This window comes from Phyllobates terribilis, unplaced genomic scaffold, assembly GCF_046119375.1.
Source record: "Phyllobates terribilis strain yellow unplaced genomic scaffold, ASM4611937v1 Scaffold_4__5_contigs__length_816908805, whole genome shotgun sequence".
In the NCBI taxonomy this organism is placed as follows: Eukaryota; Metazoa; Chordata; class Amphibia; order Anura; family Dendrobatidae; genus Phyllobates; species Phyllobates terribilis.
Genome location: NW_027362764.1, coordinates 91,955,981 through 92,028,069, shown reverse-complemented (window position 1 = coordinate 92,028,069; position 72,089 = coordinate 91,955,981).

The following is a 72,089-nucleotide window of genomic DNA, read 5'->3' as shown; positions in this document are numbered from 1 at the left end:
TGTCCTAGAAGGCATTATTACCTATAAATACATCCAACAAAGAAAAAATGCCAGGACCAAAATGCATCCGCATTGTTTAAAAAGATGTAAATTTTATTGAATAAAAGACAAAAACAAATTATATTATTATAGGAATCCAACAACAGGTGTAATGATGCACAGAAAGATGAGTGAGCAACAGAGATAGCCCAATATTATATAGTATTGGGCTATTACACCTGTTGTTGGATTCTTATAATAATATTTGTTTTTGTATTTTATTCAGTAAAATTTACATCCTTTTAAACAATGTGGATGTATTTTGGTCCTGGCATTTTTTCTTCCATGGATGTATATATAGATTTTTTTTTAATATAGAAATTTTTAAAAATACATGTAACATAAAAATCTGCTTTAATCAATAGTGACAAACTGTATGCCTTAACATGATTCAAAAAAGTTAAGTGTGGACACTCAGCATTATAAAAAAAAAATACAAGAATTACAAGACGTATTAGGCGGCCCATTCACATTAATCTAAAGCTGATGTAAATAGACGATTTCAACCATAATGAAAAACCATCAGGTGAAATTTATCTACAAATGATCTTTTAGAACAAAAATATGTCATCATCTTTCAGAAGTCAGTTTTGTTAAAAATGTTTAACCTATAGTCACTACTGGTCACAGGAAGGAATGTTGACAAGTTTAACAAGCAATTGTTGGTCTTTTGCATGGTGTGACAAAACGTGTATATAAAAGAAGTTCTCCACTACTTGCACAACTCCTTGTCATCCCCCACTCTTGGCCCCAATGAAAGAAAAACGATTGTACTCACCTCCAATGCTGACGCCGTTCCAGCGGTGTCGGCACTCCCGTGCTGTTGTTGTGACACGTGATGCCGGTGCCTAATCAGTGCTGGCGTCACTGTCCCCGCCTCCTGTCGAATTGACCATGAGGAGGAAGTCAGATCAGCTACAGCCCGGACATCCTCTTCATGTTCGATTTGTCAGTGGGGTCAGCGATGCCAGCGCTTATTGGGTGCCGAGCTCACGTGTCACAACAACTGCACGAGAGCCCTGGGACGGCGAGTGCTGACACCGCTGGAACGGTGCCTGCACGGGAGGTGAGTATAGGCTTTTTTATTTTCACTGGGCCAAATATTTAGATCAAGAAGGGGGTAGTCCAAATATTGAACAACCCCTTTAAGGTCATTGAACAATTGTAATGGCCAGAATGGACTAAAATTTGTATATATAATTTGTATATATTTGTGTATAATATGTATAATGTGCAAAACCGCAGAAGACGATAATTTGTTCATGTTTGACTTGTCACTTACAGTACTTCTTTCTAATATGTTCAGCTACCTTGACCCTATTGTGTGCTTAGGGCCAGTGTAGATACAACATTTTTATATTTATAGTTCGCCTACATAATGGGGGTGGGAAAATAGAAAAGAAATTAAGTAAAAAAAAAGGACAGAAATATGGATAATAAACAGATAAGTAAAGGAGAGAGATGGGATGAGAATAAATAGGATAAGATGGAACAGTGGCAGAACTGGAGAGTTTAGATGGTAAAGTCCTATGTTTGGAGCATCTGTCAGTCTTGAAAATATTATTAGCGTAGCATGCAACTCTATTCTTTCCATTAAAAGTCAGAGAGCATGACGAATACTTTGCATGTTGCTGTATATAAGATATTCTTACCTGTTTTATGCTTTTCAATACTTCATTATTGTGAATGTTTGTACTGTATATGATGGATATATGTTATTGCCGCTCTTTTTGATTTGGAGAATCATATTTTCATTTAATTTATGGTATTTTCTAGAATCAATATTTTAAATAGTTTAAAAGCACAGCTTGTCTGTCAGTCAAGAATGGAGTTTGACGGATTACCCTCTGTTATAAGAATATCTTTTCCATTTCACCTTATATTACCTGTAATGAGTGCATTGTGTCGGCTCCCCAGAAGCTGTAAATCTCAGAGCCAACAAGCAGAACTGATCAGAAGTAATATGACTGAGAAAGGCAACAGTAAAGATATATTCATGATTCTAAATGTGTTAGGAAGCCAGTGATCGGCATATTGGAGGTGAAAAGGTGACAAGGGAACAACCAGTGATGTTGGTTGAGGGGCTACAATGAGCACTATTGAGACTTCGCCTTATGCCTGTGCATGTAATGCTGGTGACTTTGGACCCACTGTGTCATAAACCGGGCTTACCCTGGAGGGATGTGACTAGGTGTCTACCGGGTCTTCACTAGAACCTCTGGTGGTAAGGTTATACTGGGTAGTCGCCAGGTACCACTCCAGGGCAGTCCCCGAGACAGCAGCAGCTGACCGGAGGGTGAGAGGTACTGGTACGAGGAACAGTAGGGAGCAGACAAAGATGTGGTCAGGCAGTCTGCGGTAAGGGCAGGCAGCACAGGTTCACGATACGTAGCCGATGTCAGTAGCGGAGAGGTCAGACAGGACGGTTTACGAGCCTGGTCAATAACAGGAGAAACAAAACACACACAAACAAGACACTAGCATAACAATCTGTCTAGGAACCAATGTTTGGGCCATGAGTGGTGGGAGGAGCTACCTAATAAAGAGCCTGCAAGCACAGGATAGGCCGGGGAACCTAATTTCTGCAGGACACAGCAGGGTTAAATTCCTACAGAGACAGGCCACGCTTCCCTAAAGCCAAATGGAAGCACATTCAGATACAGCAGTGCTAATGAGTGCTGCAAGAGTCAAAACTCAGCAAACCGGCCTGACACGAGGAGAAGCCACTTGGTGACTACGTGAGTAGGGCGGCGCTGAGGAGACATGCAAATTACCACCGTGACACAACATATAACACTGTCCTGTACAGAAAGAAAGTGCAAGGCAAAGATTATCAACAGAAAAAAAATAAAAAGAATGATATACTGTATGTGGAAATGTACAGTATATGTCTTTATGTGCTCTTGTATTTGTGTGTATGGGCATTCCTGGCCATAGTTTGGATGGAGTTTTGCATGGTACCTACTATTCTATTGACACCCCTCCTGTGGAGTACCATATAGCCTGGCCTCTTATGGAGATTGCACTTTTTTTCTTTAGGCGGAAGCAATGCCCTCTTGTCATCTGTAGGACTCTTACATGAAACCATACTTTTTCTATGAGTCATTTATGTACTTATACAAGTCATTGGTGTCCCCACTAAGATGTCTATTCTCAAGACTAAATAAATTTTGTTATTTTAATCTTTCCTCATAACCAAGGTCCTCCATGTCCATTATCAGCTTTACATCTCTTCTTGATACCGTTTCTAACTCCAGGACCTCCTTTCTATGACCTGGTGCCCAGTACTGAACTACATATTCCAGATGAGGTTGCATCTCCATGTACAGTGGTGGCCAAAAGTATTGGCACCCCTGCAATTCTGTCAGATAATACTCAGTTTCTTCCTGAAAATGATTGCAATCACAAATTCTTTGGTATTATTATCTTCATTTAATTTGTCTTCAATGAAAAAACACAAAAAGAATTGTCCTAAAGCCAAATTGGATATAATTCCAAACCAAACCTAAAAAAGGGGGTGGACAAAAGTATTGGCACTGTTTAAAAAATCATGTGATGCTTCTCTAATTCGTGTAATTAACAGCACCTGTAACTTACCTGTGGCACCTAACAGGTGTTGGCAATAACTAAATCACACTTGCAGCCAGTTAACATGGAATAAAGTTGACTCAACCTCTGTCCTGTGTCCTTGTGTGTACTACATTGAGCATGGAGAAAAGAAAGAAGACCAAAGAACTGTCTGAGGACTTGAGAAACCAAATTGTGAGGAAGCATGAGCAATCTCAAGGCTACAAGTCCATCTCCAAAGACCTGAATTTTCCTGTGTCTTCCGTGCTCAGTGTCATCAAGAAGTTTAAAGCCCATGGCACTGTGGCTAACCTCCCTAGATGTGGACGGAAAAGAAAAATTGACGAGAGATTTCAACGCAAGATTGTGCGGATGGTGGATAAAGAACCTCGACTAACATCCAAACAAGTTCAAGCTGCCCTGCAGTCTGAGGGTACAACAGTGTCAACCCGTACTATCCGTCGGCATCTGAATGAAAAGGGACTGTATGGTAGGATACCCAGGAAGACCCCACTTCTTACCCTGAGACATAAAAAAGCCAGGCTGGAGTTTGCCAAAACTTACCTGAGAAAGCCTAAAACATTTTGGAAGAATGTTCTCTGGTCAGATGAGACAAAAGTAGAGCTTTTTGGGAAAAAGCATCAACATAGAGTGTACGGGAAAAAAAAAGAGGTATTCAAAGAAAAGAACACGGTCCCTACAGTCAAACATGGCGGAGGTTCCCTGATGTTTTGGGGTTGCTTTGCTGCCTCTGGCACTGGACTGCTTAACCATGTGCATGGCATTATGAAGTCTGAAGACTACCAACAAATTTTGCAGCATAATGTAGGGCCCAGTGTGAGAAAGCTGGGTCTCCCTCAGAGGTCATGGGTCTTCCAGCAGGACAATAACCCAAAACACACTTCCAAAAGCACTATAAAATGGTTTGAGAGAAAGCACTGGAGACTTCTAAGGTGGCCAGCAATGAGTCCAGACCTGAATCCCATAGAACACCTGTGGAGAGATTTCAAAATGGCAGTTTGGAGAAGGCACCCTTCAAATATCAGGGACCTGGAGCAGTTTGCCAAAGAAGAATGGTCTACAATTCCAGCAGAGCATTGTAAGAAACTCATTGATGGTTACCGGAAGCGGTTGTTCGCAGTTATTTTGGCTAAAGGTTGTGCAACCAAGTATTAGGCTGAGGGTGCCAATACTTTTGTCTGGCCCATTTTTGGAGTTTTGTGTGAAATGATCAATGATTTGATTTTTGCTTTATTCTCTTTTGTGTTTTTTCATTGAAGACAAATTAAATGAAGATAATAATACCAAAGAATTTGTGATTGCAATCATTTTCAGGAAGAAACTGAGTATTATCTGACAGAATTGCAGGGGTGCCAATACTTTTGGCCACCACTGTATATTAGATTTGAATGCAATGCTGTCATTAACTATTTGAATATATTGCATTTTTTCTAGTTTTGTGTCACCGCTTTGGGCAGCAAAAGGGTGCAGGAGCTTCTAATTGCACTATATCTAATACTCTATATTTAGTCTGAGGTTTAGCCATTCCTTTTTTTAATCTATGTGATCATACTGGCTATAATAAAGTATCCTATTAAAAGACCTGTAAGACATTACTTGTATTGGTGGCTAGCCCACTCCTTTTATCTCACCTTTATATCAGCTTAATGAATGTTCCTTATAAATTATGTACAAGTTAATCAGGTTAGCCGCTGTGAATGAAGAGATATGGTGCCACAATGGCAAACAGAGCCTAATTGCCAAAAGCAGTAAACAACTGATATACACCCAACTGCTACTCTGAATAAATAAAAAAAAATACTAAAAACAGTATAGTCTTAACCATAGCATATCTGTATTTAAAGTATTATTCCCATCTTATAAAGTGATGGCAAATTGGTGGGGATCCTTATTCTAGGGAGCCATGGTTATTACAATGAATGGGGTCATGATGCAGCTCCCTGTAGTTGTTTGTAGGGAAAATTTTAAGACATTGTCCACTACATGGATGACTATTGTCACGGGTGTGTCGGACGTGACAGACAGTCGCCCTGCAGTGGCCGGTAGGAGATCTCCATGCTTGGCATAACAGACAGCTTCCTAGATAGGAAGTTGTCTTTAGGACCCAGCGACTACCTCCCTCTGACCTGGGTGTATATATACCTGGTCTCTCTAGGTGGGCGTCGCCGGTTGACTGAAGTAGCATCAAGTCCTCTTTGGAGTCTTGAGGCCGTGTGCCCTGTTGGAGTTTCTTCTAAGTTGTAATTCCCCTGTGTTGTCTTCCCCTTTTTTGTCTTTAGCGTGCTAGCGGAGGTTGACTACTAGTCATCTCCTTCCACCCCCAGTTGTACCCTTACGCCAGGGATAGTAGGGCGAGGCACGTGATCGGTGACAGCTGCAGAGGCTGTATAGAGACGGTAGGGGAAGACAGGGTGACGCTAGTCCAGTTTAGGAGGTCACCTCATCCCCTTTCCCTAGTGTCTGGGCTCCCTTTACCTCTCCCCCCTGTATTGTATTCACACCTGGCGTGACAACTATTTCTCATACCTCAGGCATGGCCCCATTAAAATAAAAAACCTTATGCACACTTCCCATGCAGTCTCGGGACTCGCTCTCCCCCGGACTCTCGTGCGATTGTTGTGATATGTGAGCCAGATGCCCAATCAGCACTGGTGTCACTGTTCCCGCCTTCATACTAATTGAACATGAAGAGGAAGTCAGAGATCACTGCAACCCGACTTCCCCTTCATGTTCAATTTGACAGAAGGCAGAGACATTGATGCTAGCATTGATTGGGCGCCAGCGTCACATGTCACAACAACCACACAGGAGCCCCGGGAGAGCGAGTGCTGACACAGCGGGAATGGCGCCAGCACGGGAGGTGAATATAGGCTTTTTTATTTTATCGGGGCCAAACATTTAGATCAAGAAGGGGTTGTCCAAGTAGTGGACAACCCCCTTTAAGCATTGCTAAACTAGATGTTGAGCTTGCTACTTCTACTATCATAGGAGAATCAGTTTGTGAGACCGTTTCTAAAGCTGTAAAATAGTTTATATTCTCTTTATCTTTTAACATTGAAACTGTAAAACAAAAATATAGGACATGTGAAAGTACCAAATCATCTTATCACCTTGTAACCAACAGATGTACCTTTACTTGCCCTGTAGACTTTCGGATAACGTTTTTTCTTGTGGAGAGTGACATACCAGCCCTGCCATGCCAATGTAAAGAGACTTATTCACCGTGCAATGGACCTTTGGAAAATGAAATATGCAAATTGCCAGAAAGGAAGAGGCAATTTGCATAGAGACTTGTAGGATCGCTGCTTCCAACAGGTGACACTATAGAGTTTTAGTCCTCTTCCTCTATGAAGAGGCAATTTGCATACTGTAGACTTTGACTTTTGGTATATTACTGAAAGTAATCTGTGGATGCCCCCAAATCCCACAGTTAAGGCTTACCCTTTATTCACCAAACAGTTCAAAGTGAAAGAGAACAAGAGGAAAGGAATTGAAATTGAATTCTATGCATGATTTCTTCTAGACAGAAATCATTTTGTTTAAAGTTGAAAAGCCCATTTATCAATATGATGTGTATTTTGCCAAAACTACAAGCTTGTGTGTGACAACGTATCGTCTATGTGAAATAGGTGTATTGCGTAATGACCACTTAAGGCACAGACACATTTGGTTATACTCTCTCTCCTCTGTACTGAAGATCAAACAGGTTGTAGAAAAATAACATATGATAAATCGAACATTATGCAAAGTCTCTAAATAGGTTAACATTGATAGTTTTTCCTTGGTCCTTATTAGTGATGAGCGAGCGTGCTCACTACTGCTCAGTACTCGCCCGAGCATCTCACTGTTCGAGATGCTCGGCGAGTACTTCCTGGATGCTCGGGTGGGAGCTCGAGTCCCTGACCCCTGTTTAGACAGTGAATAGACATGCGGGGATTACCTGCCACTCACTGAAATGCCGCAGCCATGGTGGTTGTGGCATTACAGTGATTGACTGGCTGCATAGTGTCATCGGGTTTATATACGACCCGGTGACCCTATCCTCGTCACAGTTTACCCTTCAGACAGGCAGAATAGGGAGAGGTGCTGCTGAACTAGGGAGAGAATTGGCTGTTTATTTTGGTAGGTAATAGGTATTTCAGAGCAATATATATACATCTCAGCTAACAGTCCTAAGGACTAATCCAGATGCATATCAATCCTTGTGATAGCAGGAGTTAGGCAGTCAGAAATTGTGGAGAGTGTATAGAGCAGAATGGGTTCCATTGCTCATTCTGTGTGCTGAAGTTACTGATATCCATAGCCCTAGATATCAGGGCTAATATTCTTTTTGCTCGAAAAGCAATATAATACACCATTTTTACTGCTCCATTTGCTTGTTAGCAGCATACGGCAAGATTTGTTTGATTTTATTCGCATTGCTGTGTTGTGGAAGCAGGGAAACTTGTCCATAATCAGACGTGATCCGATATTACTGCGGTAATAATCGTGAAATTTTTGGGAGCATGACAAATATTATACTCCATTTAAAGTCTGCCAGTTGTGTGTTGTGAAACCTATTCACACTTGGCCGCTGACCAATACCATACTTCAAGGCCACTGCCTAAAACCCTGGTCATCAGACGTGATCTGATATTACTGCGGTAATAATCCTGACATTTCGGGGAGCATGCAAAATATTATAATCCATTTAACATGGGCAAAGCGCGGGGCAATAGTGCATGCAGAGACCGAGGCTGTGGCCAAATTGAAGTTGTGCCTGTTGAGGGAGCACAACAAGCACCCATATCATGTCACCTGACCATCCTGTCCTACTTTGTAGGGGGCCGTGGAAAACCACTATTGAAGCCAGGGCAATGTGAAAAGGTTGTTGGTTGGATAGCAGATAATGCTTCCAGTCAGTTTGCCACCACCACCACCCTGTCTACCACATGGTCCAGTCTCAGTAGCCAAGAGTCTGGATCACATATTCCTCACCATGATCCTCCTTCCTCCCACCATGCTGAGTGCCCAGAGACAAGTGATCCCACACTGGGACACTCCGAAGAGCTGTTCACTTTTCCATTTATATATTTGGGCCTCTCATCCGGCCTGCTTCAAGCAGGACAAGAGGAGATCGCATGTAGCGATGCACAAATATTGGAGCAGACATGGTCACACGAAGGTGACCGTGGGAAAGAGCAATTACTGTCGCAAGAGGTGGATGATGATGATGATGATGAGACACAATTGCCAGCAAGTCAGGAGGAGGCCCAGGGTGAGTACGTGGAAGACAAGGTGGTGGACAATGAAGTCATTGACCCAACCTGGCAACGTGACATGCATAGCAAGAACAGCAGCATAGAAGGGGAGGGAGGTGTAGCACCACAACAGGCAGGAACAAGCAGTGGGGTGCAACAGACACAAAATGGGCAAATGTTCCCCGAACACCAACATGAGGGAAGTTGCCAGTCCAACTGTTAGATCTTCCCAAGTCTGTAATTTTTTTAAGGACTGTCCAGTTGACTCCATAAAGGCCATTTGCAACATCTGCCAAGCCAGCATCAGCAGAGGCAGGAAAAGTACCAGCCTGACCACCACCAGCATGCTCAGGTACATGACAGCAAAGCACCCGATTAGTTGGGCCAAATACCAGAGTCCAGAAATATTGTCTGCAGGTGACACCACTTCCTGTTCCACTGCTGTGTGTGCACGCCAATCCCCTGTTCATGGCGCAGGCGAAGATGCCTCCTGCCCTGCACCTGTCATTGCACACTTGCAACCACCACCGTCAGCAACCACGTCCATGTCCTTGTCCCAGCACAGCGTTCAGTTGTCCCTACCCCAGTCCTTGTAATGCAAGCGCAAATACTAAGCCAACCACCCACAGTCCTCAGCACTAAACTGGCACATTTCTCAAATGCTTGCACTTGAACTGTTGCCTTTTAGGCTCATGGAGACAATCTTTCTGCAACCTCATGGTGGTGGCCATCCCTCGGTATTCGATCCCCAGCCACCACTATTTCTCTCAGTGTGCCGTCCCCACCTTACACAACCATATGTCCCAGAACAACCCATGCCCTCAAAAGTGCAGTTACTGGGAAGGTCCACCCAACCATTGACACGTGAGCAATTGCTTGTGGCCAGGGACGGTACATTTCACTGACGGCACACTGGGTTAATATAGTGGAAGCTGGGACCCAGTCGGACCCTGGGATGGAACGCGTCGATTGCGGGCCCTGGGTCAATCAGGGTTGCCCCCACATTCTACAGCTCCTGCACCTCCTCCTCCTCCTCTTCAACCTTCATCTCTGAAATGAACACATCAGTCTGGAAGCACTACAACACTGCCTCAGCCAAGTGGCAACCGGCTGTGCTGAAGCTAATATGGTTAGGTGACAAAACGCACAGAGTTGTTGACAGCTGTAACAGAGCAGGCAGATATGTCGCTGTCACTGCTGAACCTACAGCCAGGCATGGTCGTGTGTGACAATGGTCGGAACCTGGTGTGGCTCTGAAGCTTGGCAAACTTGCACACATACCATGCCTGACCTATGTGCTCAACCTTAATGGTTCAGCGGTTTCTGAAAACCTACCTAGATCTGCCTGAACTGCTTGTGAAAATATGCCGCGTGTGCGCCCATTTCAGAAAGTCACCTACAGCTTCTGCAGCCCTTGCTGTGCTTCAGCAGCATTTTGAGCTTTCAGCTCACCAACTGGTGTGCGATGTCACCCCGCATTGGAGCTCGACGTTGCATATGTTGGGAAGGATTTGTGAGCAGCAGAGGGCAGTTGTTGAGTACCAGCTTCAACATGCCCGTCGGTATTCAGGTCAGCTTCCGCACATAAGAGCTGATGAGTGGGCATGGATGTCTGACATCTGTGCCGTCCTCTAAATTAATTAGCATCACCATCCCGCTTCTCGATCTACTGAAGTGCTCGCTGCTTACAATTAAAGTGGAGGCATTGCAGGTGGAGCATGATGAGATGGAGCAAGGAACTATACAGGGTGATGCCACACAGCCCAGCCTCATCTCATCTCAACACGGATTGGGTGATAATGAGGAGGAGGAACAGGAGCTGTTTTCCTGCGCTACAGGCGGTACTTCCCACACAATAGTCATACCGTTTGTTCAGTGTGGATGGCCTGAGGAGAGGGAGAACGAGGAGGAGGGCCAGGTGGAGGATGAGGAGGAGGAGAGCTTTGACAGTCATCCTCTTGGTCAAGACAGGGAAGTTTTGGCTGTTGGCAGTCTGGCACAATTGGCTGAATTTATGTTCCGCTGCCTTTCCTGAGACCCTCGCGTTGTATGCATTTTGGGCAACAGTAATTACTGGTTGATCACACTTCTAGACCCATGCTACAAGGAGAACTTTCTATCTCTCCTTCCCGTGGTGGAGAGGTCTAACAAAATATTGCAGTACCAGAAGGCCCTTGTTGAAGAATTATTAAAAAAATTCCCATCTGAAAACGCTGGCGGCAGAGGTCACAGTTTGTTGGACAACCAAGGAGTACAGGCAAGGGAGATACAAATATAATGCAGCAGAGGCAGGAGAACACTGTTAAAGGTGTCAGACAGTTTTCTCAGACCCTTCCAGTGCTCAGGCCCAGATGCGCGGGGTACTCTGACAAGGAGGGAAAGTTTTGGAAGATGTTGAAAGAGTACAATGCCGACCATAACAACGTCCTCCGTGATTCCTCTGTGCCTTATAATTATTGGGTAACCAAGCTGGACATGTGGCATGAACTGGCTCTCTACACCATGGAGGTCCTGGCCTGCCCTGCCGCTAGCATTTTGTCAGAGCGAGTTTTTAGTGCCGCCGGGGGTATCATAATTGATAGGCGCATCCACCTGTCAACTGAAAATGCTGACAGGCTGACTCTTATCAAAATGAACAAGGGCTGAATTTTGCCAGACTTCTCAACACAACCGGATGATAGCAGCGGAACATAAAGTCAATCTAGTGGCGTTTTTTTTGGCGGGTGGGGGGTGGTTTCTATTCCCATGCACCTCTTCACACCCAGACATGGGTATACGCTTCCTTATTTTGTCTATTTTCTGTTGTCTTCCTCCTTCTCCTTCTCCTCATCTGTTATGATCTGCAACATAAACTAGGGAAAGAACGGGAGAGCTGTCCCTACAGTAAGACTAAGCTGAGTCCCTACGTTGTAGCGGGCGACCTGTTCCTTGTGAACAGACCCGCCTTCGTCCTCGGCTAGTCTGAACGGAGACCTATAGAGAAAGGGAGGGGTCCCTAAAAGAACTAAGGACTGGGACAAAAAATGGGACACCTCCTAACAGAAGTTGTTGCAGAGCAAAAGATAAACTGACAAAAGTACTAGAGGTCCAAAGGACCAAGCAAACTAGAGATAGATAGGCACAAAAGCACCTGGCTAGAAAGACAGTCTAAACAACACTGAAGTCCAGCAAGGCCAGAAGGGCGGAGCTGGAATATATAGGAAGATGGTCACGTGACCGCAAAACACAAGATAGAAACAAAAACAAACAGGAGGGTTCTAACAGCATCCTCCACCACCATATCAACAGGGTGATCATTATGCAACACCCACATAATTTTCTCAAGGGTGTTTTTGATACCTGTAGGAAATTTCTTTAGAGTCCTACCTCTAACATTCTGTATGTTATACAGTATATTCAGGTATACCCCCCTGGGGTAAATGTTTTTCGGCCCATGCACATAGTGCAATGGGCCCACTCCTTAATAATGGGAACAATTTTTTTAACGAGAACCTCCTCTAAGTCTCTTCAAAGGGGTATTGGAGTGTTTCCAAATTGTTGGCAACCCTTGCAGTCACTGCATACACAATAACAGTATAAGAGACCCACACCTTTATAATGGGAACATTTTTTTTACTGAGACCCTCCTCTATGTCTCTTCAAAGGGATATTAGGGTGCATCCAAATTTTTGGCAGCCCTTGCAGTCACTGCATATGCAATAACAGTATAGGAGACCCACTCCTTTATAATGGGAACAACAAAACATAGCCGGCTGATGGACCTCTAACAATAGTGAGGGATGACTGCTGGCCCTATAACAATAGTAAGGGCCACCTGATGGTCTTGTAAAAATAGGCTTTGTGACTTTCACAGTCCTGCCTTCATAAATGAAACAGGATGTGTCTGATCATGTCTCATACAACACATGGGCAGATAAGGTAGTAAAATGTTAAAATTACATTTACTGGTGAAAGCAATGCAAAAGTGCAAATATGCATCAAAACCGCTACGTGTGAACATAGTCCCAGGTGTGGAGGAGCATTTTTGTTTATTTATTTTACCTTATATACAAGTCATTACCCTGGAAAGAATGTTCCTTAACATTTTTTCCAGGAAAATCCATTTTGGCTTTGTTTTTGCATGTTTTATTGTGAGTCCGTAAAAGTGGCACGTAATGCTCTGACAGCATTATTCACAGCAGTGACCTGGGAGTCAGAAATGTTTCCCCATGCTATTCCCCATGCTATTCCCATATAATTTGAGCACTATTTCCATCGATTTGGTAAATTTTGAAGCCCCTGCCCGACCTCTGGGGGGGGGGGGGCACGGGAAAAATGCTCGCGTTTCTCATTGACTTATATTTGGCTCGTTGCTCGGGTCGAGCACCCGAGCATTACAATTTGCTCGACCCGAGCAACGAGCACCTGAGCATTTTAGCGCTCATTCATCACTAGTCCTTACTAAACTCAGGTTCTTGCTCAGTAAATAGGAGCAGTACAATTGCTTTTATTAGTTAATTGTACGGTGGTACACCGGGTGCTCATTGACACTGACTCTTTGTAGATTTATGGAACTAGCTCACATTCACACTCACATAATACAAGGACATCTTTAGAAACATATTAATGTCCTCTATGACCAAATGATGGAGGTTAAAGGGAATCTGTCAGCAGTTTTTTTGCTATGTAATCTGAAGACAGCATGAGGTAGGAGCAGAGACACAGATTTCAGGGATGTGTCACTTTTTAGGTTGTGTGCTGTTGCTTGAGTACAATGGATGTTTTATCACCAGGAGATTATCACTGCCTGCACTACAGCTCACAGGAGCCCTGGTCCGACCACACCCCCTCCTTTGATAAGCAGCTCACAGTCAATATGCAATGTACACAGAAAGCTGTGATGTGGGCGGGCTTAGTTTTCTGAGCTCTGCTTCATGTAACATCTAAAAACTCAGATTGTGTCACAACTGCTGCACCTCCCTTATTATAATAGGTGCGATGTCTGTCATCACTTCCCAGCATACTGATTGACAGCATGCTCTGTAGAATGTGTGCAGAATGTGTGTGTCCGTGAAGAAGGCTGTCAATCAAAGTGCTGAGGAGTGATTACAGCCACGTTCACTATGTAGTCAGCGGTGACTGTAACTCTTCCATGCTCTGCCCCTATTACTTGCAGCCGCAAGGAGGATATAAATTAATTTCCTCCCTGTATACTACAGGTTAGGTGTGCAAACATGATTTTACCACTATTTAATTGAAAATTAACCCCATATCTGCAGTTAAATAGCGTTTCCCAACGTGACAGGTTCCCTTTTAAAGTCTCCTGAAAAGAACAAGATCTACAAGATTGTCCCAGGCCAATTTAAAAAAAAAAAAATTTGAAACAAAAATAGGATTTTAACAATAGATCAGTATTTATACATTAACGACCAGGGAATGACATGATATCTCTGGTCTAGTAACGAGGCATTGCATTCAGAAGAGCGAAGCAGACGCTCCATTTTAGTAATCATGGTGGACAATATAGCCTCCGGTTTGATTGCCCTCTGTTATGTTATCCCTGATGGACATGCAACCTAATATAATAATTTTTTTTCCCCATTACAGAACTGATGGCATCCCTGTTGTTTGACCAGTATGCCAGTATGCGATAGCAGTATGGAATAGGTATGAGTTTTCTCCTTTATGAAGGTATTTTCCCACTATTTGCACAGTGCAAACATCAGATTGGAAGTTATCTGATTAAGAAGAATCTTATTATTTCCCCGCTATATCACTAACTCACTCAGTGCCCTTCAGGCAACATGATGATCCATGATTGACAAGATATAATCTCTCATATACTATGCTATTAAAATAGAGTGTGATATATGCTTTGTGTTATCGTAGTCACTCTATAGAGAGCAAATGAATATAAGGGAACGGAGAATCTGGAATTAAAGAGAGATGTTTCCCACATTACATAAGTGGCACCAGCATGCCGGCAAAGGAGCAACAATTCCCTGCCTAAGGATATAGATGACACAAATTATATCAAATGTGCTATAAAATGTAACAAAACAGTTGTAGCCTATGTATTATTAATACATTTATGTCCTAGATATTGTATGACAAAGGTGTACAATCCAGTACTATTCAATTCTTAAGGGACTACAAGTCTCAGTGTTTGTAACTAAGGAGTCTGTTGAAATGTATGCTAATTTAAAGGGAATCTGTCAGCAGGTTTTTGCTATTTAATCAGAGAGCAGCATAATATCATTATATACTGTATATCCTTATATATATCCTTATATATGAGAATCTGATTTCAAGGATAATAATACTACTAATAATAAATGTACTTATATAGCGCAAACATATTCCACAGCAGTTTACAATTAAAAGGATGTGTCACTTATTGGGCTAAGTTCTTTAGCTTCAATACAATCAGTGTTTTATTAGCAGGAGATTATCACTAGAGAACTACATCTCACATGAACACCAGTCAGGCTAATCAGCATAACCCTACCCCCACTGACTGATTGACAGCTTGCTGACAATACATAGTGTACACAGGAAGCTGCCAATCAGAGGTGTGGGTGGAGTTATACACAGCCTAGAAGTCTGACCTCTGTTGCATCTGCATCAGACAAAACAAATATATGCTCCAGGTAGTCCAGTAAGTGATACAACATTGGAATCAGGTTCTCTGTCCCTATCTCATGCTGATATCAGATTCCATAGTTAAAACCTGCTGACAGATTCCCTTTAAATCTAAACTATACAGTATATATGGAGTAAGAAATAACATTTGATGGTCAAATTCAAACACATTTTTAATCAATGTGAACTTCACACTTTTTTTTACACTTAATGCATTTATAGTTGCATTTGTACGCTTTGAGGACTCTCCGGTGCCGGCGCTGGGAGCGATCGGTCATGTGACTACAAGAATGCCTCGCTGTGTCCGGGTTCGCTCAATATGCTCATCTAGTCAGCATATGACCACGTGTATGCAAATCACATACTTGCTGACACTGGTGAATCCTTACAGTGCGCAATGTGAGTACTCACAAGTCTGCAGTCACATAGAGTGACTGCAGTCTTATTGCCTAATGACAGACATCCCCTTTAATGGTCTCCTCAATGCTGAGAAATACAGGCAGATACTTTATCCATCATACAATACCATCAGGGAGGTGTGTGACTGGTTCCAAATATATTCCGCAATCATTTCTCAAGGGTGTTGACGTCAGAAAACAACACTCCATAGGTTGCAAGAGAGAATTGCTGGACATCATGGGAATGGATTACGTCAGAGCTGCGAGGATTATTTTTTAATAATAAATGGGTAAACCAGGGAATGTGTCAGGGAGTCTTTATTCAAATAAACTTTTTTTCCTGTGTGTGTCTCTTTATTTTCAAATACGGAGTTAGTAATGGGGGTGTCTGATAGATACCTCTCGATTACGAACTCATGGGCTTCGTGGCAGCTGAAATTACAAAGCTGACATCAACCCCATAAACCATTACCCCAATTGCCACCGCACCAGAACAATCGGGAAGAGTCAAGGCTAAGCGCCGAATTGGGGCATCTAATGGATGCGCCATTTCTGGGGTGGCTGAGGGCTGGTCTTATTAGGCTGGGAAGTAACAATATCAATGAACCTTCCCAGCCTACTAATATCAGCTCCATCTGTCTGCTTTGCTTGAGCTGGTTATTAAAAGTAAGGGGGGACCCCATGAAATTGTTTTTGGCTCAACCCATTTTTAATAACCAACAAAGGCAAAGCAGACAGCTGGGGGCTGATGCTATTAGGCTGGGAAGGTCCATGGATATTGTCCCCTTCCCAGCATAATAAGACCTGCTCACAACTGTTTGCTTTCCCTTGGCTGGTTTTTAAACATACGGGGAACCTCACTTAGTTTTTTTAAATTATTTATTTATTTATTAACAAGTACAGTAAATTACACACAGAGGGCACTGCTTCACTCCTCCACTTGGACCTCCACCTCCTGTTTCAAGATTATTTTTTTTTTTTATTCTACATTATTTCTCTATCCACATTTGTTTGCAGGGCAATTCTCCTTCATTTACCCCCCATTTTGCTTCCTTTTGCAGCCCCCTAGCCCTTACTACAACCATTTTATGTCCATTTCACAGCACCAAAGTTTGGGTCCCCATTGACTTATATAGCATTTAGGGGCAAGTTCAGGTCAAGATCTGGTACCCAAACCGAACTTTGGACTAAAGTTCGGCAGAACCCGAACTTCCACGATTCCGCTCATCCCTAGTAAATAGTTTATGAAAAAACTTTAAAGAAAGTGATTGTGATGGTGAAAAATTGCAAAAAAGTGATAACATGTTCATGCAAATTCCCTTCCCTTCCCTTTTTGATGCCAGAAAACTGACCTAGAGGTAATGTTACATTTTCTCCCATCAAACGTATCAAGCAACATGGCCAAATTTATTCCAACAGTTATTTTCTTTTAAACTGAGTTATGTCAAAATCTCAATAAGTCTGTTACAATGTGTTTTGAGTGTTTTTCTTATACACATCCCTGTAGCACATCAGATAAAAAAACATATTACAAACGTAACACAATTAAAAAAACAAAGTACTTTTACAAGCATTTAAAATCATTGAAAAAAAAGTATGTGATGAAGTACTTGGCAGTAAATTTATTGTATAAGAATAAGACATGGCAAAATAGTCTGCTTGGTTACAAGATAAAGTGCACAAAGTTTAGAACTATTGTCCTTTTACGTGTTATTGTTAGCTACAAGGTAAAAACAATACTTACAGGTGTAAAGTTCTCAGAAATGAATGAGAAGAGATAATTTATTGCCACATAAAGCAAACATTGCTTCACACTTGAATAATGACATGAGGAAGCCATAAAACTCCAAGAATTTCATGATAAGACAGGTATTTAAAGTACACTCCACATATCTTACCATAAGAGGTATAACAAATATGGCAAGGGTATAGAGATGAAATCGAAAGATTAATTTATAGTCAGAGAAAAGTCATCTGGTTTTGACTACATTCCATGTACATGTTATTATACAGGTAACCAAACAGCCTCTTCACAGCGGATGAGGACTTGAACTGTAGCACAACCTATTGGATGTAGCAATCCTAAAAGTCAAAACTTGCTTATCCTAAGTCATGTGGCAAGGCTCGTTAAAGAGTCGATATTAAATTTTAGAATTGCTACTTCCAATAGGTGGCATTAGAGTTTCTGCTCTCTTCCTTTTTAAATAGACTATGTGCATATTTAATTTCCCAGAGGAGCATTGCATGGCCTATAAGTCTCCTTACAGACGATTGGCACTCTCCAAAAGGAGAAATGTTACCCCCTAGACTCCTTATATACTGGTAGGCAATGAGCGGACTGTCCAGCACTATATACGTGCTCCTCACAAGACAGATGCCCCAATTCACCCAACTAACATTAAAAAGATGAAAAATAACATATAAGATAAATACATTACATGAGGTATTGGTAGATATTTTTGCCAAAATAAGCAAGCTTGAAACCCGCGTCAAGGGTCCTCATACTTGCGAGTCCCTACTCTAAAATTAAAAACGGCTTATAAAAGGACATGAATTCACAAAACATCACAGAAAAGAAGCAGACCTTACCAATACCAGGTCAGATTACCAAAACACAAACAGGATGCAGCAGACCTTCATTATAAAGGCGGGGGTAGCACAGGTGCAAAATATTGATGCGACAGCCACCTCCTCCATGATTTGGCAGATATGTGAGTGGCTGTGTAGTACAACAAATGCACACAGATAGGGCTTGCATAGTACACTAGTCACACAGATAGGTGTGATGCACAGTGTCTGGCTTACATCCTATTAATGACGCCCATAATTTTAAATCAAGCGGGCTGTTCAGCACTACATACGTGCACCCCACAAGACAGATGTCCCAATGCACCCAACCAACACTAAAAGGCCTTACTGCAGCCTGTAAAAAATGAAAATGTGCAATAAAAAGATGAAAAATAACATATAAGATAAATACATTACATGAGGTATTGGTCGATATTTTGGCCAAAATAGGCAAGCTCGCAACCCGCGTCAAGGGTCCTCAGACTTGCGAGTCCCTACTCTAAAATTAAAAACGGCTCACATAAGGACATGAATTCAAAAAACATCACAGAAAAGAAACAGGCCTTACCAATACCAGGTCAGATTACCAAAGCACAAGCAGGATGCAGAAGACCTCCATGATAAAAGTGGGGGCAGCACAGGTGCAAAATACTGATGCAATAGCCACCCTCTCCATGAATTGGGAGACATGTGAGTGGCTGTGTAGTATTACAAATGCACACAGATGGGACTTGCATAGGACGCCAGCTCACTAAAGAGTTGATATTAACTTTTAGGATTGCTACTTCAAATAGGTGGCATTATAGTTTTCTGCTCTCTTCTTTTTGAAGAGACTATGTGCAAATTTAATTTCCCAGAGGAGCATTGCATGGCCTATAAGTCTCCTTAAGGACACTTGGCGCTCTCCACAAGGAAAAAGATTACCCCCTAGACTCCTTATATACTGGTAGGCAATGACTCATCATAATCAGATACTGCATTTTGTACTAAACCGTACTTTATTATTATAAGTTCATGATCATGGTTAGGTTGTGGGTCCATTAGGAACCACATACAACATTCTTTGCTATATTGCATGAAAGTGATGTGATTGATTGGTCTCTGATGGTCTCTGATGGTTTCAGGCCAATTCTCTGTCAACTACTTGGCAGAATGATGTTGTATTGTAGCCAAGGGTTGTAGGCTTGTAGGCATCACAGGAACATACTATGGCAATAGATTAATTGCCTTCTTGGATGTTAGTATTAGAATTAATGTGCATGATTGTGCTAGGTATCTGTTCAATCGATTGAATGGATCCATGACTAAAATTTATGGAGGTTTTTTTCTCCCAGATTTCACAATTGTCAGTAAAAAAATCATGATGTTTCATTATATGCATTAGAAAAGTACAGATGTAGTGGTTGCCAACATAATGGCTGCTAAATTAATAGAGTTAATTGGTCCTTTCTACTGTTTTTGTTTTTCAGCCATTCTTCTACAAAAGACGAGCTATGCTGTTGGCACAAGTGTCAGATTACAAATTAGGCAAAATAGGCACTGGCTTATGGGCCACATGCAATGAATTAAAAATAATATTGAATTGATATTGAGTGAAATTTAGAATCAACGGATTGGTCCAACCGATTGAGACTAGAGGCCAGCTGGAGCAAGAGAACTCCGATGTGGATATTACAGCAAGCGGCAGTGAAATGATTTTTCAGCTGTTGACGGGTATATTCGAGAATTCATGAGTAGCAGAAGAGGGACATCTATGCGATCAGGCGCGGAAAATGTGTGATTGGCCAGTGGGAGTGATGGAGAGGTAAGTGGCCACGAGTTCTTGTTAATTCTAGATCATGATAGAACATTTATGAGTAGAAAACAGACAGTATATACAGTATAGTGCTATAACTGAGGTTGAGGTTAGTTGATTACCTTTTCAGACTTATAATGTAGTTTCATGAACATAATTTTTGTTCTGTTTGGTAGAAATTAATTGGCATATTACAATTGTTGTTAGTAAACTTAAAACTGCATTAGGAAATAATTTGCTGGAGGGATCCCAAGATTTCTACTGTCTAGGAGCCTCTGCAGAATTTAATCCGGCATTGGTTGCCATGACATGCCGTAGCTGTCATAATAACAGCTGCTGCATATATATTCTTACCTAGAAGCATCCATTTAGAGGGCAGAAGTTTAGGTAGTGGGATGTGTGCATTGGGTACTAAGTGGCATAGAAGGGACCTGGGTAAGGGGAAGCCAAGCTACAACTCTCTACAAGAAGATTAAAGTGCAGCACAAAGGCACCATGATGTGGCACAACTGTGGGTCCATAATAATATTATTATTTATCATTATAGCGCCATTTATTCCATGGCGCTTTACATGTGAAAAAGGGGTATAATACAAGAACAATTACAATAATCTTGAACACAATGTGACAGCGACTGGTACAGGAGGAGCGAGGACCCTGCCCGCGAGGGCTCACAATCTACAAGGGATGGGTGAGGATACAGTAGGTGAGGGTAGAGCTGGTCGTGCAGCGGTATGGTGGAGCGGTGGTTACTGCAGGTTGTAGGCTTGTCGGAAGAGGTGGGTCTTCAGGTTCGTTTTGAAGGTTTCCACGGTAGGCGAGAGTCTGATGTGTTGGGGTAGAGAGTTCCAGAGTAGGGGGGAAGCACGGGAGAAATCTTGTATACGGTTGTGGGAGGAGGAGATAAGAGGGGAGTAGAGAAGGAGATCTTGTGAGGATCGGAGGTTGCGTGCGGGTATGTAACAGGAGACTAGGTCAGAGATATATGGAGGAGACAGGTTGTGAATGGCTTTGTATGTCATGGTTAGGGTTTTGAACTGGAGTCTCTGAGCAATGGGGAGCCAGTGGAGAGATTGACAGAGAGGAGAGGCCGGGGAATAGCGGGGGGACAGATGGATTAGTCGGGCAGCAGAGTTTAGGATAGATTGGAGGGGTGTGAGTGTTAGAGGGGAGGCCACAGAGCAGGAGGTTGCAGGAGTCAAGGCGGGAGATGATGAGGGCGTGCACTAGTGTTTTTGCAGATTCATGGTTGAGGAATGTGCGGATCCGGGAGATATTTTTGAGTTGGAGTCGGCAGGAAGTGGAAAGGGCTTGGATATGTGGTTTGAAGGAGAGTTCAGCGTCCAGGGTTACCCCAAGGCAGCGATCTTGAGGGACTGGGGAGAGTGGGCAGCCATTGACGTTGATAGATAGGTCAGTTGGGGGGGTTGAATGAGATGGCGGAAAGATGATGAATTCTGTTTTGTCCATCTTAAGTTTTAGAAATCTGGCGGAGAAGAAGGATGAAATAGCAGGCAGACATTGTGGGATTTTGGTTAGTAAGGAGGTGATATCGGGTCCAGAGAGGTAGATCTGTGTGTCATCAGCATAGAGGTGATAATGAAAGCAATGAGATTCTATGAGCTGTCCCAGGCCTAAGGTGTAGATGGAGAAGAGCAGTGGTCCTAGAACTGAACCTTGGGGGACACTGACAGAAAGGGGGCGAGATGAGGAGGTGGTGTGTGAGTGGGAGACACTGAAAATCTTGTTTGTTAGGTATGAGGAGATCCAAGATAGGGCCAAGTCTGTGATGCCGAGAGATGAGAGAGTCTGTAGTAAAAGGGAATGGTCCACTGTGTCAAAGGCAGATGACAGGTCTAGGAGGAGGAGGACAGAGTAGTGTCGCTTAGATTTGGCGGTTAGTAGGTCGTTTGTGACTTTAGTCAGTGCAGTTTCAGTAGAGTGGTGCGGTCGGAAACCAGATTGTAGGCAGTCGAAGAGAGAGCAGGAGGAGAGGTGGGAGGACAGCTCAGAGTGGACACGTTGTTCCAGTAGTTTTGAGGCATAGGGGAGAAGTGATATGGGGCGATAGCTAGACATACAGGATGGGTCAAGGGAGGGCTTTTTGAGGATGAGTGTGATTGAGGCATGTTTGAAGCATGAGGGGAAGACACCAGTTGTTAGTGACAGGTTGAAGAGGTGGGCTAGGGTTGGGATGAAGATAGTGGTAAGGTTTGGGATGAGGTAGGACGGGATTGGGTCAAGTTTACAGGTGGTGAGGTGTGATTTGGAGAGTAAAGAGGAAAGTTGATCTTCAGAAATGGTGGAGAAGGTGGTTTTGGAGGAAGAGGGTTGAGTAGGTGTGGGGAGGGGCTGTGGGGGCTTTAGGCAAAAGCTTTGTCTGATGGTGTCAATCTTCTGCTTGAAGAATGAGGCAAAGTTTTTGGCTGAAATAAGAGGAGAGGGAGGAGGCACTGGGGGACAGAGGAGAGAATTGAAGGTGTTGAATAGTTGTTTAGGGTTGTTAGACAGGGAGGATATGAGAGATGCGAAGTATGTTTGTTTTGCTGCAGTGAGTGTGGACTTGAAGGTAGTGAGGGACTGTTTGAATGCGATGAAGTGCTCATTGGAGTGGGACCTTTTCCATCTACGCTCAGCAACCCTGGAGGCCCGTCACAGTTCTTTAGTTAGGCTGGTGTGCCAGGGTTGTCTGTTGATTGTGCGAGCCTTGGTATGTGACGCGCCCCTGGGCCTGCTGTGTCGCGCAGCGTCTCGCGCACGGGGGCTTACCCGGAACCGGATCAGATGAGGGTTGTAGTCTCCGAGTGGCGGGGACCCGGTCCGTGCCCAGGGAGTCAAACTCAGTGTGTGGCAGTCTTGATAGGTGTTATTTGAGTGTCGACTACGCCACCCGTTGATTTGCAGCTATGGAGCTGCCGCTGCAGGGCAGACCGCTGAGGCCGGTGTAGAATTGTGCAGCGTGATAGTATAACCCCCAACAGGAGGGGTATGGCCTCAGGGCAGCCGACGTGGAAGATGGGGGTAGCAGGAACCACTCAGAGACGGTGCGGTGTAATTCAGGGTCTTTACTGGTAACAACGATAGACCCTCCCGGAGTACTTGCTAGCGAACGGGGCCTGGTCAGTCCTTGAGCAGATGGGATCTCCCCTGGCCAGGCGGAGTTGTAGGCCTCCCAAACTGACTGTACTCTTCTGGCTACCTTGCTAGAAGCGGATATAAGTAGCCCACGTCCCTGAGTGTGCCATGTGGTGCTCACCCGTATGGCCGGTGACTCGGGGCCTTCTAATGGCTTCCGCTCCACGATGGCGGTGCTGGTCCCACGCGTGTGACCTTGCCTTCGGGTTTCTGGGCCTGAGGACCTGAAATCCCCTGCCGGTCGGCTTCTGCTGCTGGGTAAGAGTTAGTCCCCACAGCCTCGGACGCCGGGTCCGGTAAGAAAGCTTCTCAGTCAGGGCGAGCTCTGCAGCTGCCAGCCCCTGACTCGTAGTAGTATTGCTCCCACTGAGCTTCTGCTGTTTCTTCCTATGACTGTTTCTCGTCTCTACTCTCCTTGACTCCTAACCCTGCCTCAGCCCCGGGTTTATATAGGGGAAGTTCTTCCCCTCCCAAGACTGGGCAGGAGGTGTGGCATGCACAGGATCCCTGACCAAAGGACCTCCCACCTGCTCTCAGACATAACATTACATTACTGTGGAAACCAGACCCCTGGGGTGCCACATTCCCCCCTAGTGAAATTTAGTACTCCGGGACTAAACATATTTTAGAAAAACATAACAAGATATAACAACAATAATAGTACAATAAGAAGAAACACATAAAGGTGGTCACGGCATGTCCGTAACCGGGTGCAGTCTTTGAAGAAAAGCAAGGTGTCCATTTCACCAAAACAGGGAGACGTAACCAGGTAGGGGTTTGTCCTGCCCCGAGTCCTTAACAGTCTTTAGTCCGTCCTGGGTTACGCTCCAACTATGTACAAAGGATTCCCGGTAAATCCACCAAGGACTCCTACAAATAACTAGAAACACAAAATTATACACAAGCAACAATACACAGGTAAACATAAATAAAACAATTTATACACTTCAAACCCTCCAACGTGCGGGTAACTGGCCTCTAGTGGCCCTAGTGGACCTACGGAGCTGACTGTCTAGCCCTGAACTACAGGGTGTAGGAGCTGTCAAGGGTAAACTGGGCAGCTGTCTACCGGCTCTTTGGCTCACTAGGGATATGGCAGGCTCACTGCAAGCAGAGGGTTGATCCTCCTGGTCTGCGGGTGTGGGGTCTTCTGCCTCCTGGACCGGCTGTTCTTCCAGCTCTACCTGTTGCTCCGTAGGTGCTTGGGATGCTGGTTGGAGGAAGGTGAGTACGGGTACCACAACTGCACCATTGACTTGAGTCCAAGACCGAGGGAAGTCCCCGAGCACAGTACTAACCATATCTTCCCTTTCCTCTACGGGTCGATGGTCTTCTTGTTCCTCTTCAGGGTTCCTCAGTTGTTCGGGACACTTCTTCAGGTGGTCCCGGGATACAATGGCTGTGGTTTCCCCTCCGTCTTTACTGATGGTACAAACCTTCGGGTTCTCGTGGCTTGAGGGCAGTACGGTGTACGGGTCCTTCTCCCACTGGTCATCCAACTTGTGGAGCCGTCTCTTCCTCTTCAAGACCTGCTCTCCGGGTACCAGGGGAACAGCGGGAGCATACTGGTTGTAAGTTTTCTCTTGTCTTTCCCTAGCCTGACAGAGACTTCGCTCCACGCCCTCCTGTACTCTCCGGTACTGCTGCTGCCTCTCTGTGTCCCAGTCTGCTTCTGGTGAAGTGTCCTCGGGTGTCAGGACTCCCATTTCCAGGTCAACAGGTAACTTACCAGGTCTTGCCCTCATTAGGTAAGCCGGGGTACAGTTGGTGGAACCTACCGGGATGTGGTTGTATAGGTCCACCAGATCGGGCAACTTCTCAGGCCACAGACTGCGTTCTTCCAGGGGCAACGTTTTTAGAAGATCCATTACCACCTGGTTCATTTTCTCACAAAGTCCATTAGTTTGCGGATGGTAGGGTGTCGTCCTTATCTTCCGGCAGCCATACAGATTGCAGAATTCCTGGAAGACCTCCGCTTCAAAGGCAGGTCCCTGGTCCGTCAGCACTTGGTCCGGGTACCCGTGTGGACGGCAGAAGTGCTGCTGGAAGGCTCTAGCTGCTGTTTGAGCCGTTAAGTCCTTGACGGGGACGACAACCAAGAACTGGGAGTAATGATCCACGATGGTTAACGCGTAGACGTAGCCACTTCTGCTTGGGGTCAGTTTTACATGATCCAAGGCTACCAGTTCCAACGGTTGACGGGTGACGATGGACTGCAGGGGAGTCTTCTGGCTGGCACGGTCCTTCCTTCTCAGGTTGCACGGGCCACAGTCTCTGCACCACTTCTCAATGGTTCCCCTCATGCCTACCCAGTGGAATCGCTCGCGCAGCAGGAACTCCAGCTTCTTCCACCCGAAGTGTCCAGCTCCGTCGTGGTATGCCTCCATCACCATGGCTGCGTCTCTTCGTGGCACCACTACTTGCCAGAGTAGTTCATGCGTCCGGGAGTTAACCATTCTGCGGCACAACTTCCCCTTGTAAAGGAACAGTCGACTCTTCTCTGCCCATAGTTGTTTGGCTTCCTCCGGAGCGTCTGGTTCAAGGCAAGCCTCCGGGCGAGTCAGCATCTCCTTCACCAGTCGGACGGCAGGGTCGCTGTCTTGCGTTTCCGCCCAGTTGTAGTGAGGTAAGGGGTTCAACGTAGCAGCCTGCTTACTCCTTACCCGGTGGGAATACTGGATAGTCCCATGACGGTGGAGCGCAGGGAGTTCAACTTCTTCCAGTCCCTCCGGATCTTCTCCTTCGTCCGGCAGGTTGGGCATCCTGGACAGGGCGTCCGCGTTGGTATTGGAGCGTCCGGCCCGGTATTTGATTGTGAACTCGTAGTTGGACAGACGGGCCATCCACCTCTGTTCCAGGGCACCGAGTCTTGCCGTCTCCAGGTGTGTCAACGGGTTGTTATCCGTGTACACGGTGAACCGGGAAGAAGCGAGGTAATGCTTAAAGCGCTCGGTGACTGCCCATAATACGGCCAGGAACTCTAGCTTAAATGAGCTGTAATTCTCGGGGTTCCTTTCGGTGGGTCGCAGCTTTCGACTGGCGTAGGCGATTACTCGTTCCTTCCCCTGCTGGATCTGGGACAGTACGGCTCCTAGCCCGATGTTACTGGCGTCGGTGTAGAGGATAAAGGGCTGGCTATAATCCGGGTACGCCAGGATTTCGTCCCCCGTGAGGGCCATCTTCAGCTGGCGGAAGGACTCTTCTTCCAGCTCCTCCCATTTGAAGGGCGGCTTCTGGTTCTTGGCCTTCCGGGACTGGCCTATCAGGAGGTCCTGCATAGGTGCTGCCTTTTTGGTGAAACCGGGAATAAACCTTCGGTAGTAGCCTACCAACCCGAGGAACTGCCGCACTTCTTTTACGCTGGAGGGGCTTGGCCATTCCTTAATTGCGGTGATCTTATCAGGGTCGGGAGCCACTCCGTCAGCGCTCACCACGTGTCCCAGGTACTGCACCTTTGGTTTCAGGAGGTGACACTTGGAGGGTTTCACCTTTAGGCCGTAACTCGCCAGAGCTTCGAACACTTCCGCCAGGTGTTTCAGGTGGTCCTCATACGTCTTGGAATATACGATGACATCGTCCAGGTACAACAGGACTGTCTCGAAGTTTCTGTGGCCCAGACAACACTCCATTAGTCGTTGGAAGGTTCCTGGTGCGTTGCAGAGTCCGAACGGCATGCAGGTGAACTCGCTAAGTCCCATCGGGGTGGTGAATGCGGTCTTCTCCCGGTCCGCCTCTGCTACAGGAACCTGCCAGTACCCGCTAGTGAGATCCAAGGTAGAGAAGAAGTTAGCAGATCTTAAAGCAGCCAATGACTCCTCTATCCTTGGTAAGGGGTACGCATCCTTGTGTGTGATACGGTTGATTTTCCGGTAATCTACACACATCCTCATGGTGTTTTCTTTTTTTCTGACTAAGACTAGTGGAGCTGCCCAGGGGCTACAGCTATCCCTGATCACCCCAGCCTCCTTCATGTCTCTAAGCATCCCCTTGGCGTGTTGGTAGTGGGCAGGGGGTACGGGTCGATACCTCTCTTTTATAGGAGGATGGTCTCCCGTGGGGATGTGGTGTTCTACCCCCTTGACTCGCCCGAAGGCTAACGGGTGTTTACTGAACACTCTCTCGTACTCTTGAACCACCCGATAGACTCCTTGTTTCTGGTGTGCGGGAGTGGAGTCAGTACCCAGATGTAGTTGCTGACACCAGTCCTCCATGTTTTTCTTAGAGCCGTTACCTTCCTCCGGGTGAGATGGAGGCAAGGGTTCCACAGATTGTATAGAATTTTGGTTAATGGTATAGAATTTGGCTAGCGTGGCATACCGGGGCAGGTACACTTCCCTCTCCCCGATATTTATTATGCGAACGGGCACCCTCCCATGGCGTACATCAACCACCCCCCGTGCTGTCAAAATGGTGGGCCTACTGTCCGAGTAAACTGGTTCTACCATTGCCTGGTAATCCCTACCTCTCAGACCAATAGCTGCCCGGCACCAAATCATCATTTCACTTTTTGGGGGCATGGCAATAGGAAAAGGGTCACACATTCTTACGCTACCAATCTCACCGCCGGAGAGTTCCACCTGTTGCCGTCTCATCAGTGCCCGGATCTCTTTCTGGAGCACCCGCTGCTCGCCGGAGCTGGCGTTCTTGGCAACCTGCTGTAAAAGGAAAATCACCTCTGCAAGACAATTTTCAATTACATTAGTTCCTAGAGTTATTTTTGGGTGACTCTCATGTTTGTCAATATCTACAATGATCAGTCCCTGTGCTGCCAGTTCGACTCTACCGATTTTGATGGTCACCTCTTTAAATCCGATCTGTGGCACGGGCTGGCCATTGCTGGCGATGATACTCAAGTCGTCGTCAGGGTAGCGGGTAATATCCGAGTCATTCCAGTACTGCTTAAAGAGCACGTACGGGATGGTGGTGACCTGTGACCCGGTGTCCAGTAGGGCACTCATGGGAATGCCATCCAGTACCACAGGCAAGACTGGACGTCCTCCCACATATCTGTCGCGCCAGTTCGATGGGCCTGGTGATCTTTTTCCTGGGGGTTGGCCCTCTACCCCAGGTTGTGCCCGTTTAAAGAACAGTACCTTGCCATATGTCCGGGTTGATTGCAGCGGCGGCAGATGGGTCGTCCGTCTTCGCTGTATCGGTCACTGGGTCTTCCTCTGGCCGGTGGGGTCCTCCTTGGTCGACGCCACGGGATGTCCTCCGGTCCGGATGCCAGCTGGATCTTCCCTGGGGTGGAAACCTGTAAAGACTGCACAGTTCGGGTTAGCGCAGCAACGCTCTTAGCTAGCTCTTGGACCTGATGGTGTAGGTCTGGAGCCGGGTCATTGTCCAAAGCCTGCGCATCAGCTCCCACAGGCCCTGCCGACAAGGGCGCCGCCTCCTGGTGGTAAGTGATAGCTGGGCGCCTGTGGGTCACAACGCCACCCGGTGCCGGTTCTCGGAGCACCCGGATGGCTCTGTCCTTGAACTGTGCAAAGCCCAGATGGGGATCCTGTAAGGCCATCGCCCGCAACTGGGTTCGGTGGGCATTACAATATAGTCCCTCTATAAATTGTTCGGTCAACAGCCTGTCCTCGTTTCCCACTCCATCAGGGTCGGTCTGCTTAATGGCCCTCAGGGCCTCTTGTAGGTTTAGTGCATAGTCCCTTATACTCTCATGCGCTCTCTGCTTGCACCTGTAGAATCTAAGCTTAATCTCGGCTGAGGTGCGGGTATCAAAGGTATCCTTCAGCCGGGTTAGTATCCCTGCGACAGTCTTCCTCCCAGGTGGCCAGGATTTTACTTCCCTTTTGGCTGCCCCGGTTAGTTGGGCCACCAGGATGCTCACTTTTTGCTCTTCTGTGAGGGGGTACACCTGGAAGAGGCTATCCAGCTTTTCTCTAAAGTCATGCAGGGTATGTGACTCCCCTGAGTACTGGGGTAGCCAAGCTGCTCCCGGGATATAGGGCATGGTGAAGGGCATAACTGCAGCAGCGGTGGCGCTGGCGGGGGTTGAGGCAGTGAAGCTCTCCTCCGCATCCGACATCTTCCTCCCCCCTAGTGGACCGTGGCCTACCTTGCGATGATCCTGTTCCGTAGGCCGCGGCTCCGCAGTAGATCGTCAGGGTTGAGGACCTTCCGTCGCGCTCCGGTGACGTCGGCGTCTGCTGGGCTCCTTCCAGGACCTTACGCAACGTCCGGACGTGAGGCGGGGCTTCAGTTCTCGCGCGCTTTCGGAGTCCACGCCCCTCTTCTTCCCGCGCGGCGTCCTCAAGATGGCGTCCAATGGCGGGAAAACTCCACGGATGGCGGGAAGAAGGCCGAAGATGGCGCCGGATGGCGGGAAAACTTCGCGGATGGCGGGGAGAAGGCAGAAGATGGCGCCGGATGGCGGGAAACCTCACCACTGGTAAGTTTGAACAGTCTTTGCTTTTCAGGCACGCAGTACCCGGTGGTTGCGGGCACGAAATCCTGCCGACTACGCCAAAGTTGACGCGCCCCTGGGCCTGCTGTGTCGCGCAGCGTCTCGCGCACGGGGGCTTACCCGGAACCGGATCAGATGAGGGTTGTAGTCTCCGAGTGGCGGGGACCCGGTCCGTGCCCAGGGAGTCAAACTCAGTGTGTGGCAGTCTTGATAGGTGTTATTTGAGTGTCGACTACGCCACCCGTTGATTTGCAGCTATGGAGCTGCCGCTGCAGGGCAGACCGCTGAGGCCGGTGTAGAATTGTGCAGCGTGATAGTATAACCCCCAACGGGAGGGGTATGGCCTCAGGGCAGCCGACGTGGAAGATGGGGGTAGCAGGAACCACTCAGAGACGGTGCGGTGTAATTCAGGGTCTTTACTGGTAACAACGATAGACCCTCCCGGAGTACTTGCTAGCGAACGGGGCCTGGTCAGTCCTTGAGCAGATGGGATCTCCCCTGGCCAGGCGGAGTTGTAGGCCTCCCAAACTGACTGTACTCTTCTGGCTACCTTGCTAGAAGCGGATATAAGTAGCCCACGTCCCTGAGTGTGCCGTGTGGTGCTCACCCGTATGGCCGGTGACTCGGGGCCTTCTAATGGCTTCCGCTCCACGATGGCGGTGCTGGTCCCACGCGTGTGACCTTGCCTTCGGGTTTCTGGGCCTGAGGACCTGAAATCCCCTGCCGGTCGGCTTCTGCTGCTGGGTAAGAGTTAGTCCCCACAGCCTCGGACGCCGGGTCCGGTAAGAAAGCTTCTCAGTCAGGGCGAGCTCTGCAGCTGCCAGCCCCTGACTCGTAGTAGTATTGCTCCCACTGAGCTTCTGCTGTTTCTTCCTATGACTGTTTCTCGTCTCTACTCTCCTTGACTCCTAACCCTGCCTCAGCCCCGGGTTTATATAGGGGAAGTTCTTCCCCTCCCAAGACTGGGCAGGAGGTGTGGCATGCACAGGATCCCTGACCAAAGGACCTCCCACCTGCTCTCAGACATAACATTACATTACTGTGGAAACCAGACCCCTGGGGTGCCACATATGTGTGAGGGGGGCGACCAAATCGAGAGCTGCAGCGGTTGTGGTGTTGTATAAAGTGGCAGCAACATCTGCGTCATGTAAGGAACTAATGTCTGTAAGAGGGAGGAGGGATTCAGAGAGAGAGTGTAGGTCAAGGTGTTTGAGATTTCTGTGAGGGTATGCAAGTTTGTGGAGTGGGGATTGTTGCCCTGGAGATGAGAGAGAAGAGAATGTGAGTAGGTTGTGGTCAGAAAGAGGGAGAGGTGAGTTAGAGAGGTTAGATAGGGAACAGAGTGTGGCTGTCTTTGTGGGTAGGTGTGGAAGACCACTGAGTAAGACCAAAGGAGGAAGTGTGGGATAGAAGCTTAGAGGCAGCTGAGAGGAAAGTGTCAATGGGGATGTTAAAGTCGCCCATGTAGATAGTGGGAATTTCAACGGAGAGGAAATGAAGTAGCCAAGTGGTGAAGTGGTCAAAGAAACTGATGGTTGATCCTGGGGGGCGGTAGATGACAGCCAATTGGAGGTTGGAGGGGGAGTAGATATGCACGCAGTGCACTTCAAAATAGGGGAGAGTAATTGAGGGCGGCAGTAGGATATGAGTGAAGGAGCAGTTATCTGAGAGGAGGAAACCTATTCCTCCACCGTGCTTGCCGGTGGGGCGGGGGATATGGGAGAGGTGGAATCCGCCATACGAAAGTGCAGCAGGAGAGGCCATGTCAGAGGGGGTGAGCCAGGTTTCAGTGATGCCGAGGAAGGAAAGCTTGTTAGTGATGAAGAGATCATGAATGTAGGAAAGTTTGTTGCAGACGGAGCGAGCGTTCCATAGAGCTCCTGTTAGGGGGACTGGGGAAGCAGGGGCTGGGCAGATGGGTATAAGGTTAGAAGGGTTACGACAGTTTGGGATAGATCGTGGGTAGGAGGTGGAAGTGACAGTAGGGATGTGGTAAGGAGGGCCGGGATGTGGAGAGATGTCGCTGGCAGTAAGGAGGAGCAGAGAAAGCGTTAGTAGGTGGGAGCAGGAGAGGGCATGAGGTGGTTGTCTGTGTTTGGAAACAAAGGATTGTATGTTGAGGAATAGCTCTGAGGAAGAGGTGAGATGGGTGGGGAGAATGGAGGAAGAGATGAAGAGTTCCTTACTAAGTGTAGGGATTAGGGGTGGTTGTAAGAAGTGAAGGATTAAGGGGGTGAGAGTGAAAACAAACACAAACATTGTTTACTGTGACAAAGTATCCAGTTACCTTCAGTTCCCTCCAGGTTCAATTCTGGATTAATTCAAATTTCTCACACTTCAGCTAATAGCCACACTTAAGGTAATGGCCACAGACTTAAGTCTGACACAGACTCCTGGCCCACAATATATTTGTAACAGAATGCATTCAGCTGTGAACCAGAGGGGAGTGGTCTGTGCTCATCTTGATCAGCTGATTAAGGCTGAACCAGATGCTGGATAGTCAAAAGTTAAGTAAACAAGGTCATAAATGAAAGTGAGGGGTAGCTGGTATAGCTTGGAGAACATACCATTAGTAAATAGGAGCAGAGAGGTATAGAGAAATCTACATGGAAGTCAAGATGGGAAAGCTGGGTCACATACCTGTAAGAGGAATAGATAAACAGAGATGCTGATTAGAGTGCGGTGGTGGCAGGTAAGGTACAGTCTGCATGCATCATATTATTCTGGATTAATTCAAATTTCTCACACTTCAGCTAATGTCCACACAATACCATACGTGGTATTCTCATGTGCATAAGCCCTAAAATACCTTAGAAGATAGTTTTGTCTGGTCCAGTCCTCTTCTACATCACAATATTTTCTGAAATAGAGCATGAGATGCAGATAGCCCTTTGGTTATTAATGCCATGTTTCAGCTATGAACTTACCTCTTCTCACTCTTGAATAGGCTGCTTATGTTGCCATGTGCCATTCCTTTGAGTCTGTAGGTGGCGCTGATAGCAGGGAAGGGGGAATATCATTGCTGGGTGATGCCCATACTGTTCAGTATGCAAAGTATTTCACTCCTCTGCAGGGGTGTTTTCCCTCCTTCTGAGCAGTGTGAGTGCCATCCAGCTATGCATATTGTTGAGATAATGATCATGTAAATAAAAGTTCTGCTGACAACCACTGGGGCTGGAAAATGGACCAAAGGTATGGTTGGCTCAATGATCAATGGGGAAGCATGGCCCCCTTTTTAAATCCCCTAGTGAAATCCATCCTTTGACAGTTTTGCATTGTATTCTATGCTTTTGGTACACTTATATTTGAATGGACCATTTTTGTTTTGTCCTGGTTTTTGCTGACTAATTCCTTGGAATCCCTTCTGTGATTGACCCTGGGCTGCCTATCTAATCTTCTCCATACCATTTTTTACCATTCTGCATTGTACCTCCATGTTATTTGCAATGCTCTGCAGCTAATCACTGGTATATATATCTCATTCAACTACGTTGTTTAATCCATGGTACTTTAAGGTCATCACACTTACTTTAACAGTTTATGATCCATGTTGAGTTGCCAGTCTGTTTTCTTTATGCTGTTTTATTGATTCCTGTTGTCTTAAGTAGTGTTGAGCCACCCCCGTAGTGTTCGAGTTCGGTTCGGTTCGTCGAACACCCGTGTGTTCGCCGAACTGTTCGTCGAACTGTTCGTCGAACACCTTCGAACACCGTTAAAACCAATGGCAGGCAAACAAAAACACATAGAAACACATAGAAAACACCTTCAAAGGTGTCCAAAAGCTGACAAACTGCTCAGAAGACATAACTAACACATGGAAAAGTGACAAGTACATATAGTCATGCGAAAAGAAAAGAGGTGGAGGAGTAAAAGGAGGGGGAGACACAAATATAGGCATGTCATGCCCTTCTAAAATCCAAAAAGTGAGAAGCCGACACGACCAGTCCGTTCCTGCCCGTGCCACCTCCGTGTCGCCGGGTTTGTGCCAGAGCCGCGGTGGACCCTGACGGCCAGCCCCCCTCTCCCAATACTGGTACCTGTCCGCTGGTGGGTCGAGCGAGCCCCCCTGTGGTGGAGGCAGCTCTAAGCTTTTTAATTTAAATTGTCTCTCTAATTTGAATGAATACACTTTAAATCCTATTACAAGGATCTATTGGAGGGCAAGTCTCATGCCAGCAGCCGCGTAATTCCAGCTCCAGTAGCGTCCACTAAAGCTGCTGCAGTTAAAAAGCTTTTATAAGGATCGAGCTCGGCTGTCCACCGCAAGGCATCCTACCGCCAGTCCCAGCCCCTATGACTTGGGGTGCCTCCTGATGCTCTTCACTGAGTATCCCGTGATCCCGAAGCATTTCCTTTGAAAAAATTAAGTGTCCAAACTACAGGTGGTGTAGCTTGATTAACAGCCGGGATAATCCGCTGACTAGCAGACACTGCTACTAGGCACAAAGTATTTCCTGGGCTAGATGCAGTTAAAAATTTGTAATTAGATACTCTCGCTGGATGCTGAGAAAGCATTCCATAGAGTCTCCTGGCACGCCATATATTATTCTCTTAAAAAGCTTGGGGTAGGGGTCTAGGGGACCCTTTTATAGCCAAAATCACTGCCCTGTATCGCAATACGTCACCTAGGCTGAAGATAAATGGAACTGTAGCACCCTGAGGGCTCGGTTGCTACAGAGGTATTGCACCTCACCCAGAGGTGTGACATCTCACTCTCAGGTAAGGATGGAGTGTGGATCACGACCCAACACCTGCATGCATTACACCACATTGCTGTGGGGCAGGGCGACCAATATGCCCCTGAGATGGGCAAGACAGTCCCTGTCCCTGGCTGGAGTGGGGGGAGGGAACACTGAGGAAGGGGAACCCTGTAGTGCAGGAGCAGGGAGGAAGCAGTTCCTGGGTGCATTGAGAAGGGAGTATAAAAGGTGGGCACTAGAGATGAGCGGTGTTCGACTAGAACTGTTCGCCAATCTCAAATTCGAGCTGTTTTGGGCGGTGTTCGAGCTGTTCGACGAACCCGAACGATTTGCAAAAAATTCGGCTGTTCGAGGTTATGTTCGATAACTGTTCGTGCACCAAAAGCGTGTCCTGCATGTCTGGCGCTATTTAGAGCACCAATCATGCAGGGATTGTCTGCCACTCACTGTAATGCCACAGCCATGGTGGTTGTGGCATTACAGTGATTGCCCAAATCGATGGGAACAGTGCCAACAGTGAAACATGAAAAGCCGGCAATTCAGCAGCGGCATACACCTGTACCCGACAATTTAGAACCGAAAGAATAGAGCTTCACACATAGATTAGATAGATATAAACATGTCAGCCACATATATACGAAGTACAGTGAAAGTGCTGCTTACTGTACTTGTCATTTAGCGTAAAGGATTTATCAAAAAAAATAATAGTGTTTTCATGCACCGTCTCTTTAAAAAAGCCGGCCTGCAATTCAGCAGCGGTACCCGACAATTTAGAATAGAAGGAATAGAGAATCACACATAGATTAGATAGATAGAAACATGTCAGTCACATATATAAGAAGTGCAGTGACAGTGTTGATTACTGTACTTGTCATTTAGTGTAAAGGATTTATTTAAAAAAATAATAGTGTTTTCATGCACCGTCTCTTTAAAAAAGCCGGCCGGCAATTCAGCAGCGGTACCCGACAATTTATAACAGACAGAATAGAGCATCATACATAGATTAGATAGATAGAAACATGTCAGCCACATATATACGAAGTACAGTGACAGTGTTGCTTACTGTACTTGTCATTTAGCGTAAAGGATTTATTAAAAAAAATGATAGTGTTTTCATGCACCGTCTCTTTAAAAAAGCCGGCCGGCAATTCAGCAGCGGTACCCGACAATTTATAACAGACAGAATAGAGCTTCACACATAGATTAGATAGATAGAAACATGTCAGTCACATATATATGAAGTACAGTGATAGTGTTGGTTACTGTACTTGTCATTTAGTATTAAAATAAAGGATTTATTATTAAAAAAATTGGCGTGGGGTTCCCCTTAATTTTAGGCTCTAGCGGAGGTTAAGCAGACGGCTGGGGCAGATGTTTGAAGCCTGGGAAGGGGGTAATACCCACGGAGCTTCCCAGGCTACTAATATCAGCCCCCAGCTGAATACATAGCCTTTACTAGCTATTAAAATGGGGGACCCCCCAAAAAAAATGACGTGGGGTCCCCCCTAATTTAATAGCTAGCAAAGGCTAGGCAGACAGCTGGGGGCTGATATTAATAGCCCAGGAAGGGAGCCATGAATATTGGCCCCCTCCCAGGCTAGAAACACCAGCCGTCAGCCGCCCCAGAAATGGCGCATTCATAGGATGCGCCAATTCTGGCACTTAGCCTCGCTCTTCCACGCTGCCCTGGTGCGGTGGCAGGGGGTAATAGGGTTGGGGTTGATGTCAGCTTATAATGCCAGCTGACATCAAGCCCAGGTTAGTAATGGAGAGGCGTCTATAAGACACCCCCATTACTAACCCCATAGTCAAAGTTAAAAAAAACACAAACACCCAGAATAAAGTCCTTTAATTGAAATAAAGACACAATCCTTTATTGTTCTAAATTAAACCATACTTACCGTCACGCCCATTCCAGCTGAAGCCAACGATCTCCTGCAATAAAAGAAAAATAATAAAGCAACCTCATCCTTACCTTTCCATGGTTCCCACGACAGCTTCAGCTCTGCTACATCGAGATGACAGGCTGGACCGCAGCAGAACGCTGCCATCCAGCCTCTCATCCCGCAGACACTGAGAAGCGCAGGCTTGCTTGCGCTGCTCAGCGTCTCTCTGTGACGACATCCAGATGAGCCGAGTTCATGTCCAATGAACTCGGCTCACCTCATGCACGTCACTGACAGCGTGGGAAAATTCTCAAGCTGAAGCGGTGAGTGCAGGAGAATTCTCCCACGCTGTCAGTGACGTGCATAAGGTGAGCTCATGTCCAATGAACTCAGCTCACCTCCTGCACGTCACTGACAGCGTGGGAGAATTCTCCTGCACTCAGCGCTTCAGCGTGAGAATTCTCCCGCTGAAGCGCTGAGTGCAGGAGAATTTTCCCACGCTGTCAGTGACGTGCATAAGGTGAGCTCATGTCCAATGAACTCAGCTCACCTCCTGCACGTCACTGACAGCGTGGGAGAATTCTCCTGCACTCAGCGCTTCAGTGTGAGAATTCTCCCACGCTGAAGCGCTGAGTGCAGGAGAATTTTCCCACGCTGTCAGTGACGTGCATGAGGTGAGCCGAGTTCATTGGACATTAACTCGGCTCATCTGGATGCCCTCACAGAGAGACACTGTGGAGCGCAAGCAAGCCTGCGCCTCTCAGTGTCTGCGGGATGACAGGCTGGATGGCAGCGTTCTGCTGCGGTCCAGCCTGTCATCTCGATGTAGCAGAGCTGAAGCTGTCATGGGAACCATGGAAAGGTAAGGATGATGTTGCTTTATTATTTTTCTTTTATTTCAGGAGATCGTTGGCTTCAGCTGGAATGGGCGTGATGGTAAGTATGGTTTAATTTAGAACAATAAAGAATTGTGTGTTTATTTCAATTAAAGGACTTTTTTCTGGGTGTTGTGTTTTTTTTAAATACTTTACTAGAAATTCATGGTGGTCATGTCTAATATTGGCGTGACCCCATGAATTTCGGGCTTAGGGCCAGCTGATAATGCCAAGCTGGCCCTAACCCCTTTATTACCCAGTGAGCCACCGCATCAGGGCCCTGGATGAGTTGGGTACAGCGCCAGAAGATGGCGCTTCTATGAACGCGCCATTTTCCGGGGTGGCTGCGGACTGCAATTTGCAGCGGGGGTGGCCCAGAAAGCTTGGGCCTCCCTGCGCTGCGGATTCCAGCCCCCAGCTGCCTAGTTGTACCTGGCTGGACACAAAAACAGGGCGAAGCCCCACGTCAATTTTCTTTAAATTATTTCATGAAATAATTAAGAAAAAAAGGGCTTCCCTATATTGTTGTGTCCGGCCAGGTACAAATAGGCAGCTGGTGGTTGGGGGCAGCCCGTTCCTGCCTGCTGTACCTGGCTGGACACAAATATAGTGCGAAGCCCCACGTCAATTTTTTTTAAATTATTTCATGAATTTCCTGAAATAATTTAAAAAAATTGAAGTGGGGCTTCGCACTATATTTGTGTCCAGCCAGGTACAGCAGGCAGGAACGGGCTGCCCCCATCCACCAGCTGCCTATTTGTACCTGGCCGGACACAACAATATAGGGAAGCCCTTTTTTTCTTAATTATTTCATGAATTTCATGAAATAATTAAAAAAAATTGAAGTGGGGCTTCGCACTATATTTGTGTCCAGCCAGGTACAGCAGGCAGGAACGGGCTGCCCCCAACCACCAGCTGCCTATTTGTACCTGGCCGGACACAACAATATAGGGAAGGCCTTTTTTTCTTAATTATTTCATGAATTTCATGAAATAATTAAAAAAAAACTACGTGGGGCTTCGCCCTATTTTTGTGTCCAGCCAGGTACAACTAGGCAGCTGGGGGCTGGAATCTGCAGCGCAGGGAGGCCCAAGCTTTCTGGGCCCCCCCCCCGCTACAAATTGCAGTCCGCAGCCACCCCGGAAAATGGCGCGTTCATAGAAGCGCCATCTTCTGGCGCTGTACCCAACTCATCCAGGGCCCTGGTGCGGTGGCTCACTGGGTAATAAAGGGGTTAGGGCCAGCTTGGTATTATCAGCTGGCCCCAAGCACAAAATTCATGGGGTCACGCCAGTATTAGACATGACCGCCATGAATTTCTAGTAAAGTATTTAAAAAAAACACAACACCCAGAATAAAGTCCTTTAATTGAAATAAAGACACAATTCTTTATTGTTCTAAATTAAACCATACTTACCATCACACCCATTCCAGCTGAAGCCAACGATCTCCTGCAATAAAAGAAAAATAATAAACCAACCTCATCCTTACCTTTCCATGGTTCCCACGACAGCTTCAGCTCTGCTACATCGAGATGACTGGCTGGACCGCAGCAGAACGCTGCCATCCAGTCTGTCATCCCGCAGACACTGAGAAGCGCAGGCATGCTTGCGCTCCTCACTGTCTCGCTGTGACGGCATCCAGATGAGCCGAGGTCATGTCCAATGAACTCGGCTCACCTCATGCACGTCACTGACAGCGTGGGAAAATTCTCCTGCAATCAGCGCTTCAGCGTGAGAATTTTCCCACGCTGTCAGTGACGTGCATGAGGTGAGCCGAGTTCATTGGACATGAACTCGGCTCATCTGGATGTCGTCACAGAGAGACGCTGAGCAGCGCAAGCAAGCCTGCGCTTCTCAGTGTCTGCGGGATGACAGGCTGGATGGCAGCGTTCTGCTGCGGTCCAGCCTGTCATCTCGATGTAGCAGAGCTGAAGCTGTCGTGGGAACCATGGAAAGGTAAGGATGAGGTTGCTTTATTATTTTTCTTTTATTGCAGGAGATCGTTGGCTTCAGCTGGAATGGGCGTGATGGTAAGTATGGTTTAATTTAGAACAATAAAGGATTGTGTCTTTATTTCAATTAAAGGACTTTATTCTGGGTGTTTGTGTTTTTTTTAACTTTGACTATGGGGTTAGTAATGGGGGTGTCTTATAGATGCCTCTCCATTACTAACCTGGGCTTGATGTCAGCTGGCATTATAAGCTGACATCAACCCCAACCCTATTACCCCCTGCCACCGCACCAGGGCAGCGTGGAAGAGCGAGGCTAAGTGCCAGAATTGGCGCATCCTATGAATGCGCCATTTCTGGGGCGGCTGACGGCTGGTGTTTCTAGCCTGGGAGGGGGCCAATATTCATGGCTCCCTTCCTGGGCTATTAATATCAGCCCCCAGCTGTCTGCCTAGCCTTTGCTAGCTATTAAATTAGGGGGGACCCCACGTCATTTTTTTTGGGGGGTCCCCCATTTTAATAGCTAGTAAAGGCTATGTATTCAGCTGGGGGCTGATATTAGTAGCCTGGGAAGCTACGTGGGTGTTACCCCCTTCCCAGGCTTCAAACATCTGCCCCAGCCGTCTGCTTAACCTCCGCTAGAGCCTAAAATTAAGGGGAACCCAACGCCAATTTTTTTAATAATAAATCCTTTATTTTAATACTAAATGACAAGTACAGTAACCAACACTGTCACTGTACTTCATATATATGTGACTGACATGTTTCTATCTATCTAATCTATGTGTGATGCTCTATCTTTCTGTTCTAAATTGTCGGGTACCGCTGCTGAATTGCCGGCCGGCTTTTTTAAAGAGACAGTGCATGAAAACACTATTATTTTTTTAAATAAATCCTTTACACTAAATGACAAGTACAGTAAGCAACACTATCACTGTACTTATATATGTGACTGACATGTTTCTATCTATCTAATCTATGTGTGAAGCTCTATTCTTTCTGTTCTAAATTGTCGGGTACAGATGCTGAATTGCCGGCCGGCTTTTTTAAAGAGACGGTGCATGAAAACACTAATATTTTTTTTAATAAATCCTTTACACTAAATGACAAGTGCAGCAACCAACACTGTCACTGTGCTTCTTATTTGTGTGACTGACATGTTTCTATCTATCTAATCTATGTGTGATGCTCTATTCCTTCTTGTCTAAATTGTCGGGTACCGGTGTATGCCGCTGCTGAATTTGCCGGCCGGCTTTTTTAAAGAGAGCGTCTTCTGAGCAGTTTGTCAGCTTTTGGACACCTTTGCAGGTGTTTTCTATGTGTTTCTATGTGTTTTTGTTTGCCTGCCATTGGTTTTAACGGTGTTCGACGGTGTTCTACGGTGTTCGACGAACAGTTCGACGAACAGTTCCTCGAACATCCCGGTGTTCGACGAACCGAACCGAACCCGAACACTACGGGGGTGGCTCAACACTAGTGGGCACCATCTTAGTTCAGTGCAGAGAAGTCTGAGCAGAAGTGACAGGGAGCAGGGGCTCTGCATGAGCTCTCCTCCGGAGGCGGGCCTAGTAACAGAGGCCCAGGCCTGGAAGAGGGAGAAGGAAGGAAGAGGAGCGGAGAAGGTTCCAGGAACGAGGAACGAAGGGATCCCAGGGGTGCGGACGGGCGAGTCGCCACCGCACGCCCGAATCCACCTGCGTGGAGGGGTCAGGCCAAAGGACGAGACCGGTCCCCGAAACTAGTGGAGGCGGGAAACGACCCTCAGCTAGAAACCGGAGGCTGTGACATTTTATGTGGCGCAGCCCCTCGCTACACCCGCTAGGGAGGCACCACATAGGGTCAGGGAAACTGGCGCCAAGTTTACCAAGAGGAGGCCCGAGGCAGCCGGACAGAAGGGTTGGTAAGAAAGGCCAGACAAAGGACACACAAAGGGGGTCCTGTGAAGTGCTCCAAAGTTATCTGGGAGTTGTCTGAGCCCCTCACCTGATGAGCACAGTACGACGTGGGCAGCCGTTACCTACAGAAGTGGTCTGGATAATAAGAACTGTGAGTAAAGGCCCTGGACTGCATCACTGACTCCGTGTCGTTACTGCTGCTGCCCTGCACCATCACCCCCATCCTCCGCATACACTGCCCTGAGGCTATACTCCTCCCGTGGGGAGTTATGCTACGCTCTGCTGCACCCACAACACCAGCCTCAGCGGTCTGCCCTGCAGCGGTGGTTCACTCTGACCGCAATCCACGGGTGGTGTAGTCGGACATTTAAACATCAAAACCACATAAATAGTTCCGCCAATGGTTTGACCACCCTGAGCCACGGAACCGGGTCGCCGCCACGGAGACTACAACCACCAGCATCCACCAAAAAGGGTCCGGCTCCGGGTGTCCCAAAGCCCAGGGGGCGTGTCAGAACATTTTAATCACCTTTCATAATCACCAATGGGACAAGGCAGGGATGTCCTCTGTCCCCTCTCTTATACATCCTAGTGACGGAGCACCTGCTCTCATCAATTCGCCATAACCCCAATATTAGGTGGATTGAGGTGGGAGGCACTGAGTACAAGTGCTCTCTATTTGCTGATGATGTCCTAGTATATATCACTCAATCACATATATCCATCCCTGCTGTTATGGCTGAAATAGATCACTTTGTTACATGGTCAAATTTTAAAATCAATGCAGCGAAGTCTGAGGCCCTCGATGTCTCCTTCCCCAAATCCATAAAGGATTCCATCCAGTCCAACTTTCCCTTTGCCTGGCCCTCACAGGGTATCAAATACTTAGAAATTCCTATTCATAGAGACCTCTCCCGTCTATGTTATCTTAATTTTGGGCCCTTTATTGAACAACTCCATACAGACCACGGTTGGCAAGTTAGAACTGTAAGATTCACTACGTGAACCACTGGTGTTTTGTGGAAAAGCACATGTACACTGAGTTCCAAATTATTATGCAAAAAGTGTTTAGGAGTGATAAGGGAAGAATTTGTTTGTTTGTCAGTTAAACTCATTGATGGTGATGTGTGTCAGGGCTCTTTATATCACTGTAAGCAATTGCAGACACCTGTGCTAATTAGTTTGGCAGGGGTGTCCAATGAAAGGCAAGGCTACTTAAGAAGGCTGTCCCACATTATTAAGCAGCCTACATTTTCTGCCAAAATGGGAAAGAAAAAGGATGTGTCGGCTGCTGAGAAGCAACAAATTGTGGAGTGTTTAGGTCAAGGCATGACTACAATCAACATTGTGCGATGATCAGGATGAAGTGTCTTGGCAATCAAGAAGTATGTAGCTGATTCACAGTACACACGTGTGCGTGCTGATAATGGCAAATTGAGGACTCTTTCCTACAGGCAATTCCATCAGGTTAAAAGAGCAGCGGCAAAAAAGCCTTGTCATAGCAGCAGACAAGTTTTTGAAGCTGCTGGTGCCTCCAACGTCCCCCGAACAACAAGATGCAGGGTCCTTCAGAGGTTTGCAGCTGTGCGCACACCATCCTGTCGACCTCCTCTATCCACTTCACACAAGCAGAAACGGCTCCAGTGGGCCAAACATTACATGAAGACTGATTTCAAAACTGTTTTGTTCACGGATGAGTGCCGTGCAATGCTCGATGGTCCAGATGGATGGAGTGGAGGATGGCTGGTTGATGGACACCCCACGCAAACACGGCTACAGCGCCAACAAGGAGGAGGTGGAGTAATGTTTTGGGCTGGAATCATGGGGAGAGAGATTGTCGGCCCCTTTAGGATCCCTGAAGGGGTAAAGATGAACTCCATAATGTATGTGGAGTTTCTCAAACAGCACTTCCTGCCATGGTTCAAGAAGAAGAACCGTGTATTCCACAGCAAGATCATTTTTATGCATGATAATGCACCGTCTCATGCTGCACATAACACATCTGCATCTCTGGCTGATATGGGCATAAAAGGGGACAAACTTATGGTGTGACCCCCATGCTCCCCTGACCTCTACCCCATTCAGAACCTCTGGAGCATCATCAAAAGGAGTGTCTATGATGGCGGGAGGCAGTTCACATCTAAGCAACAGCTCTGGGAGGGTATTCTGTCTTCATGCAAAACAATTAAAGCAGAAACCATCCAAAACCTGACAAATTCAATGGACGAGAGAGTTCAGAAGCTCCTTTCGAACAAGGGGTCCTATGTGCAAATGTAACATCACCTAGAATAAAGTTTTGAGCTGAAAACTGTTTGATTTCAGTTTCTAATAACCTGCTAATGCTTATAATTTCAAAAATGACCATTTTTTTGGTCTTTATTAAAATGAAATATTTGATCGAAGAGTGTGGGGGATCTAAGAGTGTGGCAACCCAGTAGTCAGGATTACTTCAAATTTTGACAATCTGAGGGTCATGTTGCAAGTAGTGCAGCAAGAAGGCACTTATGTGTCTTGCGCATCTCGGAGCCCCAAAATTATTTTCCGGGCTAGATGCAGCTAAAAATTATTATTAATTTTAAATCTGGTGGAGCTTAGTATAGATGGCCTAATAGAATCAGTACTGCACACTGCTACAAAGCCCAAATTATTTTCCATCCAAGATACAGATAAACATGATTAGTAATTTTAAATCTGGTGGAGCTTAGTATAGATGGCCTAATAGAATCAGTGCTGCACACTGCTGCAAAGCCCAAATTATTTTCCAGCCAAGATACAGATAAACATGATTAGTAATTTTAAATCTGGTGGAGCTTAGTATAGATGGCCTAATAGAATCAGTACTGCACACTGCTACAAAGCCCAAATTATTTTCCAGCCAAGATACAGATAAACATGATTAGTAATTTGAAAGCTTAAAACGGTTGGTGAGGTGATTTTAACCAATCATCAAGCTTTTACTCTCCCCAGGATGACACAGGGGTAGAAAAGTCTTTTCGGATCCATGATTTGTTCATCTTTATGAACGTGAGTCTGTCTACATTATCAGTGGAGAGCCGCGTGCGCTTATCTGTCAGCACACCACCAGCAGCGCTGAACACACGTTCAGATAGAACGCTGGCTGCGGGGCATGACAAGATCTCCAAGGCGTAAGTGGCTAGCTCCGGCCATTTATCCAGATTGGAAGCCCAAAAAGAGCAAGGGTCCAGTGACACAGTCATGGCTTCAATGTTTACTTGGAGATACTCCTGTACCATCGTCTCTAGGTGTTGACTATGTGTCAGACTTTTTGTCTCCTGTGGCCTTGCAAAGGATGGGCTAAAAAAGTGGTGAAATGATTCCGCAAACTTGATGTTACCAGCAGATACTGTGTTTCTGTTGCGGTTTGAGTGCTGAACACTCGACGGTCCCACGGTTGGCAAGTTGGAACTGTGAGATTCACTACGTGCACCACTGGTGTTTTGTGGAAAAGCACATGTAAGATTCTGCAACAGTCTCTGCTGATACTCCTGCATGCGTGCTTCCCTTTCTATGGCAGGAATAATTTCTGCAAATTTACTTTTGTACCGGGGATCTAACAGTGTGGCAACCCAGTAGTCAGGATTATTTCTAATTCTCACAATTCGAGGGTCATGTTGCAGGTAGTGCAGCAAGAAGGCACTCATGTGTCTTGCGCATCCAGGAGCACCAAGTCCCTGTTGTGTTGGTGGCGAGGTAACAATCATGCTTCCTTCCTCTGTCCTCTCCCCCCAACCTCGCACAACAGAAATGTGATCAAGGTCTCCCTCATCTGATGAGTCTTCCATCAGTTCATCCTCCACTTCTTCCTGGGCTCCTGCACCTTCCTCAGTAGCTTGGCTGCTACCATGCGCCCTGGTAAAACCATCTCCCCCACCCTCACATGCCTGCCGCCTTGGTGCTGCCGACCGTCTGGACCTTGCAGATGTTAGCCCTTCCGCATACAACTCCTCCTCCTCTACTTCCTCCACCTCCTCTTGTGCCACCTCCTGACTCCGAATTCTGTTTAACATGTGCTCCAGCATGTAAATCACCGGAATAGTCATGCTGATAATGGCATCGTCAGCACTAAACTTCTTCGTCGCCATTTCAAAACTGTGCAGAAGGGTGCATAGGTCCCTGATCTGAGACCACTCCTCCAGCGTGATTTGCCCCACCTCTGGATCTCGTTGGCCCAGGCTATACGTCAGAACATATTGCACCAGGGCTTGTCGGTGCTGCCACAGTCGCTGCAACATGTGCAGAGTTGAATTCCACAGGGTAGGCACATCGCATTTTAGCCGGTGAAGTGGCAGGCCCAACGACTTCTGTAGAGATATAAGTCGCTGAGCTGCGGGATGCGAATGTCGGAAGTGAGCACACAGCGACCGTGCCCTCTGCAGAAGGCCATCTAGTCGGGGATAGTGGGCTAAAAATTGCTGGACAACCAGGTTCAACACGTGAGCCATACAAGGCACGTGTGTGACATTGCCCCGGCGAAGGGCCGCACCCAGGTTAGCAGCATTGTCACACACGGCCTTCCCTGGTTTCAGGTCCAGTGGAGACAACCATTCATGAAATTGGTTCTCCAGAGCTGACCACAACTCCTCAGCTGTGTGACTCACATTTCCCAGACATTTCAAAGTAAAAACCGTCTGATGACGTTGAGCCCTACTGCCTGCATAGTAAGGAGGTGTGCAGTATCCCTTCTGCGCAGTTAGAAAGCTTGTGGCATGACCTAACCGGCTTTGGGTGCAGGTGGAGGACCGAGAGGAGGTTGAGGAGGCAGAAGCAGTGGAGGAACTTTGAGATAAAGAGGATTGACGCACAACTTGTGGGGACGGCAAGACTTGGACAGCAGCCCCTTGTCCTGCTGTCACCATAGTTACCCAGTGCCCAGTCAGCGACATGTAACGCCCCTGTCCATGCCTACTCGTCCAAGTGTCTGTGGTGAAATGCACCCTGTCACACACAGAGTTTCTCAAAGAAGCGATGATGTTGTGTGCGACATGCTGGTGGAGCGCAGGCACACCTTTCTTTGAGATATAGTGCCGACTGGGGATCTGGTACTGGGGCACTGCGACGGACATAAGGTCTCGAAAATCCTCTGTGTCCACCTGGCGGAAAGGCAGCATTTCTGTAGCCAAGAGCTTGCAGATGGTGAAATTCAACCTCTTAGCTTTCTCATGGCTAGGAGGAAATGGTCTTTTACTTGTCCACATCTGAGGGACCGAGGGCTGGCTATTGTGCTTAGACGGGGTTGATAAGGGTGTCCCCGGCAAACTGCCGGTCTGTGAGGAAGATTCAGGCGGACATGTTAGGTTACCTTGATCCAAAGGTGGTGCTATCGATGTCGGACAGCGCTCAACACCAGCTGGTGTTACCACCTACAAAGAAAATGATGACCTGCCAATCACGCTGGCTGTTGCGGGTAAAGAGGTGGCAGGTCTGCATCCCAAAACAGGTGTGACTGCTGTCCCCCCAGTCACAGAGGATGAAGAGGCCGCGGATGCACAAGATATGGCAGACGGAGGTTGGCCCGGCCGGCTAGGCCGCATTGTAGCACAGTGAGCTTCCCACTGCAACTTATGCTTCATGTCCATGTGCCGGTTCATGCATGAAGTACTCAAACTATGTATTTTTTGGCCTCTACTTAGCTTTTGCTGACAAATGTTACAGATAACACGAGTTGGGTCATCTTTATCGATCTGAAAAAATGCCCAGGCTATGCAAGGCTTAGCACCCATGCGACCTGAAGAGCCACCACGACTTGTGGTGAGAGGCAGAGTTGTGTTTGAGGATGCAGCTGTTGACGAGCTTCCAGTACTACGTCTCTGTCCAGGAAGGCGCAACCTGACCTCGTCGTCACTAGCATTCTCCTCCACCTCCTCTGCTGACCTCATCTCTTGGCTGACTGTGGGTTGAACAGTAAGTGGGATCTCCAACCTCATCATCATCACCCTGTGCGTTATCACACCCGTCGTCCTCAGAGCCAACCTGTTCCTGCCCTGACAAAAAGCTAAAGTTGTCGCTCCAATCAGGTATTTGAGTCTCATCATCGTCTTCCTCGTTGTCTCCACCAACAGGAGTTACAGTTTGGGAATGAGGGTCTACATTATGGTCAGAACCTTCAGCGTCTGGTCCTGGATCCGACTCATAAAGATTCTGGGCATCAGTGCAGATCATTTCCTCATCTGGATTCACAGAAGCGCTGGAGCCGACCTCTGATTCCCAGGCTATAGTATGAGTAAACAGCTCTACAGACTCAACCATCTGTTCTACCCCTCATACTCAGACGGGCAGCTGGAGATTTGGGAGCTGTGAGGAAGCAAGTGCGATTGGGGTGACACCTTTGAGGACTGGAGTATTTGTGATGTTGAAGTTGATGTGGAGGAGAGCCCACTTAAAGGAGCACTTGATATCCGTTGAAGCACCTGCTGTTTTTGTGCCTCATCTGGAATTTGTAGCGATTGGCGTGGCCGTAAGAAAGGGATCTTATCACATTGTCCGCTAAAAGAAGTAGACATTTTAGTTTGGCTGGAAGATGGTCTTTCTTCTGCAGATGTTACTGCTGCTTTAAAACCTACCCCACGAACACAACCTTTTTTCCCCTTCCCAACACACCTATTCCCTTTCCACCAGCAGCAGGCCTTTTTCCACTCATTTTGGTGGTTAACTAATTCACAACTCTGGAGTTGTTTGCACAAAAAAACAATGGATGGGAACCGAGCAGAGCTGAGTGGCCAAGCTGTGGTATTAGACCAAAACTATTGGCTGGGTTAGATGCAGAAAAAAATTATATTCAATTTGAAACCTGATGGAGGTCAGTATAGATGGACTAATAGAACAAGTCCGACATACTGCTAGTAGCCCAAATATTTTTTTCAGAGCTAGATGCCGAAAAAAATTATATTCAATTTGCAACCTGATGGAGGTCAGTATAGATGGACTAATAGACCAAGTCCCACACACTGCTAGAAGCCCAAATATTTTTTCAGAGCTAGACGCAGAAAAAAATTATATTCAATTTGCAACCTGATGGAGGTCAGTATAGATGGACTAATAGACCAAGTCCCACACACTGCTAGAAGCCAAATATTTTTTCAGAGCTAGATGCAGAAAAAAATTATATTCAATTTTCAACCTGATGGAGGTCAGTATAGATGGACTAATAGACCAAGTCCCACACACTGCTAGAAGCCCAAATATTTTTTCAGAGCTAGATGCAGAAAAAAATTATATTCAATTTGCAACCTGATGGAGGTCAGTATAGATGGACTAATAGACCAAGTCCCACACACTGCTAGAAGCCCAAATATTTTTTCAGAGCTAGATGCAGAAAAAAATTATATTCAATTTGCAACCTGATGGAGGTCAGTATAGATGGACTAATATAACAAGTCCCACACACTGCTAGAAGCCCAAATATTTTTTCAGAGCTAGATGCAGAAAAAAATTATATTCAATTTGCAACCTGATGGAGGTCAGTATAGATGGACTAATAGAACAAGTTCCACACACTACTAGAAGCCCAAATATTTTTTCAGAGCTAGATGCAGAAAAAAATTATTTTTAATTTGCAACCTGATGGAGGTCAGTATAGATGGACTAATAGACCAAGTCCCACACACTGCTAGCAGCCCAAATATTTTTTTCAGAGCTAGATGCAGAAAAAAATTATATTCAATTTGCAACCTGATGGAGATCAGTATAGATGGACTAATAGACCAAGTCCCACACACTGCTAGAAGCCCAAATATTTTTTCAGAGCTAGATGCAGAAAAAAATTATATTCAATTTGCAACCTGATGGAGGTCAGTATAGATGGACTAATAGACCAAGTCCCACACACCGCTAGAAGCCCAAATATTTTTTCAGAGCTAGATGCAGAAAAATTTTTTATTCAATTTGCAACCTGATGGAGGTCAGTATAGATGGACTAATATAACAAGTCCCACACAATGCTAGAAGCCCAAATATTTTTTCAGAGCTAGATGCAGAAAAAAATTATTTTTAATTTGCAACCTGATGGAGGTCAGTATAGATGGACTAATAGACCAAGTCCCAGACACTGTTAGAAGCCCAAATATTTTTTCAGAGCTAGATGCAGAAAAAAAATATTTTTAATTTGCAAACTGCTGGAGGTCAGTATAGATGGACTAATAGAACAAGTCCCACACACTGCTAGAAACCCAAATATTTTTTCAGAGCTAGATGCAGAAAAATATTATATTCAATTTGCAACCTGATGGAGGTCAGTATAGATGGACTAATATAACAAGTCCCACACACTGCTAGAAGCCCAAATATTTTTTCAGAGCTAGATGCAGAAAAAAATTATTTTTAATTTGGAACCTGATGGAGATCAGTATAGATGTAATAATAGACCAAGTCCCACACACTGTTAGAAGCCCAAATATTTTTTCAGAGCTAGATGCAGAAAAATATTATATTCAATTTGCAACCTGATGGAGGTCAGTATAGATGGACTAATAGACCAAGTCCCACACACTGCTAGAAGCCAAATATTTTTTCAGAGCTAGATGCAGACAAAAATTATATTCAATTTGCAACCTGATGGAGGTCAGTATAGATGGACTAATAGACCAAGTCCCACACACTGCTAGAAGCCCAAATATTTTTTCAGAGCTAGAAGCAGAAAAAAATTAATTTTAATTTGCAACCTGATGGAGGTCAGTATAGATGGACTAATACACCAAGTCCCACACACTGCTAGTAGCCCAAATATTTTTTTCAGAGGTAGATGCAGAAAAAAATTACATTCAATTTGCAACCTGATGGAGGTCAGTATAGATGGACTAATAGACCAAGTCCCACACACTGCTAGAAGCCCAAATATTTTTTCAGAGCTAGATGCAGAAAAATATTATATTCAATTTGCAACCTGATGGAGGTCAGTATAGATGGACTAATATAACAAGTCCCACACACTGCTAGAAGCCCAAATATTTTTTCAGAGCTAGATGCAGAAAAAAATTATATTCAATTTGCAACCTGATGGAGGTCAGTATAGATGGACTAATAGACCAAGTCTCACACACTGCTAGAAGCCCAAATATTTTTTCAGAGCTAGATGCAGAAAAAAAATATTTTTAATTTGCAACCTGATGGAGGTCAGTATAGATGGACTAATAGACCAAGTCCCACACACTGTTAGAAGCCCAAATATTTTTTCAGAGCTAGATGCAGAAAAATATTATATTCAATTTGCAACCTGATGGAGGTCAGTATAGATGGACTAATAGACCACGTCCCACACACTGCTAGAAGCCCAAATATTTTTTCAGAGCTAGATGCAGAAAAAAATTATTTTTAATTTGCAACCTGATGGAGGTCAGTATAGATGGACTAATAGACCAAGTCCCACACACTGTTAGAAGCCCAAATATTTTTTCAGAGCTAGATGCAGAAAAAAAATATTTTTAATTTGCAACCTGCTGGAGGTCAGTATAGATGGACTAATAGAACAAGTCCCACACACTGCTAGAAGCCCAAATATTTTTTCAGAGCTAGATGCAGAAAAATATTATATTCAATTTGTAACCTGCTGGAGGTCAGTATAGATGGACTAATAGAACAAGTCCCACACACTGCTAGAAGCCCAAATATTTTTTCAGAGCTAGATGCAGAAAAATATTATATTCAATTTGCAGCCTGATGGAGGTCAGTATAGATGGACTAATATAACAAGTCCCACACACTGCTAGAAGCCCAAATATTTTTTCAGAGCTAGATGCAGAAACAAATTATTTTTAATTTGCAACCTGATGGAGGTCAGTATAGATGGACTAATAGACCAAGTCCCACACACTGCTAGTAGCCCAAATATTTTTTTCAGAGCTAGATGCAGAAAAAAATGATATTCAATTTGCAACCTGATGGAGGTCAGTATAGATGGACTAATAGACCAAGTCCCACACACTGCTAGTAGCCCAAATATTTTTTTCAGAGCTAGATGCAGAAAAAAATGATATTCAATTTGCAACCTGATGGAGGTCAGTATAGATGGACTAATAGACCAAGTCTCACACACTGCTAGAAGCCCAAATATTTTTTCAGAGCTAGATGCAGAAAAAAATTATATTCAATTTGCAACCTGATGGAGGTCAGTATAGATGGACTAATAGACCAAGTCCCACACACTGCAAGAAGCCCAAATATTTTTTCAGAGCTAGATGCAGAAAAATATTATATTCAATTTGCAACCTGATGGAGGTCAGTATAGATGGATTAATATAACTGCTAGAAGCCCAAATATTTTTTCAGAGCTAGATGCAGAAAAAAATTATATTCAATTTGCAACCTGATGGAGGTCAGTATAGATGGACTAATAGACCAAGTCTCACACACTGCTAGAAGCCCAAATATTTTTTCAGAGCTAGATGCAGAAAAAAATTATATTCAATTTGCAACCTGATGGAGGTCAGTATAGATGGACTAATATAACAAGTCCCACACACTGCTAGAAGCCCAAATATTTTTTCAGAGCTAGATGCAGAAAAAAATTATTTTTAATTTGCAACCTGATGGAGGTCAGTATAGATGGACTAATAGACCAAGTCCCACACACTGTTAGAAGCCCAAATATTTTTTCAGAGCTAGATGCAGAAAAAAATTATTTTTAATTTGCAGCCTGCTGGAGGTCAGTATAGATGGACTAATAGAACAAGTCCCACACACTGCTAGAAGCCCAAATATTTTTTCAGAGCTAGATGCAGAAAAATATTATATTCAATTTGCAACCTGATGGAGGTCAGTATAGATGGACTAATATAACAAGTCCCACACACTGCTAGAAGCCCAAATATTTTTTCAGAGCTAGATGCAGAAAAAAAATATTTTTAATTTGCAACCTGATGGAGGTCAGTATAGATGGACTAATAGACCAAGTCCCACACACTGTTAGAAGCCCAAATATTTTTTCAGAGCTAGATGCAGAAAAATATTATATTCAATTTGCAACCTGATGGAGGTCAGTATAGATGGACTAATAGACCAAGTCCCACACACTGCTAGAAGCCCAAATATTTTTTCAGAGCTAGATGCAGAAAAAAATTATTTTTAATTTGCAACCTGATGGAGGTCAGTATAGATGGACTAATAGACCAAGTCCCACACACTGTTAGAAGCCCAAATATTTTTTCAGAGCTAGATGCAGAAAAAAATTAATTTTAATTTGCAACCTGATGGAGGTCAGTATAGATGGACTAATAGACCAAGTCCCACACACTGCTAGAAGCCCAAATATTTTTTCAGAGCTAGATGCAGAAAAAAATTATATTCAATTTGCAACCTGATGGAGGTCAGTATAGATGGACTAATAGACCAAGTCCCACACACTGCTAGAAGCCCAAATATTTTTTCAGAGCTAGATGCTGAAAAAAATTATATTCAATTTGCAACCTGATGGAGGTCAGTATAGATGGACTAATAGACCAAGTCCCACACACTGTTAGAAGCCCAAATATTTTTTCAGAGCTAGATGAAGAAAAAAATTATTTTTAATTTGCAACCTGCTGGAGGTCAGTATAGATGGACGAATAGAACAAGTCCCACACACTGCTAGTAGCCCAAATATTTTTTTCAGAGCTAGATGCAGAAAAAAATTATATTCAATATGCAACCTGATGGAGGTCAGTATAGATGGACTAATAGACCAAGTCCCACACACTGCTAGAAGCCCAAATATTTTTTCAGAGCTAGATGCAGAAACAAATTATTTTTAATTTGCAACCTGATGGAGGTCAGTATAGATGGACTAATAGACCAAGTCCCACACACTGTTAGAAGCCCAAATATTTTTTCAGAGCTAGATGCAGAAAAATATTATATTCAATTTGCAACCTGATGGAGGTCAGTATAGATGGATTAATATACCAAGTCCCACACACTGCTAGAAGCCCAAATATTTTTTCAGAGCTAGATGCAGAAAAAAATTATTTTTAATTTGCAACCTGATGGAGGTCAGTATAGATGGACTAATAGACCAAGTCCCACACACTGTTAGAAGCCCAAATATTTTTTCAGAGCTAGATGCAGAAAAAAAATATTTTTAATTTGCAACCTGCTGGAGGTCAGTATAGATGGACTAATAGAACAAGTCCCACACACTGCTAGAAGCCCAAATATTTTTTCAGAGCTAGATGCAGAAAAATATTATATTCAATTTGTAACCTGCTGGAGGTCAGTATAGATGGACTAATAGAACAAGTCCCACACACTGCTAGAAGCCCAAATATTTTTTCAGAGCTAGATGCAGAAAAATATTATATTCAATTTGCAGCCTGATGGAGGTCAGTATAGATGGACTAATATAACAAGTCCCACACACTGCTAGAAGCCCAAATATTTTTTCAGAGCTAGATGCAGAAACAAATTATTTTTAATTTGCAACCTGATGGAGGTCAGTATAGATGGACTAATAGACCAAGTCCCACACACTGTTAGAAGCCCAAATATTTTTTCAGAGCTAGATGCAGAAAAATATTATATTCAATTTGCAACCTGATGGAGGTCAGTATAGATGGACTAATAGAACAAGTCCCACACACTGCTAGAAGCCCAAATATTTTTTCAGAGCTAGATGCAGAAAAATATTATATTCAATTTGCAACCTGATGGAGGTCAGTATAGATGGACTAATATAACAAGTCCCACACACTGCTAGAAGCCCAAATATTTTTTCAGAGCTAGATGCAGAAAAAAAATATTTTTAATTTGCAACCTGATGGAGGTCAGTATAGATGGACTAATAGACCAAGTCCCACACACTGTTAGAAGCCCAAATATTTTTTCAGAGCTAGATGCAGAAAAATATTATATTCAATTTGCAACCTGATGGAGGTCAGTATAGATGGACTAATAGACCAAGTCCCACACACTGCTAGAAGCCCAAATATTTTTTCAGAGCTAGATGCAGAAAAAAATTATTTTTAATTTGCAACCTGATGGAGGTCAGTATAGATGGACTAATAGACCAAGTCCCACACACTGTTAGAAGCCCAAATATTTTTTCAGAGCTAGATGCAGAAAAAAATTAATTTTAATTTGCAACCTGATGGAGGTCAGTATAGATGGACTAATAGACCAAGTCCCACACACTGCTAGAAGCCCAAATATTTTTTCAGAGCTAGATGCAGAAAAAAATTATATTCAATTTGCAACCTGATGGAGGTCAGTATAGATGGACTAATAGACCAAGTCCCACACACTGCTAGAAGCCCAAATATTTTTTCAGAGCTAGATGCTGAAAAAAATTATATTCAATTTGCAACCTGATGGAGGTCAGTATAGATGGACTAATAGACCAAGTCCCACACACTGTTAGAAGCCCAAATATTTTTTCAGAGCTAGATGAAGAAAAAAATTATTTTTAATTTGCAACCTGCTGGAGGTCAGTATAGATGGACGAATAGAACAAGTCCCACACACTGCTAGTAGCCCAAATATTTTTTTCAGAGCTAGATGCAGAAAAAAATTATATTCAATATGCAACCTGATGGAGGTCAGTATAGATGGACTAATAGACCAAGTCCCACACACTGCTAGAAGCCCAAATATTTTTTCAGAGCTAGATGCAGAAACAAATTATTTTTAATTTGCAACCTGATGGAGGTCAGTATAGATGGACTAATAGACCAAGTCCCACACACTGTTAGAAGCCCAAATATTTTTTCAGAGCTAGATGCAGAAAAATATTATATTCAATTTGCAACCTGATGGAGGTCAGTATAGATGGATTAATATACCAAGTCCCACACACTGCTAGAAGCCCAAATATTTTTTCAGAGCTAGATGCAGACAAAAATTATATTCAATTTGCAACCTGATGGAGGTCAGTATTGATGGACTAATAGACCAAGTCCCACACACTACTAGAAGCCCAAATATTTTTTCAGAGCTAGATGCAGAAAAAAATTTATTTTAATTTGCAACCTGATGGAGGTCAGTATAGATGGACTAATAGACCAAGTCCCACACACTGCTAGTAGCCCAAACATTTTTTTCAGAGCTAGATGCAGAAAAAAATTATACTCAATTTGCAACCTGATGGAGGTCAGTATAGATGGACTAATAGACCAAGTCCCACACACTGCTAGAAGCCCAAATATTTTTTCAGAGCTAGATGCAGAAAAAAATTATATTCAATTTTCAACCTGATGGAGGTCAGTATAGATGGACTAATAGACCAAGTCCCACACACTGCTAGAAGCCCAAATATTTTTTCAGAGCTAGATGCTGAAAAAAATTATATTCAATTTGCAACCTGATGGAGGTCAGTATAAATGGACTAATAGACCAAATCCCACACACTGCTAGAAGCCCAAATATTTTTTCAGAGCTAGATGCAGAAAAAAATTATATTCAATTTGCAACCTGATGGAGGTCAGTATAGATGGACTAATAGACCAAGTCCCACACACTGTTAGAAGCCCAAATATTTTTTCAGAGCTAGATGCAGAAAAATATTATATTCAATTTGCAACCTGATGGAGGTCAGTATAGATGGACTAATAGACCACGTCCCACACACTGCTAGAAGCCCAAATATTTTTTCAGAGCTAGATGCAGAAAAAAATTATTTTTAATTTGCAACCTGATGGAGGTCAGTATAGATGGACTAATAGACCAAGTCCCACACACTGTTAGAAGCCCAAATATTTTTTCAGAGCTAGATGCAGAAAAAAATTATTTTTAATTTGCAACCTGCTGGAGGTCAGTATAGATGGACTAATAGAACAAGTCCCACACACTGCTAGAAGCCCAAATATTTTTTCAGAGCTAGATGCAGAAAAATATTATATTCAATTTGCAACCTGATGGAGGTCAGTATAGATGGACTAATATAACAAGTCCCACACACTGCTAGAAGCCCAAATATTTTTTCAGAGCTAGATGCAGAAAAAAATTATTTTTAATTTGCAACCTGATGGAGGTCAGTATAGATGGACTAATAGACCAAGTCCCACACACTGTTAGAAGCCCAAATATTTTTTCAGAGCTAGATGCAGAAAAAAATTATTTTTAATTTGTAACCTGCTGGAGGTCAGTATAGATGGAATAATAGAACAAGTCCCACACACTGCTAGAAGCCCAAATATTTTTTCAGAGCTAGATGCAGAAAAATATTATATTCAATTTGCAGCCTGATGGAGGTCAGTATAGATGGACTAATATAACAAGTCCCACACACTGCTAGAAGCCCAAATATTTTTTCAGAGCTAGATGCAGAAACAAATTATTTTTAATTTGCAACCTGATGGAGGTCAGTATAGATGGACTAATAGACCAAGTCCCACACACTGTTAGAAGCCCAAATATTTTTTCAGAGCTAGATGCAGAAAAATATTATATTCAATTTGCAACCTGATGGAGGTCAGTATAGATGGACTAATAGACCAAGTCCCACACACTGCTAGAAGCCCAAATATTTTTTCAGAGCTAGATGCAGAAAAAAATTATACTCAATTTGCAACCTGATGGAGGTCAGTATAGATGGACTTATAGACCAAGTCCCACACACTGCTAGAAGCCCAAATATTTTTTCAGAGCTAGATGCAGAAAAAAATTAATTTTAATTTGCAACCTGATGGAGGTCAGTATAGATGGACTAATAGACCAAGTCCCACACACTGCTAGTAGCCCAAATATTTTTTTCAGAGCTAGATGCAGAAAAAAATTATACTCAATTTGCAACCTGATGGAGGTCAGTATAGATGGACTAATAGACCAAGTCCCACACACTGCTAGAAGCCCAAATATTTTTTCAGAGCTAGATGCAGAAAAAAATTATATTCAATTTGCAACCTGATGGAGGTCAGTATAGATGGACTAATAGACCAAGTCCCACACACTGCAAGAAGCCCAAATATTTTTTCAGAGCTAGATGCAGAAAAATATTATATTCAATTTGCAACCTGATGGAGGTCAGTATAGATGGACTAATATAACTGCTAGAAGCCCAAATATTTTTTCAGAGCTAGATGCAGAAAAAAATTATATTCAATTTGCAACCTGATGGAGGTCAGTATAGATGGACTAATAGACCAAGTCTCACACACTGCTAGAAGCCCAAATATTTTTTCAGAGCTAGATGCAGAAAAAAATTATATTCAATTTGCAACCTGATGGAGGTCAGTATAGATGGACTAATATAACAAGTCCCACACACTGCTAGAAGCCCAAATATTTTTTCAGAGCTAGATGCAGAAAAAAATTATTTTTAATTTGCAACCTGATGGAGGTCAGTATAGATGGACTAATAGACCAAGTCCCACACACTGTTAGAAGCCCAAATATTTTTTCAGAGCTAGATGCAGAAAAAAATATTTTTAATTTGCAACCTGCTGGAGGTCAGTATAGATGGACTAATAGAACAAGTCCCACACACTGCTAGAAGCCCAAATATTTTTTCAGAGCTAGATGCAGAAAAATATTATATTCAATTTGCAACCTGATGGAGGTCAGTATAGATGGACTAATATAACAAGTCCCACACACTGCTAGAAGCCCAAATATTTTTTCAGAGCTAGATGCAGAAAAAAAATATTTTTAATTTGCAACCTGATGGAGGTCAGTATAGATGGACTAATAGACCAAGTCCCACACACTGTTAGAAGCCCAAATATTTTTTCAGAGCTAGATGCAGAAAAATATTATATTCAATTTGCAACCTGATGGAGGTCAGTATAGATGGACTAATAGACCAAGTCCCACACACTGCTAGAAGCCCAAATATTTTTTCAGAGCTAGATGCAGAAAAAAATTATTTTTAATTTGCAACCTGATGGAGGTCAGTATAGATGGACTAATAGACCAAGTCCCACACACTGTTAGAAGCCCAAATATTTTTTCAGAGCTAGATGCAGAAAAAAATTAATTTTAATTTGCAACCTGATGGAGGTCAGTATAGATGGACTAATAGACCAAGTCCCACACACTGCTAGAAGCCCAAATATTTTTTCAGAGCTAGATGCAGAAAAAAATTATATTCAATTTGCAACCTGATGGAGGTCAGTATAGATGGACTAATAGACCAAGTCCCACACACTGCTAGAAGCCCAAATATTTTTTCAGAGCTAGATGCTGAAAAAAATTATATTCAATTTGCAACCTGATGGAGGTCAGTATAGATGGACTAATAGACCAAGTCCCACACACTGTTAGAAGCCCAAATATTTTTTCAGAGCTAGATGAAGAAAAAAATTATTTTTAATTTGCAACCTGCTGGAGGTCAGTATAGATGGACGAATAGAACAAGTCCCACACACTGCTAGTAGCCCAAATATTTTTTTCAGAGCTAGATGCAGAAAAAAATTATATTCAATATGCAACCTGATGGAGGTCAGTATAGATGGACTAATAGACCAAGTCCCACACACTGCTAGAAGCCCAAATATTTTTTCAGAGCTAGATGCAGAAACAAATTATTTTTAATTTGCAACCTGATGGAGGTCAGTATAGATGGACTAATAGACCAAGTCCCACACACTGTTAGAAGCCCAAATATTTTTTCAGAGCTAGATGCAGAAAAATATTATATTCAATTTGCAACCTGATGGAGGTCAGTATAGATGGATTAATATACCAAGTCCCACACACTGCTAGAAGCCCAAATATTTTTTCAGAGCTAGATGCAGACAAAAATTATATTCAATTTGCAACCTGATGGAGGTCAGTATAGATGGACTAATAGACCAAGTCCCACACACTACTAGAAGCCCAAATATTTTTTCAGAGCTAGATGCAGAAAAAAATTTATTTTAATTTGCAACCTGATGGAGGTCAGTATAGATGGACTAATAGACCAAGTCCCACACACTGCTAGTAGCCCAAACATTTTTTTCAGAGCTAGATGCAGAAAAAAATTATATTCAATTTGCAACCTGATGGAGGTCAGTATAGATGGACTAATAGACCAAGTCCCACACACTGCTAGAAGCCCAAATATTTTTTCAGAGCTAGATGCAGAAAAAAATTATATTCAATTTGCAACCTGATGGAGGTCAGTATAGATGGACTAATAGACCAAGTCCCACACACTGCTAGAAGCCCAAATATTTTTTCAGAGCTAGATGCTGAAAAAAATTATATTCAATTTGCAACCTGATGGAGGTCAGTATAAATGGACTAATAGACCAAATCCCACACACTGCTAGTAGCCCAAATATTTTTTCAGAGCTAGATGCAGAAAAAAATTATATTCAATTTGCAACCTGATGGAGGTCAGTATAGATGGACTAATAGACCAAGTCCCACACACTGCTAGAAGCCCAAATATTTTTTCAGAGCTAGATGCAGAAAAATATTATATTCAATTTGCAACCTGATGGAGGTCAGTATAGATGGACTAATATAACAAGTCCCACACACTGCTAGAAGCCCAAATATTTTTTCAGAGCTAGATGCAGAAAAAAATTATATTCAATTTGCAACCTGATGGAGGTCAGTATAGATGGACTAATAGACCAAGTCTCACACACTGCTAGAAGCCCAAATATTTTTTCAGAGCTAGATGCAGAAAAAAATTATATTCAATTTGCAACCTGATGGAGGTCAGTATAGATGGACTAATATAACAAGTCCCACACACTGCTAGAAGCCCAAATATTTTTTCAGAGCTAGATGCAGAAAAAAATTATTTTTAATTTGCAACCTGATGGAGGTCAGTATAGATGGACTAATAGACCAAGTCCCACACACTGTTAGAAGCCCAAATATTTTTTCAGAGCTAGATGCAGAAAAAAATTATTTTTAATTTGCAACCTGCTGGAGGTCAGTATAGATGGACGAATAGAACAAGTCCCACACACTGCTAGTAGCCCAAATATTTTTTTCAGAGCTAGATGCAGAAAAAAATTATATTCAATATGCAACCTGATGGAGGTCAGTATAGATGGACTAATAGACCAAGTCCCACACACTGCTAGAAGCCCAAATATTTTTTCAGAGCTAGATGCAGAAACAAATTATTTTTAATTTGCAACCTGATGGAGGTCAGTATAGATGGACTAATAGACCAAGTCCCACACACTGTTAGAAGCCCAAATATTTTTTCAGAGCTAGATGCAGAAAAATATTATATTCAATTTGCAACCTGATGGAGGTCAGTATAGATGGATTAATATACCAAGTCCCACACACTGCTAGAAGCCCAAATATTTTTTCAGAGCTAGATGCAGACAAAAATTATATTCAATTTGCAACCTGATGGAGGTCAGTATAGATGGACTAATAGACCAAGTCCCACACACTACTAGAAGCCCAAATATTTTTTCAGAGCTAGATGCAGAAAAAAATTAATTTTAATTTGCAACCTGATGGAGGTCAGTATAGATGGACTAATAGACCAAGTCCCACACACTGCTAGTAGCCCAAATATTTTTTTCAGAGCTAGATGCAGAAAAAAATTATATTCAATTTGCAACCTCATGGAGGTCAGTATAGATGGACTAATAGACCAAGTCCCACACACTGCTAGAAGCCCAAATATTTTTTCAGAGCTAGATGCAGAAAAAAATTATATTCAATTTGCAACCTGATGGAGGTCAGTATAGATGGACTAATAGACCAAGTCCCACACACTGCTAGAAGCCCAAATAATTTTTCAGAGCTAGATGCTGAAAAAAATTATATTCAATTTGCAACCTGATGGAGGTCAGTATAGATGGACTAATAGACCAAGTCCCACACACTGCTAGAAGCCCAAATATTTTTTCAGAGCTAGATGCAGAAAAAAATTATATTCAATTTGCAACCTGATGGAGGTCAGTATAGATGGACTAATATAACAAGTCCCACACACTGCTAGAAGCCCAAATATTTTTTCAGAGCTAGATGCAGAAAAAAATTATTTTTAATTTGCAACCTGATGGAGGTCAGTATAGATGGACTAATAGACCAAGTCCCACACACTGTTAGAAGCCCAAATATTTTTTCAGAGCTAGATGCAGAAAAAAATTATTTTTAATTTGCAACCTGATGGAGGTCAGTATAGATGGACTAATAGACCAAGTCCCACACACTGCTAGAAGCCCAAATATTTTTTCAGAGCTAGATGCAGAAAAAAATTATATTCAATTTGCAACCTGATGGAGGTCAGTATAGATGGACTAATATAACAAGTCCCACACACTGCTAGAAGCCCAAATATTTTTTCAGAGCTAGATGCAGAAAAAAAATATTTTTAATTTGCAACCTGATGGAGGTCAGTATAGATGGACTAATAGACCAAGTCCCACACACTGCTAGAAGCCCAAATATTTTTTCAGAGCTAGATGCAGAAAAAAATTATATTCAATTTGCAACCTGATGGAGGTCAGTATAGATGGACTAATAGAACAAGTCCCACACACTACTAGAAGCCCAAATATTTTTTCAGAGCTAGATGCAGAAAAAAATTATTTTTAATTTGCAACTTGATGGAGTTCAGTATAGATGGACTAATAGACCAAGTCCCACACACTGCTAGAAGCCCAAATATTTTTTCAGAGCTAGATGCAGAAAAAAATTATATTCAATTTGCAACCTGATGGAGGTCAGTATAGATGGACTAATAGAACGAGTCCCACACACTGCTAGAAGCCCAAATATTTTTTCAGAGCTAGATGCAGGAAAAAATTATATTCAATTTGCAACCTGATGGAGGTCAGTATAGATGGACTAATAAAATGATGCTATGCCCAAAAGGTTTTACTTCACTAGGTGCAGTAAAAAAATTGGTATTCTATACACAGGTGGTGTAGCTTGCAACACAGATAGGTTACTCCATTGACTAACACACTCTGCAATAGGCCAAAAAGGATTAGCTTTGCTAGATTTAGCCAAATGCTGTGAAAAAAACTTGCACAGCACTGGCACAGACCTGCCTGGCAAAAACTGATAGGAACTGATGTAACTTAGTCCTGAAATTGACTGCAATTACAATTAGTCTTTACTCCCAACCTATCTATTTAAGTGCACAGACCTGCCTGATAAAAGTCGTAGGAAATGCTGTAACCTAGTCCTTAAAAGGACTGCAATCACAACTATTCCCTACTCCCAAGCTATCTGTAGATTTGTGCGAAAATTGGCTTGAAATTAACAAGGTATAGCGCACACAGCAACAGCGGTGCCGTCTAACACGCAGCTGCAGCAGTGAGAAAATGGTGGCGACGGGGAAAATGGCTGGGTCTTATAGGGCAAGGACATGTGACATACACTGCCAATGACACATGCCCTTGCTTGTGTGAAAAAAAGCACTTCGCTCCGTGTGTGCGCTGCTGATAGACTGACAGATTGCGCCTCCCCACTGTAAATGCGGGAAAGAGAAAAAAAAATGGAGATCTTCATCATTCCTGCAGAGATCCATCCCCTGCCCCTCCCCCCGCCCCGCTGTACACTCAAACTGCGTATTAACATTAATTTTCATCATTACTGAGAAAAAATCCAGTTATCATTTTGGTGCACGAACAGTTATCGAACATAACCTCGAACAGCCGAATTTTTTTCAAATCGTTCGTGTTCGCCAAACGGCTCGAACACCGCCCAAAACAGCTCGAATTTGAGATTGGCGAACAGTTCGAGTCGAACAACGCTCATCTCTAGTCTTAAGCTAGTTGATTTATTGATAATGAGTTAAATCTGTGTAGATCTAAGCAGATACGCCCCTAAATATTGAGACATAGTCAAGGGGCAGTATTTATGCAGGGGAATTTATGCATACTTTATCGAAGTGCCATAGTTTATCAAAGTGCCTCGGCAGTTAGATATGGCAGTTGGACAGGACAGGAGACAGGTAAGACACGCAAGACAATTAAACAAACTTGCTCCCATAGTAACATAGTTTTTAAGGTTGAAGGAAGACTAAGTCCATCTAGTTCAACCCATAGCCTAACATGTTGATCCAGAGGAAGTCATCTGTTTAGCAAACATTATTTACCATTTGTATTTGTGCCATTTACGTTCTGGCTGCTGCAATCAAACATATTCACCATTCCCCCACAAATTCTGCACACTTCATCCATATTAACCCATTTCTCCTCTCTTATCCTATGTACAGCTGTCATGCTCTCCTCACAATGTTATACCACACAGATCATTCATTTCCACTATACAACACAGGAAACGCTCTCACAAATCACTCAACCATCTGCTCACTCTCTGTATCTTCTTTATCTTAGTCGCAGGTGATATTTCTCCTAACCCAGGACCCTCCAGTAATAACACCACTTACCCTTTCCCTGTTACATTCATAAACCCTGCTAATCTTATTAATATTCCTTGCATGCCTTCTCTCTCTTTCAACTGTGCCCTTGAAATGCGCACTCAGCATGTAATAAACTCTCTTACATCCATGACTTTTTCCTCTTTAATTCCCTCAACCTTCTGGCTCTCACCGAAACTTGGGTCCAGCAGTCAGGCACCACCGCCGCTGCTGCTCTCTCATATGGTGGCCTACACTTCTCTTATACCCCGAGACCTGACATCAGGTCAGGTGGAGGTGTTGGTCTGCTTCTTTCAACAAAATGTATTTTTCAGATTATCCCCCCAGTACCCTTCCTTAACTTCCCTTCTTTTGAGGCCCACACAGTCAGAATCTACTGGCCCTTCTCCCTGTGAGTGCCGGTTGTCTATTGCCCTCCAGGTCAATCCGGTCAGTTCATGGATCACTTTGCTGCCTGGCTTCCAAATTTTCTATCCTGCTACATCCCCACTCTAATCATGGGAGATTTTAACATCCCAATTGGCGATCCCCTTTCCCCATCTGCAGCTCATTTTTTATTGCTAACCTCCTCCTTCGGCCTTTCACAGCTTGCTAATTCTCCTACACATGAAGACAGGAACACATTGGGCCTGATCTTCTCCCGGCTTTGCGCAGTACATGACTTTACGAACTCTCCCCTTCCATTCTCTGACCATAATCTTCTTTCATTCTCTGTCAAGAACTGTGACTCTACTCAAGAAACTTTCCACACTTATAGGAATATATGCGACATTAACACCCTGAAATTTATGAAAAAGTTGCAATCATCATTGGCCCCAATCTCCTCTCTCTCATGTCCCGACTCTGCATTGAAGCATTATAACGAAATATTGCTATGCGCCCTGGATGATGCCGCACCTCCTAAACAAAGAACAATTCTGCATAGACGGCGACAATCCTGGCACACACCTCAAACACGTTTTCTTCAGCGGTGCTCCAGGTGCGCTGAACAGCTGTGGAGAAAATCTAATCCGCCTGAAGATTTCCTCCATTATAAATTTATGCTGAAAACATATAACTCTGCCCTTCATCTCTCCAAACAAACCTACTTTAACAACCTCATCATCTCACTTTCCAATAATCCTAAAAGCCTCTTTGACACGTTTCACTCTCTCCTCAATCAAACAGCACAGGCCCCGACCACCGACCTCAACGCTGACGATCTGGCCAATTACGTTAAGGAAAAAATTGACCATATCCGACAGGAAATTTTCTCCCAATCCCCAAATGTTATGCATGCTTCTCCCCCCCATTGTATCTTGCTCACTTTCTGACTTCGAACCAGTCATGGAAGATGAAGTGATCAGGCTCCTTGCATCTTCTCACCCTACCACCTGCACCAGTGACCCTATTCCCTCACATCTCCTTCAGTCCCTTTCCCCAGCTGTCACCACTCACCTAACTAAAATTTTCAACCTCTCCCTCTCATCTGGTATCTTTCCCTCTTCTTTTAAACATGCCAGCATACATCCATTATTTAAAAAACCATCCCTTGACCAGAACTGCACGGCCAACTACAGACCTGTTTCCAATCTTGCCTTTATCTCTAAACTCCTGGAACGCCTGGTCCATTCCCGTCTAATCCGCTATCTCTCAGATAACTCTCTTCTTGACCCTTTAAAATCAGTTTTCCGCTCTTTACATTCTACAGAAACTGCCCTCACTAAAGTCTCTAATGATCTACTAACAGCTAAATCTAATGGTCACTACTTCCTGTTGATTCTCCTAGATCTCTCTGCAGCATTTGACACTGTGGATCATCAGCTCCTCCTCACTATGCTCCACACTATTGGCCTCAAGGACACTGTTCTCTCTTGGTTCCGCTCCTATCTCTCTGATCGATCCTTCTCTGTGTCTTTTGCCGGCTCCTCCTCCTCTCTCCTTCCCCTTACCGTCGGGGTTCCTCAAGGATCAGTCCTAGGCCCCCTTCTCTACTCCTTATACACTGGCAAATATTGGCAAACAATCAGCAGATTTGGTTTTCAGTACCATCTCTATGCTGATGATACCGAACTATACACCTCTGCTGTGGACATCACCCCTGCATTATTACAAAAGACCAGTGATTGTCTTTCTGCTGTTTCTAACATTATGTCCTCCCTGTATCTAAAACTAAATCTGTCAAAAACTAACCTACCTATGCCCGATATTGCCATTTCCGTTTGTGGCTCAACCATTACACAACAAGCCCGCTTTCTTGGAGTCATTTTTGATTCAGATCTTTCCTTCACTCCTCACATCAAATCACTCGCTTGTTCATGTCATCTACACCTCAAAAACATCTCAAGAGTCAGGACTTTTCTTACCTTTGACTCGGCAAAAACTCTTACTGTAGCTCTTATTCATTCTCGTCTCGACTATTGCAACTCTTTACTTATCAGTCTCCCTCTTACTAAACTCTCCCCTCTCCAATCCGTCCTTAACGCAGGAGCCAGGATCATACTCCTCGCCAATAAAGAGTTCAATTTAAACTTATCACGCTTACCCACAAAGCACTCCATGCTTCAGCACCCCCCTACATCTCCTACCCGTGCCCTCCATTCTGCCAATGACTTAAGATGAAAATCCTCCATAATCCGAACTTCTCACTCCCGTCTCCAAGATTTCTCATGTGCTGCGCCAATTCTTTGGAATGTACTACCCAGGACAGTCCGATTAATTCCCAATACCCACAGTTTCAAACGGACCCTAAAAATCCATTTCTTTAGACTGGCATATCGCCTCAACACACTATCTAACTGTCCCAGTTTGGCCCATATTAAAATCTTCTTCAATTTCAGATTCATACCATCCATGCACTTAATAGCCTTGGTCTGGACTGTACACATACTGGCTGGCAACCAGTTCATGTATTATTATTTATCTTTTTTAGTATATCAAGGCTGCATTATACAATATATGCACATTTTACCTTTTGTGTCTCCCCCATTTCCTCATAGACTGTAAGCTTGCGAGCAGGGCCCTCACTCCTTTCGATATGAGATATGCTTATTCTGTATTCTCTGTATAAGTCCCCCCAAAAATTGTAAAGTGCTGCGGAATACGTTGGCGCTATAAAAATAAAAATTATTATTATTATTATTATTATACCATCTCTGTCTGACCTTCTGGACCTGACCCCACCTATTCTCTTGATTAAGTCCCCGGTATCTAGTCCTTTCATTGTCCATGTGTCTCTGGTACTGACCCAACTTGCTGAGGATCCTACTCTCAACTTGTCCCACTGGCCATAAGCTACTCCATTAATGCAACCCAGGGGCCTCTAGAGTAAAGATCAAATTCATGTATAAGGGTCAAAGTGTGAAAACCAAGGTGTCATTGGAACCCACTAGAATGGCTTACTCCAAGTTTGGCTGTAGAAGCCTTTATGAGTTGACAGTTTCATTACACCTGCAGGACAAGATTAGTGTTGAGCGAGTATGCTCGACACTGCTCAGTACTCACCCAAGCATCTCACTACTCGGGATGTTCGGCGAGCACCGAGCATTTCCGGGTTACTCGGGCGGGAGCTCCGGTCTCCGCCTTGCATGCTTGGCGCTCTTTACAGAGCCAATGAACATGCAGGGATTGCCAGCCAGTCACTGTAATGCCGCAGCCATGTTGTTTGTGGGCATTACAGTGATTGGTTGGCCGCACAGCGTCACCTCGAGTATTTAAAACCGGGCGTCGCCATCTTGGACACAGTCGCTCCGGATCAGACAGTGTAGGGTCAGTGCTGCAGAGCTAGGGAGAGATTTATACTGCGAAATAGTTAGTGTGGGGTCTCTAAAGCCTGCCAAATCAAACAAACAGTCCTTCTCAGGACTAATATCCATCCAAGATATAAGGCAGGCAGGCTGTATAGGAGACGCAGTGGTTATACGAAAAAACACTGCATTACAGTCCTGTGTGCTCCTGCTGTTCAAATTGCTAGACTTATCCCCAGGTCTCAGGGGCGTCTCAGGGGCCAGGAAAAATCCTTTTTTTTTCATCTAAATCCTGTTTGTTTGTTTTTTTCCTCGGTCAGACTGTACAAATACCCGTCTTATTAACTTTTTGGTATCCCCCCCTCAACAAAAAAAAATTGAGTGTGTCTGTGAGTGTTTAGACACAAATATATCTGTTTAAAAGGTTCTGCTGTAGGCCAGAGTACTAGAACTGTGTTTTTCCTCTTCCACGGTTCAAATCTGGGCGTTATCAACCTGCTTGCCTTTTTTCCATAAAAAAAAACAGTTTGAGTGTGTCGCTGACTGTTCAGACACAAATATATCTATTTTAACAAGTCTGGTATACACCAGGAAATAATAACAGTGGTTTTGCAGTTCCACGGTTCAAATCTCTGTATTATCCACTTTTTTGTCTTTTTTCCTTAAAATAAAACAGTTTGTGTGTCTCGCTGACTGTTCAGACACAAATATATCTGTTTAAAAGATTTTGGTGTAGGCCAGAGAAATAGAACTGTGTTTTTCCTCTTCCACAGTTCAAATCTGGGTGTTATCAACCTGCTTGCCTTTATTCCATAAAAAAAAACAGTGTGGACGTGTCGCTGACTGTTCAGACGCAAATATATCTGTTTAAAAGATTCTGTTGTAGGCCAGAGAAATAGAACTGTGTTTTTCCTCTTCCACGGTTCATATCTGGGTGATATCAACCTGCTTGCCTTTTTTCAATAAAAAAAAACAGTTTGAGTGTGTCGCTGACTGTTCAGACACAAATATATCTATTTTAACAAGTCTGGTATACACCAGGAAATTATAACTATGGTTTTACAGTTCCACAGTTCAAATCTCTGTATTATCCACTTTTTTGTAATTTTTCCATGAAAAAAAAACATTTTCAGTGTCTCGCTGACTGTTCAGACACCAATATATCTCTTTAAAAGATTCTGGTGTAGGCCAGAGAAATAGACCTGTGGTTTTCCTCTTCCACGGTTCTAATCTCCTTTTTATTACCCTTTTGCCATTGATAGTGCGAGTGTAAGCTATTTTACTTCATTTACAATGGGCAAGGTGCATGGCAAGGGACATGGAACTGGACGTTCTGGTGATGGTGCGTGCAGAGGACGGGGCTGTGGCCAAGGTGAAAATGTGCCACAACCAACAGCCACATTTTCTCACTCCCACTTCTTGACCGAATTACTAGGGAAGCACACAACAACAACACCACTATTGCGAACTGATCAGTGTGAACAGATTATTAATTGGATAGCAGATAATACTTCCAGTCACCTGGGCACCACCACCTCCGGTCTGTCTTCCACACGGTCAAGTGTTAGTAGCCGTGAGTCTCGACCGCATACTACTCCTCACCCTGATGCTCCTTCCTCCCACCATGCCGAGTGTCGTCAGACAGCAACTGATCCCACACTTGGACACTCTGAAGAGCTGTTCACTGGTCCATTTCCATATTTGGGCCCCTCACCTGCTCCGCTTGAAGTGGTGGAAGAGGAGATCCCATGTAGCGATGGCCAAATATTTGAACAGCCACGGCCACAGGAAGTCGACGCTGATAATTTGTCACAAGAGGTGGATGATGATGAGACACAATTGCCACAAAGTGAGGAGGAGGACCATGGTGTGGAAGTGGAAGAGGAGGAGGTGGTGGATGATCTAGTAACTGACCCAACGTGGAAGGAGGACACGCAGAGAGAGGCCAGCAGCACACAGGGGGAGGGAGGCAGAGTACCCCAACAGGCAGGAAGAAGCAATGTGGTGGCCGCAGACAGAAGGGGGGCAACTGTTCCCTGTAACACCAACACGAGGGACAATGCCAGTACAACCGGTAGGTATTCCAGAGTCTGGATTTTTTTTAAAGACTCTGCTGATAACCCCAAAAAGGCCATTTGTACCACCTGCCAGGCCAGCATCAGCAGGGGTGACAAAACTACCAGCCTGACCACCACCAGCATGATCATGCACATGGCAGCAAAGCACCCGACTTTGTGGGGCGAACCCCAGGGTCCACGATCAGTGTCAGCGGGTGTCACCACTGCTTCTTCCACTGTTGTGCGTGTAAGGGATCCCCCTGTTGTGCGTGCAAGGCAATCCCCTGTCCATACTGCATGCAAAGATGCCCCCTCCTCTCAGTCTTCACTTGTTATGGCAGTTTCTCAAGAAACAGCATCAACGTCCACGTCCCACCGCAGGGTTCAATTGTCCATATCCCAGACCTTTGAACGAAAGCGCAAATTCGCAGCCAACGCCCCACAGGCCACAGTCCTAAATTTGCACATTTCACGACTGCTTGCGTTGGAAATGCTGCCTTTTATGCTGGTGGAGACGGAATCCTTCGGCAACCTTACGGCGGTGGCCGTCCCTCGGTACTCGGTCCCCAGCCAACACTATTTTGCCTGGTGTGCCATCCCCACACTACACAAGCACGTGTCCCAAAGCATCTGCCGTGCCCTCAACAACGCAGTTACTGGGAGAGTCCACCTGACAACGGACACGTGGACAAGTGCTTGTGGCCAGGGACGGTACATATCCCTGACGGAACACTGGGTAAACATAGTGGAAGCCGGGACCCAGTCGGACCTTGGGACGGAACACATCCTCCCCACACCGAGGATTGCGGGCCCCATGTCAGTCAGAGTTTCCCCCACAGTATACAGCTCCTGCGCATCATCCTCCTCCTCCTCCTCAGGTTCAGCCTCCATCTCAGATATCACCACATCAGTTACTAGCTGGAAGCACTGCAGTACTGCCACAGCCAAGCGGCAACAGGCTGTGCTGAAACTCATAAGCTTAGGTGATAAACTTCACACTGCTTGTGAGTTGTGGACAGCTGTGAAAGAGCAGGCAGATCTGTGGCTGAGACCGCTGAACCTACATCCAGGCATGGTCGTGTGTGACAATGGCCGTAACCTGGTGGCGGCTTTGAGGCAAGGCGAGATCACACACGTACCATGCCTGGCTCATGTGCTTTACCTCGTGGTTCAGCGGTTTCTTAAATCGTACCCCGAGTTGCCAGATCTGCTCGTCAAAGTATGCCACCTGTCAGCTCATTTTCGGAAGTCGGCTACAGCTTCCGCCACCCTTGCTGTGTTGCAGCAGCGTTTGCAGCTTCCAGCACACCGACTGGTGTGTGATGTCCCCACACATTGGAACTCTACCCTCCACATGTTGCAAAGGATTTGTGAGCAGAAAAGAGCAGTTGTGGAGTACCAGCTGCAACAAGGCCGTCGATATTCAGGTCAGACTCCACACATAAGACCTCAGAAGTGGACTTGGATGTCTGACATATGTACCATCCTGACAAACTTTGAGGATACCACCAAGATGGTGAGTGGCGATGACGCCGTCATTAGCGTCAGCATCCCACTTGTCTGTCTTTTGCAACGCTCTCTGCAGAGAATTAAAGAGGAGGCATTGATGCCAGAGTATGAAGAGATGGATCAAGAAGCCGTAGTGGGCGATTACACACAGCCCAGCCTCATCTCATCCCAACGTGCATTGGGGGACAATGAGGGAGAGGAGGAGGAAGAGGAGGAGGAGGAAGAACAGGAGCTAGTATCATGCGCTGTAGACGGTAGTACCTGTACAACTGTCATACCGTCGGTTCAGTGTGGGTGGCCTGTGGACAGGGGGGAGGAGGAGGAGGAGGAGGAGAGCATGGTCAGTCGTCATCTTGGTGAGGACACGGAAATCTTGCCCGTTACCAGTCTGGCACGCATGGCTGACTAAATGTTACGCTGCCTTAACCGTGACACTCGCGTTGTCAAAATGTTGGGTGACAGTCATTACTGGTTGGTGACACTTTTAGACCCCCGCTACAAGGAGAACTTTCGCTCTCTTATTCCTGAGGTGGAGAGGTCTACAAAAATGGGGCAGTACCAGAAGGCCCTTGCTGCAGAACTGTTAAAAAAATTCCCATCTGAACACGCTAGCGGCAGAGGTCACAGTTCATTGACCAACCAAGGCGTACAGGCGAGAGAGACGCAACTCCATTCCAGCAGAGGCAGGGGAACACTGTCAACGTTCTGGGACAGTTTTCTGAGACCCGCCCAGCTTACAGGCCCTGAGGCGTGGGGTACTCTCACAAGGAGTGGAAAGTTTCAAAAGATGGTGAGGGAGTACCTTGCCGACCGTACCAGCATCCTCCGTGATTCCTCTGTGCCTTTTAATTAATGGGTATCCAAGCTGGACACTTGGAATGAACTCGCTCTGTACGCCTTGGAGGTCCTGGCCTGCCCTGCCGCTAGCGTGCTATCGGAGCGTGGTTTTAGTGCCGCTGGGGGAATTATCACTGATAAGCGCACTCGCCTGTCAACTGACAATGCTGACAAGCTGACCCTTATCAAAATGAACAAGGGCTGGATTGGGCTAGACTTCTCATCACCACCAAATGACTGCAGAGTAACATAAAGTCAAATCCACTGTTTTGTTTCGGGAGGTGTATTCCCATGCACCGCTTCACACCCACACATGGGTATATGCTTCCTCATTTCGGCTGTTTTTTGCTCTTCTCCTTATCCTCAGCCTCCACCACCACTATACCACCAGGGTGACCATGGTCCGTGTTGCCAGCATTGCAAGTTCCTCTGTCCTAATTTTTGACAGCTTTTGCTTGGAAGACATAGGCAAAGACTATGGGAGACCCACTCCCCCATAATGTGAATAATGTTTTTAATATGCTGTACTGCATGGCTCTTGTAAGGGGCATTGCAAGTTCCTCCGTCCTAATTTTTGACAGCTTTTGCTTGGAAGGCATAGGGAAAGACTATGGGAGACCCACTCCCCCATAA